The sequence below is a fragment of the Lethenteron reissneri genome, chromosome 37 (genome assembly GCF_015708825.2).
Source record: "Lethenteron reissneri isolate LAM-NWPU_2019-01 chromosome 37, ASM1570882v1, whole genome shotgun sequence".
In the NCBI taxonomy this organism is placed as follows: domain Eukaryota; kingdom Metazoa; phylum Chordata; class Hyperoartia; order Petromyzontiformes; family Petromyzontidae; genus Lethenteron; species Lethenteron reissneri.
The window spans coordinates 12,768,238-12,825,027 of record NC_083815.1 but is presented as its reverse complement, the minus strand read 5'-3'; the positions used below and the strand labels follow the sequence as shown (position 1 = coordinate 12,825,027).

General features: G+C 46.4%; 1 protein-coding gene across 1 annotated transcript; it reads right to left on the bottom strand.

The window, feature by feature from the left end:
- Positions 1–4,521: 4,521 nt before the first annotated feature.
- Positions 4,522–53,509, bottom strand: LOC133351441 (ferroxidase HEPHL1-like). Its single transcript, XM_061566658.1, has 19 exons — positions 53,365–53,509; positions 51,750–51,994; positions 50,609–50,818; positions 48,954–49,133; positions 46,257–46,511; positions 44,186–44,357; positions 43,289–43,428; positions 38,221–38,349; positions 31,947–32,155; positions 29,627–29,768; positions 27,937–28,149; positions 24,355–24,568; positions 18,698–18,837; positions 17,294–17,422; positions 15,370–15,476; positions 14,651–14,873; positions 10,397–10,536; positions 7,794–7,962; positions 4,522–5,353 (listed from the first exon to the last, which is right to left on the bottom strand). The coding sequence occupies exons 1-19, from the start codon at positions 53,505–53,507 to the stop codon at positions 5,202–5,204; spliced, it is 3,312 nt and encodes a 1,103-aa protein (XP_061422642.1). The 5' UTR covers positions 53,508–53,509; the 3' UTR covers positions 4,522–5,201.
- Between the last annotated feature and the right edge of the window lie 3,281 nt (positions 53,510–56,790).

Below are 56,790 nucleotides of genomic sequence, written 5' to 3'. Positions count from 1 at the left end.
ATTCACCACCATCTTCTTTAGCTAAACATTATTGATTAAAGTCTGACTTAACCATAAAACAAATGACATATTTTTGAAACTAATATACTTGAATTGCATTTACCATATTCTGAAATGTATTGTTGCTTCACTGCCAGCAACAAAAATTATGTTAAATATTATGTTTTAAATAACAAAGAATGCAGACGAGCTTAAACGTTAAGCAGATAAAGTAGGTCAGAAAGTTCGTTGAGGAAGCTAATGATGCTGCCCTCAGGAGGATGGTGAATTCAGATGAGGGTTAACGCTGGTAGTTTTATTCGTGAGAGACACTCACTGGACGTCAAGGTTTGAAGCAAGGGGTGGAAAAAACATTTTTTTTCAGATCCGAATTTGAGGTTTAAAGTTCAAACCTTAATAAACCTAATAAACCTCATGGTTTTATTCGCAATACTCCCAGATCAGTACTGGTGTAGAGTCGTGCTTCGTATTGCCCTTTGGGATTGTAGACTCAGACGGAGACCAGGGTTGAATATTCAGTGCTGCTTGCCGTTTATTCACGCCAACATCCGCACTCTTAGTTCCATCGCGGGTACTCACTACTCCCTGTCCCTTAGCCCTCTCTTCCGACTCCCTCGACCTTCATCTAGGCTACCTTGTACTCTTCCACACGTAGCCTCCTTTGCCTCTCCCGCCCAGGAGCCTTTCTACTTGCTACCAGGCTCCTCTCTCTCTCTCCCAGGCTCTCCTTTGTCTCTGACCCATCTCCCCTTCCGTCCAGGTTCCCCTTTTATCCTCTTAGCCCGGGCTCCGCCCTTTTACCTGGCTCTCCTCCTTCTACCTGGCTCCCCCACTAGCAGACGTCTCGCTCTCTCTACTTACCCTCCTCTCTCGCACTTCTGGCACTCCCCTTTTTGCTTGGCCCCTTTCCCGCGGTTGCCCCTCGTTGTGTCCCCGCAGTACTCCTCTACATCAGTCCTCCTCCGACGAGTCCATGTCGTCGCCCTCGGACATATAACTGCATTCGGCGAACGCCGCATAGTTGCTCTTGAGGTAGACCAACTTCTCCACCGAACTGGGCACCAAGCTGTTACTGAGCTTGCTTTGTATGAAGCCCATAGTTGAGAAGTTGTGCTCCGAGGCTGCAGAGGATGTCGCCATTGTGAACAGCTTGACGCCGATCTTCTGAAAATCGGGCCATGCCACACCGTCAGACTGCCAATACTGCAAAGGTGTCTTATGTCCCTTGAGCAGCGTAATGAATATAAACCCGCCGGCATCCTTCTCCTGCTGCGCCGAAATGACGTACTCGGTGAGCTGCATAAAGAGCGCCTCTCGTCATCAACCGTCGTCCCATCGAAGATTGGTGTCTCCAGTAAGATGTTCTCCAGCTCTTCTCGATTAGCCAGGCTCAAGCCCTCTCCAATTAATCGAGGATCTAACAGATACGCCAGTCCATGGGCCTTTACATACATGAACTGAAAGCGACTTTCTGCCAACTTGATCAGGTAGTTGATCTCTTCAGTGCTCGCATGACCGTCTTCGTGCAGCTTTGCAAGCACAGCAGGGAGGGTGTGAAAATCCGGCAAGACTTCAGAGACTGGTACGGAATCGGATTGATATTTGACAATCAATGCGTCAATGGGCATTAGAATGGCAAGGGACTTATGCAACAGAGAGAAGAAGTCGTCGCTCGTAATGATGGTCTTGATTGGCATGCGCTCGAATTTCTGAGCTGCCATCCCCTTGATGAAGTCACGAGTTGTGACAATGGAATGCAGAATCCTCTCCGACTACAAAAGCGTTTCGCAACAGCCATTGATCGTTCCCCAACGTGTAGGAGCCGGCTGGACCAACACTCGAACGCCTGCGATCTTCTGTTCAGCCTGCAGCTGTGCTTTGAGAACGTGACTGTTGTGAAACAATTTGACCGTGTCCTTGCACCCCATGATGAACTCAAGCAGCTACTCAAACAGATAGTCGATCGGGTATCTGTGTTCTGATTGGCCGGCTTTCCTCGTCTTCGTGGCAGAGAATATGTCCTTGACAAGCAAATGCAGACCATGCGACGTACAGCCTTTGAAATAGTATGGGTGAGCCTTCGAGAGCTGTTCCCACGCATTCTTGTTGGTGGATGTGTTGTTGCTGACCGCGCCAGTGAATGTAGTCTTCGGAAGGAACACCATCACACGCTGAAGATCCGAGGCGATCCAGCCAGCATTGTGGCCCTGCTCTCCAGTAGACACCGACTCGAGAAACAACGTCGTGGACGGCGATGTGACCATGTAGTTCACAATCGGATCATTCTTGATGTTTGACCACGCATCAGATGTCAGGCAAACGGTCTTATTATCCAGGACGGTGTCAACCTTCTTCTTCATGTCGATGTACGCCCTGTCGAGCAATGGTCTGGCCAGCCTCTTCCTGTTCGCAGCACTGCATCTGGGCGAAGGGTCTTCACAGCGATCACCAGGTTCTTCTCCTCAACCCGCTGGAACGATGTGCCCGAGACAAAGTAATGCATTGCTATGGCCTGCTCGAACTTCTCCTTCATTCGCTAGTCGAGCTTGAATATTAGGTGATCTTTGATCGATCCTTGCTTCATCGATAAAGCATTCAATGTAGATGGAGTTGAGCTGCCGCTTGCCTTCGATGGCTTCGCCCGCTTCTTGTTCGACGCATACCACTCGGGACGATCATCTATCTCGGTGCCATTCATTGCCCTCCGAAAAGCGGCACATGCATTCAGGTGCCTCATCGCCTGCTCACTCTTCTTGTGATGGTTGAATCTGGTGCGACAATGTTTGCAGACGGTACTCTTCAACTTGTGCGGTTCCGGATCATCGGTGAGGTAGTGCCAAAACTGGCCCATCGAGCGTCCTCTGGCCTTCCCTGCGTTCGCCAATGCCTCACCGACCACTCTATCTTTCTCCGTGTTGGCCACTCCATTCTTCTCCATCACAATTACGACATCACTATCACATTCTTCGGAATCGAATAAATCCTCATCCAGATCCTGATCCATGATCTTGCTCGTGGTAGAAAATGGGTTCGTTTGATGACACTAGTATCTCAGGTAATGCCAAGATTTCTGATTTCCGGGCTCCGGCCTTCCGCAGTCTGTTACTTCAGTCAGGCTCCCTGCAAAAACCAAAATGGCATCTTTTTATGATAAATCTCAAAAGCTCACCCTAACTGGCCCTTCAGGATATCGGAGTTTTTATTTTAAACTTATCAAACTTAATTGTTTTAAACCTCGCCTTGCCACCCATGGTTTGAAGGCTCTCTTGAGAGTTGGAGATGTTTAATGGTGAAATTGGCATTGTGATTAATGTTTCGTCCACTGCCCAATGTACTCAGTTGCACAGGGAGCGTGAAGGACCTTGTGATGGCTAGTGGAAATTCAGACCTGGTGAAAATGAGAAGAATGTGTCAATATGATGGTCAGAGATGGTGTTGTTGATGAGGAAATATTTTTTGGCGATGGAGCAGCAGTTCAGGAGGCTGAGACGAATTATAGGTAGTGCGAACGATGGTCTGGGTGGAGGAAGGCGGGCAAGTGGGCGCTGGTAGATGGAGGGGAGACTGACAAAGTACGACCCCTGCCACCTTTGTAGGCGTGGAGCCACCTTTGCACACACCGGCATTGACCGTAGAGACCAAGATCAACAAGTGGGGTCATCAGCATGTGGTTGGGTTGACAGGCACAGTGGGACGTTGCGAGGCAAAGACCGACCAGGTCGGATGGCAACAGGGGCCAGGAGTTGGGTGGACAAACAGCAGCTAGAAGTGGGAGGACGTAGGACATATAAATCAAGACAGGGAAACACATTGAATTGATATTGGATGACAATACGAGGACATAGGATATGTCAAAACAGCGGCTTCAAGCTGGGGTTTATTACAGCTTCAGTACGTGTCGTTTTCAAGTTATCTTCTGCTCGTAAATGCATATTTCCGTAAATGCCTTTATGATTATCTCTGAAAACGTAAATAAACAAAAAGCCATTCTACGACATTCGGTGTGTTTATAAAACAAAATATGAACAAAACATACTCTTTGGTTTTTTCGGTAAAGTCACATCGGTAAAAAATATAAAATAAATTAAAAATGAAAACAAATAAATTAAATCACGACGTTTCTGAAGCAACACAAGCAACCGTCATCAGGTGTTGACTGCTCCAGCAAAATTACTGAGGCGTCTGAAGAGAGTTATTACGAGACAACGTGTTTATATAGGGTGTTGGGGGGGAAGGAGTCAAGGGGTCGGGAGGAGGCTGTGGCAAGCAGTGTGGACGGTCGTGCACGGGATTAGCATGAGTTAAGCCGATAGATAACCATCTGTATTATTTTGTGATGTCAGGGGAGGGGAGCTTGTGCACGTGTGCAGTGCCTGGCCGACGCGTGACTTTACCGAAAAAAACAGAGTATGGATCCTTGCAGTCACGAAAACTTCAAATCTATAATGAACAAAACATTTTTTTATTGTCAGATTTTTAATATTTTCATTTTGCACAAGAGGCTCCATTGTGAGACAAGAAGAGCAGCACTTTGCTTTACACATTCACAATGTCTGCAAATACAAAAACGTGAACGCAAATTCAGGGCGCACCTTCAGTACTCCGTTAAAACGCACACGCCTCTCCCCGCTTAGAAGACCGAGTATACGTTTACGTTCCTTCACAAGCACGTGAAATTCACTCTCTTGCACAAAATACAATTCGCAGGTAGTCTACGTTAGATGCACACAAACCTCCAAGACCAAAGCAATAACACCGCGAAGGCACATTTACTGATTCGAGTCTCATACGCTACACATAGCAGCACCACAATAGGCTACTTTATCTCATCCTTCCTGTGACAGTTATCACCATCAACAGCCAATTCCAACCGATTGTTGGACGAATGTTTCACCGAGCCCCCATCTCTCACGATTCCGCGATGTGATAATGCACCCATCACCTGCACACGAGCCGTTTGCCGCTGCTTTATCTCCTCAGTGTACACCATCTCAGATGCGTTCCGCCGTTTTCATACATTACATTATGCACCTTATAATAACTATGCGATTACAGCACATAGTACAACACAATTGCACTTGGGACGGAAACATTGAGCCTTATCTAGCATTATGAAATGTCATCGGTTTGTTCAGATTTGTCTGGGAGAAAATGTTGATATTTATCTCTGATAGGAATATTTCCAAATTTGCTTTGAAAACCTACGATGTCTCGTGGACGTAAATGTGTAGCAGGTGACAGGCCACCAGGAGTTTGACGCACAGTTGGCTCAACGCAAGGGAATATAAGCCGGTGTGAGAAGAGGCAGAGGAGTGTTGTCCAATTGCGGTCTTCTCCGTAGGGTTCGCGGTTACTGAAACACAATAAATGACGGTCAATTTGATTCATTCGTTCTTAATGTAAAACACATATTAGACTTTATAAATCGCTCAGGATGTCCGTGGTGAATGTACAGTATCACAATTATAATCCATAATTAACATCCCAAAACATTGTACACGTTGATGTTCTGAAATCTCTGCCCACAGTAGACATTTAAATGTTCAAATTTAATCATGGATACCACCCCATCTCTCTTAATCAAATATCCACTCTAACCACAAAGCTGACTGGCAGCATTGCTACTCTCCCAGTGGTGGGAAATTTGGCGTGGTGATGCATCAAGAGCTATTCGCACAAATTATGTGAAGGTCCCTTACCGTGGGCATCAAGGAGGAGCCATACCCTCACTCGGCAGGCGAAAGTGACACAGCAAAGTATGGAGTAATATCATGTCCTTTCTCTATGGGATATAGTATTTCCCCCTCGCACACGTGCGTTTTCTTCAAGTGCTCCGATTTCCTCCCACACGAGTAATACTGATTCAATTTCTGAAAAAGTAACTTAATATGCAGAAGACTGCAGAGCTTGGCTGTCGTCCAGCTTGTCCTAATTGTGAGATGTTACTGCATGAACTACGCGGTATAAAACTAAATAAATATTACCGCACAGAGTTCAAATCACAGCTGCAGTGCAATGCCACAAATTGCCTTAGCCTCACCCTGGATGGGAAATAACCTGCCAATGTGGCATTCAAAATGAACCCGGCCAGAGATGGGGTCTTCCCATCCCTGGCTTGTCTGCTGTGTACAATCAAGGTGTATACACAGCACAAACATGCTTTATATATACACACACATATATACCACATACACACATGTAAATGCACGTGCATATATTCACATGTAAAACACTCAAAAATTATGTTGTCAGTTGGTTTGCTGTAATTCTTATTGCATTCGTTTTTTTGCTGCAAAATTTCCCATCCTTACTCTTCAAATCTAGATTTACCATTCTTGTGAAAATGTGTCTTTGTATGTTTTTCCTCTGGCCAGTCCACCTGACCCCACATTCAACGCTAGTTCGTCCATTATTGAGAAAAAGGAAAATTCGGCAATCCTAGTTTTGCGTGCATACAGTATATATATACACAGCATGTAAACATATATGTATAACATATACATACACAATATGTATGCGTAAAATGTATTCATTTGCATTTTATATATTTACATGCATTATTTATGCACGTGGCTGTGGGTTGCACAGCTGCGTGCTAACACTCCATATACTGTGGCACTTCTACGCAACATGCACAAAGCAGTAATTACTCTTTGATTGTGGCAGTCCAAAGGGCAGAACATACGCAGGGATTTTCTCGTGGAATTCCGCCACTTTGCAAGGGGGTCAAATAACCACATAACACCAATAATTGCGTACAATCCTCGTCACAACCTTCCGACGCACACACTCTCTCCAGCAACTCACCCACGTGATAGATTCTGAAAGTAGCGTCACGTTGATTGGCAAGGTTCCCTTGATGTAAGCAATCGATTAAATGCCTTCTCCATCCCCAGGCCCCGGGGCCCTTCTGGCCTGTGGTTTTCTGGTGCAGTTGCACCCCCTGGCACACGTGATAGCTACGCCACTGAATGTCAAATTGATGTGTGTGGAAACACAGCCCGCACAAGCTGTTGCCAGCATCGCCGTCACCCGCAGTGAACCATTCTGTCATGTAGAATGGTCCACTGTGGAATAGGTTTATATATTCAGTACTTGGTAGATTGCTTTTGGGATGAATCATGGGGCATGCTCCTGCTGATATTTTCCATAGGCACGAGCGTAGTGCCACAAGGAGGGGGGAATCAAAATTTCAGCACAAATAGCAATCCGGACGTTGATATCAGAAGACTCGTTATACTCACATTGTGAATCACACAAATGCATTTATATTCAAGCCATGAATGCATGAATATGAACATCTCTCACTTTTGATTTGAAGCTTTCGTGATTGCAGGAATCCATACTCTTTGGTTCTTTTGGTAAAGTCGTGTAGGTATAAAATAAAATGAATCACGACGTTTCGGGGGCAACACAACGGTCCGTCATTTTAAAACAGTCTGCATTAGCAGCAGACCATGTTTTCAAACCTGATGACGGACGCTTGTGTTGCGCCCGAAACATCGTGATTTATTTAATTTTATACCTATGTGACTTTACCGAAAGAACCAAAGAGTATTTCTCACTTTGTAAAAACACGTTATTATAATTATGTATCAACTGAAATAAGTTTATGATTTTGACACAAGTTACATTGTTGCTTTGCAGTATTCGGCTTATTTTTTTTTATATCACTATTTCCCAACTTGCATCACCACGAGACGACCAATCGATGATCGCCAATTTTAAAACAGCCACGACATCTATTTCGTTGGCAAATCAGTTTGACGCGAACATCGCACGGGGCTCCAGACCTAAGGGTTTGGTCTTGATCTGGAAAAATGCCACCATGCCAGCCTCGATGTGGTCATGAACGTGGCAGTGCAGAAGCCACGTGCCAGGGTTGTCCGTCGTCATCTCCACTGTGACGAAGGTCCCCGCAAACACGTCGTACACGTCAGACACCGTGTCCTTACCTGCCACCTGCAAACAAAGACAAAGATCCCCCGTATAGCCTTAACATACTGTTGGGGCAAGTGCTATTAGCGAACATCTATGAAGGGGGACACGGCACATGAGGGGGTGGGATGCCAGCACCACGCCCGGCCGCCTTTGTCTCCACAGTGGTAATGTTTACGCACCAAGTACTCATTTGAGGCTGAATCGACCTAGGGGAGGCCCAAGACCGTTTCAGACAATCGTCACTGGTGGTGGCCGTGAACTCGGCTCGCCGGGTTTGTAGTGCAGCGTGCTAATCGCTACACTACCACTCTCCACAAACACGTCGTACACGTCAGAGACATCATCCTTACCTACCACCTGCCACCTGCACACACACACGAGTACGACTTTAATTACACAGGTATTTATGTTTTGAGTATGTGATGCACAAATGGTAATTTTTCAAACATAATGGAGAGTATACCAGAATAAAAATATTTACCGTATACTGGAGGAATACGATGAGATATAAAGCTCTTTTACACAGATTAGGTGCGGGTAAGAACGTCACAACAACAAACAGTACAAAAAACACGATACGAGTGCAAAGTACAAGAAAGGTAAACAAATCACCCAAACACAAACAAATAAAACTAAACCATCCCCACCCTACCAGACAAAGCCCACCGAGGCATTTAACTTATTTTTCAGAATCCGACCTGGCCACAAATGATAGCTCAACAAAGTCGCTTATTATTTGGACAATCATAGCAGCAACATAATCTAAATAATCTCAATGCATGTTGCTAAACGTGGAGGGGAAAACCGGAGAAAAAATCCACGCGACTACGGGGACAACATGCAAACTACAAATATATATGCTTCAGGCTCGGGATCGAACTTGAGACCTCCTGCATACCAGGCAATGAAGATAATTACATCACACCTGTGGTGCCACGACTGCGGAGCAACTCCGCAAACGCCGCGATCCCCTCCCAGTCCCTGCACTAAACACACACCCGCACGCAGCGCACCCACGTAGTGTCCTGACAGTGGGGGGGGGGGGGGGGGGTTGCCTGGCACATCGGGTTTTAATCCGAAGGGCCCCTCGAGGGAGAGTCCCAGGGTTTCCCGGTGCCAGGAGATTGGCCGACCCTCACAGGACAGGTTACATTGCGGTGCCCCTAAATTGGCTTAATATTGTTTGGGCGCACAGAAACTCACCGGGCTAACCTCAATGAGAACGCTCACAGCACGGGGGGGGGGGGGGGGGGGGGAGCCAGGGGGGAAATTGCCTGTGGGTGGCACAGACGGGGAGGGGGGAGGGAAAGCCCTGGACCCCCCGCGGAGGTGTATTCCGCGGGATCGAGAGCGGGCAGGTAGACAATAGGTCGAGGCGTATTGGAAAATAGCGCTCCAGGTAAGGGGCGGAGCACCAGTTTAAAGTCGAAAGGTAGGCGCATGATTGGCTGTGCGGCGCGACGTTCCCCTGGGCCTTTGAAGTTTATAGAATAAAGGTGGGAGCCCCGGGACGATGAGGTCAGTTGTCTCCAACCTCCGGGCCGACAAGGCCCACTCCCTGCCGTCCTGCCTCCTTGAGCCGCTCGCAGCATCTGTGTGATGCCAGCGAGTGCTGCTACGAGGCAGTGATAGGTGAAGTTTTTCCGCTTGTCCTTCTCTCTCCGACTCTCGCAGCGTCCGTGCGACGCCGTGCATACAGCTACGACGTACGTGGTAGAACACTTGCGTGACTGGGTTCGTAGGGAGTCAGGCTACGCCCTTCCTGCAAAATATTCCCCCTCCAAGTAGGGTGTATTTGGGCCATTAATAAACTTTAATTTAGAGTATTGGTGCAGTGTGATTTCTTTGTGTGTGTTGGTAGATTGCAGTTTTTAAAATTATCTGAATAAAAGTTTTGCCCGTGGCTACACACCACGGTAAGGGGAGTCAAGCATGTAATGTATTGGAGGAAGAAAACGGAATTGGAAAGGGAAGAGAGAAGAGAAAGAATTGGTAGTAAGGGGAGGCAAGATAGACATAACCAGGCAGAGTTGAGGATGGCTTTTGTTATTGTTCCTGGAAGGAAAGTTGTGCAAAAGGGCAGACAGGGCAAGCTGACTGGGAAAGGCAATGGATGCCGGGATAGAAGTCCCAAGACAGACACAAATGGCAAGGCTCAAGATGAGCAGGAAGAAAGAAGGAGCGCCGTGCAGGAAGGGGAGAAGAGAAATAAGGGGGGAGGTTGGTGGCGAGAGGGCAGAGAAGAGAGGGATAGAGATGGAAGAAGAAACCAGAGCAGAGTTTGTTTTCACAGGAGGCGGGGAAAGGGGAGGGATTCAGAGTGGGAGTGTCCACAAAAACATGCACGTGATTTACTGGAGCCTTGAGCCCATTCAGATGTATATATGTGTGAAGATAGGAGAACTGATATTAACACAGTGCTGTATTATAAAACAGAAGCCCACCGCCAACCAACCTTGTATCTGAATGTCTGGCCATGGAAGTGAATGGTGTGCATGTCGAGTTCTCCGCCCAGACCCATCAAGTACCAGTCCACGCGTTCCTTGAGCCCCATGTTGAGCCCATTCAGATTACCGAAAGTCATGCCGTTGATGCCTAAAACGATAGCAAGTAACTTCGTATTATTTACACACACGTTACTGGAATCACATTGGTCTGTGTATAAAATAAAATGTAAGTCATACAAGTGCGTAAAAAAATTGCAGAGGTAAACCGTAAACATAGTTCTTGTTGAAGGCGTTGATAAATTGAATTCCTTTAAGTTTTGAGGTCTTTTTTTCTCAATCACATCAGCACCACAATGGCTGCCGCCATTCCCCACAAGAGAATGCGTTCAACTTGTGTAAAACAACGTTTTAAGGCAGCGTCAGATCCCACGTCATTTATTCGACTTTCTCTGAAGCCAAGGTTCAACAGTGAAATGTTGCTTGCGAATAATGTCGCAAGCAACATATTGTTTGCATTGCTTTGTATAACATAGGTTGCAACACTCGAAAAATAATGTTGCATTCGAATCTGGAGCACCTATCCATTGTGGCTGAGTTAGTATCCTATAATAATACTAACAAAAACCAGGATTGATATGGACATATTGGTGGTACACCGGTGCAGCATAACACACCGGTCCTCATAAAACAGTCTGACGTTGGTGCTTGTTGGCTTGAGTGAGCTGGAGATGCTCCATCAGTAATTGCCTTTGATTCAGCAGCTGCTTTGCATTCGAACGTGTGGTGACACCACCAGTCATAATATTTGATGCCACCGTCCACCAAGAAATTATTCCGGAAATGAATTTAGGAACCGTCCGATCAAGTTTAGGGCACGAAGTCAAATCTATCTTTGGAACACGGAGCCAATCATCAGGTTGGGTGCTCATAACATTCGTCTACTGACTGCTTCAACATGACGAGAACTGAGTTTAATGCACCCCGCAAGATTTTCTGGCTGGGGTTGCGAATCGCGGGCAAATAAATAATAATTACTGCATTTTTTTAATATACATACTGCTGGCCACCGGTGTACCGCCAACATTATCTTAGTTTTGATATTATTTGGGTCTTTCATTAAAGTCACGTGGATAGGTTCAAAACAATAACAAAAATAGCAAAAAAACTACGACGTTTCGATCACAACACAAGCGATCGTTATCAGGAGGAAAAACGAGGGGGAAAGCTGCTGAGGCAGAATGTTACAGGGAGGAACAATGTTCCACACTGCCCACCAGGGATTATTTAGCTGTCTGTCTGTCTGACTGTCTGTCTGTCGTGCATAAATAAATATATAATACACACAGCTCTTTGATTGGTGGAGACCTTACAAACAGCTCTTTGATTGGTGGAGACTTACTGCCGGGTACGGAGAGGGGAGGTGCCTAAGGGAGGAGGGTCAGGGGAGGGGCCTAAGGAAGGGGGGAGTCAGGAGAGGGACCTGAGGGGGGGGGGTTCAGGGGAGGGGCCTGAGGGGGGTTCAGGGGAGGGGCCTGAGGGGGGGGTCAGCGGAGGGGCCTGAGGGAGGGGGGGTCAGGGGAGGGGCCTAAGGATATGGGGGGGGTGCTCAGGGGAGGGGCCTAACAGAAGGGGGGTCAGGGGAGGGGCCTAAGGGAATGGGGGTCAGGGGAGGGGCCTGAGAATATGGTGGGGGGTGGTCAGGGGAGGGGCCTATGGGAAAGGGGGTCAGGGGAGGGGCCTAAGGGGGGAGGGGCCTAAGGGAGGGGGGGGCGATAGTTAACGGGGCTGTCTGCCTGGCTACCTAAAGTCAAGTTAACTTTTATACATACAGGTAGGAACAGCAGGTTCCACACTGCCCACCAGGGATTATTTATCTGTCTGTCATGCACGAATGCGCTGTCCAACCAAGTTCCTACCTGCCCACTCCGAAGGAACGTGTTTTAAAGGTATAAAATGGGTGTCGCCCAAGGGTCATAAACTAGTGGGCGGGGCTAGTGATGTTAATGTGAGAAATTAGCATGTTAATGAAAGATCGCAGAGCAACAACATCGAGCTCGGTGAGCGAGGTGGCTGTGATAGTGTGGTAATTTTAACCTGTTAATGTAAAATCAGAGAGCCGAAAATAACAACTAACATCGGAAGGTGGTAGGATGGGAACATCACAGCCAGTTATGACTCAAACTGGCTGATAACGTCCTTCCAATGATTGCTCAGTTTATACCCTTCTTCTCGTTTGAAGTTGTGTCTGTATATGTGGATGGCTTCATGAACTATTTTTTGTTGATAGCCAGTGGGTTTGCAAAGTACTTTCGTCTTCGAGAAATCAATTTCATGTGTGCCCACAGCGTTAAAACAATGATCAGCCACGGCCGAGGTATTGGTCCTACCGTGTTTCAGACCTGCCTTGTGTTCACGAACACAGTCCGAGACATGTCGCTTAGTTTCCCCAATGTAACTGCTGCCGCAAATACAGCTTCGTTTGTAGACGCCGGGGTATTGCATGTCAGGGATCACATCCTTCACAGATGGGATCAGATCATGAATTTAATGGACTGTGTTAAATCGAACCTGGATCTTGTGTTTGCTCATGATTTTGGAGATATTTTTGGTGACCCCTGCTATGTATGGCAAGGTGATGGTTTTGATTGGGTCCTCAGATGGTTCTTTCTCAACGGTTGGGGTGATAGCTTTACGGATTGTGTATTCTGAATATCCATGCATATTGAGAGCTTGGTGTACGTGTTTCAGTTCACTGGCTAGGTGATGATGGTCGGAAATACATCGAGCTCTATGGTGTAGAGTTTTTATGAGGGAATTCTTCTGGGAAGGATGATGGTGGGAGTCAGGTTTTAGATATGCATCCGTATGGGTGGCTTTCCTGTAGAAAGTGTCCCATTGAGTCATCTGGTCTCCTTTCGATTAAAACATCCAAGAATGGTAACTTGCCATCCTTTTCCACCTCCATGGTGAATTGAATGGCTGGGTGTATGGAATTGATGTGGTTGAGGAACTGGTTCAGAGCTGGTCGACCATGTGGCCTGATGACGAACGTGTCATCTAGTTAGTTGTTATTTTCGGCTCTCTGATTTTACATTAACAGGTAAAATTTCTCACACTAACATAGCCACCTCGCTCGCCGAGCTCGACGTTGCTGCTTTGCGATTTACCATTAACATGCTAATCTCTCACATTAACATAGCCACCTCCACACCTTTCGTCGTGGAGAACGCTCTCCGATCTTACATTAACATGCTAATTTCTCACATGAACATCACTAGCCCCACCCACTTCGTTTATGACCCTTGGGCTACACCCATTTTAACCCCCTCTTTTTTTCCTCCTGATGCCGATCAATTGTGTTGTGATCGAAACGTCATGGTTTTTTATTATTTTATTTGTTATTGTTTGTTATTTCTTTGAACATATCTAAGTGACTTTACCGAAAGACCCCAAGAACATGAATTCCTGCTGTCACGAAAGCTTTAAGTCGAGATTTATCATCTTAGTTATTCATCTCTGATTTTATGTTCGCCTTACCACTCTGAAATTCCCGGAGAGTTTCTTTTTTTTTTATTCGTGGAGTGAACAAAACTGAACAAATGCAACAGAGAATTGAGGACAAAGCCTTATTATTGATTTACCTGTAAAGTTTCTGTATAAATAATTTCTGGACAAATTGGGAAAGAACCCCCTCTGCATAAATTTGGATCCACAATTGTTTCACGAACTCTGGCACTGTCTCTTGATTGTTTCAGGAATCTCACTAAAAATCCCTCGAAATTACTGTCTCATTTCAACTTTATACTGAATTTCCAAGTGCAAACAATTGTCTGAGCAAGGTTGGCCCTGAGTGTGCAGTAAAATGCGACATTCCTACAGCGGAGAACACTCCATACGACAATGACTGTTTACTTTCCAACGACGAGCTCCTTTATTTATTGTAAACCTGAGAAGGTATTTGAGAAGAGCTCCCCGAGATTTTGACGAGATGGGATTTTTGTGAGTCAATTGCCATGCCACGTTAGCACCAGGATTTCCTTTAATTACGTTATTTATTTCCCATTGTTACTTTTGATCTCTGAGGTCTCAAGCGGATATTTAATAATGTTTGGGTTTAATGGATAATTAATACAAAAAAAGTCCACATTACACAGTCCTATTTGCTCTTTTTATCTTTACAGACCCTTGCAATTCTACTTGTTATAAATGTTGGGTGCCATGTTATTTCTCTTGTTTTATATGCGACAGTGCCGCCTCCTTACTGTGCATGAGATTGCTCTCACGAAAGTCCTCGTCGGTAACGTCGACAGCGCCGGGATTCCCCGTGAAATTGTCGATGTTGTCCCGCAGGTACCAGGACAGGTTCTCATTGTAGACCATAAAGAGGAGAGCAAACTCGTGGGCCACATCGTCACGGCGGCCCGAGTCGTCAAGCAGCCCAGAGCGGCACACCACCAGTGGCCCCACCAGCCCCGAGTTGGGGTCCTGCATACATACATACATACATCCAAACAAACTGTTTCACTCATTGTTAAATTTGTAACATGCCGCACAGTATTCACCCGCTCTTGATAAGAAATTGGCACCTCGAGGCCCACAGCAAAGGTGTTCGACAAGATTTTTGCAATCGCCCAATCCTAGCCTCCACAGTGCTGGACTACAGGCGTGTGACACCACCACCCGGCGACATACACAAACAGACACACACAAGCAGTCACGTGGTTATGGACAATGACATTCTAGATTGCTTTTCAGTCTCCAGGGCTAATTTGGTCGATGTCTTTCTATGGGGTGGAGTGACGGCATTGCGGTTCGCGTGTTGCACTACGCAACCGTCGACCTAAGTTTGATTCCTGACCACCACGCCACCACTCCACCCCTGCGCACTTTAAAAGAGAGATTCTAAACGTACAATCCGGAGTGGTGAAAATATATAATAAATGTGGTCACATGATGTGACCTCCTGATGTATAGCGCTCACCCTGACGAAGTCCACCGCAGAATAGTATATCCAGGTGATGCAGTTTGTGTCAGCTTGTGAAGGGCCGGAGCGCTCTGGGATTTGCCACCTGTACGCTTTCCTTGCTCCTGCATTGGGTAGATAAGGGCGGCAACAGTCCATTAATTTATTTACCCATTACAGTACCTCACAGCGTTTCGCAGAAGCACGGCAATATATAGTACGCAGGCAACAAGACCACAGTTTCCATGTTTAAAACGTCATAGGTTATGTTGCACAATGCTATGTCTCTTAGAATTACATGTTGGATTTAAAAAAAAATTGTATAAATATACTGCAATTATATTTCAATGACCTAAACACATGTGGAAAGTGAAGCGGAGTAAGAGTTAGGAGCAGGGAGATGAGAAGGGTATTTTCGGCTGCATTTCATACTCTTGAGGGAAGACGGTATCCAAATTTACATTGGAAAGCAACAAGTTGACGAATCCGAAGGTAACCACAGCACAACGTAAATCGAGGCTCCATTTTAACACAAGGAAGGAGTCGGTTGCAACTCGGTAAAATGAGTTTGAGGCTGTAATGCACGAGTCGGGGCAGAATGCACCAGGGTGGAAACTGAGATGATGGAAATTTCCCACGTAGCCTTTTTGTAGGAGTTCGCGATTCGGTTTACAGAACGCTCCCACTGAGCAGCGCAATCCCACCAAAGCATATCGCCACAGGGGGATGCGCCTGCACAAACAGAGTCGACTCAACGCCGCTCTTCTCTTCCAGTACGTGTTTGAGACTTGGCATACATCGCAGAACATTTCCCACGGAAAGTCAGTCAATCAAAACGCAAAAGATTTCCCCTTCCCCGAGGTGGCAGGGTGGCTCATGGATCAAGATGGCACTGAGCCACTGCTCCTGATGCGGTTGTCTTGGATTGACCGCCTGAATGTGACATTGTGAGTTATTGCTCTGCATCTACATCATCCGCACGAAAGAAGAAGAGGAAGCAGGAGGAGGAAGAGAAGGAGAAGAGGAAGAAGAGATCCTCGGTGCGAATTCCAGTAGCCGCCTGTGATTTAACCAGATTGTCGAGGCAGCGAGTTTATGATCTCAGCCTGGGCACCAATGACGACAACAACAAATGCCATGTTACATTTCGTTTTTACTTCATTTGCAAAATACCAGTCCCTAAAATCAAATACAAATGTTTGACTTCCACGTGACAGAAAATCTCCACAGCAGGACATGTGGGAAAGGGTGCCATCCCGAGTGTGAGTACGAGGTCACGTGAAGGGACCTCAGGAGTGATTATGTCATAGCTCCTTCCGTGGGCCTTTGTTGGATAAAAAGAGGGGTGCCGCACTGCCCTGTGACAGTACAGAATGGTTTCATGACACGGTGCCGCTAGCATAATTAAAATAAAATGTGTACATATGAAAAACACTATTATATTATTAATGATTAAAAATATATATAGATCTATCTCAATGATGGCAAAAAAAAACATCTTGTAAAATATTAGCTGTTACAGCTTATAAGAAGAGGCGATCCATCAGGTTTATCAATACAATTATACCTGACTCTTCCAGGTTGACTTTCATTGCATATAGTCACATGTGACGATATCATTTCAACTTCAAACGCGCACAGTCTTCGCTCAATCTCACAGAGAGAGAATGACTTAGAGGCGCAAGGAACCACAGGTGAGCAGGAAGGCAGCCACGCGATGAGCTGATGCAAGCATTTGCCAAAGCTCTGTGGTCCTCGATATATCAAGGTGTTATCGGCTAATAAATGAGCGCTTACACGTGTCAGGAAAGCACCCGCAAAAAAAAGGATGTACTCATAGGAAAGCTATTTGCTGCTAAAACTCCTCATTGAGTAACCTCGTGTTGTCTAGTTTGCTCAACTGCGTCACGTACGTACACATGCATACGGAAAGGGTAGTGACCTGGCTTGAGTGGGAGGCCCCCGGGAACGTCGCTGATGACTCCGTGTGAGTGGATGGAGTAGGGACGAGAAGCCGTGTTCCACAGCACCACCACCAAGAGCTCCCCGACCTGCCCCTTCAGCAGCGGGCCTGCGCACAGCTCGACGACGAGGCACGGGACGTTACCATAACGTTCTTATAATATTATAACTCCTCTCCATTCACCTTGATACGTTTTACAATCAACCGTTCAGAGGATCTGACGATGGTCCAGCTGACACCTTCCTTATATGAGTAATGCGAAAGTGTTACAGGAAATGATGACGGTATTCCCTCGTTATCCACGAACTTACTATCCGCGACTGTGGCTGTCTGCGAATTGCATCTGGAACTCTACACGATTACTGCTTCGAGGGAGAGAGAGAAAGAAAGTGATAAGATAAGTGATGAGAGATAAAGTCATGATATAAAGTGACGAGATATATTATTATAATTTTCATGTATTTAATAGCTAATTTAAGTACTTATTTACGTTCATTCGTTTTACATAGGCCAATATAATTATCCGCGAAACTAGCTCTTCACGAGCATGTCCGGAACATGTTCGAAAGGGAATGGGTAGCTTGATGATGTGCAAGAGCTCTCTTTATGTTACTAGGTAAGGCCCACTGAGCTATGTAGCTCTTTTTCAGAAGCGACCTGGACATCACAAATGATAGCTCAACAAAGTGGCTGATCGTGTGGAAATATATAGCAGCGAAATACTCTAAACGTGTGATGTTGATTCCAAAAGTGGAGTTGAATAACGCGACCATGGGGAGAACGTGCAACTCCAAATATGCAGGTGTCAGGGTTAGGATCTAACCCACGACCACCTGCATATCAGGCGAGGTAGTGAACATCTTGCCATGTGGCAACAATATATATTGTGCTTGGTGTTTCGCACTTTCGCACTGCCACTAACGGGCCGTGCTGTACGATGAAAGTGACTCAAGCAAGTGACTGACAGACATATCGAGTCTCTTACATGTACAGCGAGGATCAGAGAAGAATGATCGCCCTGGCTGAGGTGGCGATGCTGTGTGAAATGCATTGCTGTATGTAATGAATGCCATTTAGGAGGTTTTCGGAACGCGGTTTCACCAGCCAAGTATTTCTGATCGTAAATGTGTTTGGTCGTGTAGTCAGATGGCGAATGATTGAGTGACTTTACGGATGCAAGTGAATGCTGTATGGGTCTAAGTGAGGATGTGATCATGGGACGTTACAATGCTGAGGTCGACATTTGGGATGAGGTTAGCTTGCTTTGGTGCCTATTGCTTTTCAATTAAAATAAATGATGATACTGGGTTAAGAGGCTTGTGGGTGTCTTCACGTTTATACATATTCCAGTGTTGTGCTTATTTACCCAGAGGATAACTTTACCTAGTGCGGCCAGGTGCTCTTCCTCAGCCGTACGCACTTTCGGATTTTTGAAGCTGTCATCGGTGTATTCCACGAATCTGACCTTCTTGTATCTACTTCCGATTCTGGTCTCTCCACTTCCGAGGAATTTATTTGCTGGGCTGAAACAGATTCATCAGTGAGCACAGGGTTTACTTAACATGAGTTCTCGCACAACGGATGCATGAAGTGTCCATGTGTTACCATGGACACCTCATGCAATTGATCCAATATTGTGAATAAAGCAAATGCAAGCAAACTAAGCTATTTTTTTATTTTACCAGGTAAGGCCTACTGATTTATGTAGCTCTTTATCAGACGCGACCTGGCCACACATTATAGCTCTACGAAGTGGCTAATCATGTGTAATTTTATAGCAGCCAAATATCCTAAACTAATGCTTCTAAATGTGGAGGGAAAAACCGGACAGACTCAGATAAAAATCAACGTGACCACAGGGAGAGAGACATGCAAAACACACAGGCGTCAAGGTCGGGATCGAACCCACGACCTCCTGCATACCAGGCAAGGACGTTAACGTCTCGCCACCACGGCACCCTACCATGCACAGCAGACATTGCCTCACCACAGGCAGTGTCACCTAATCGGAGGTGCATTCACCACAATGTGAAAAAATTAACCCGTAAAAACAATGTTTTTCACTATAAATCCTTTATATGTGTGGCGGCTAGAGTCCTCTCGTCCTCTGGCTTGAGATGGCTGCCACCTATGGGTCAGATGATTGCCTGGCAGCATTAAGCAATTGGTAATTAAATATAAAAAAAAATTCCTAAAAAGTGTAATATTTTGCTAAAATTTTTTCACGAAAATTAATTGTCACGCACAACGAGTCTGTGTGGAAAATGTCAGCTCGATTGGATCACGGGAAGTGGGTTAAAAAACGACCGAAAGATTTGCACGGTCGTAAGTGCACAAGTGTAATAACAGCCATAGAGGGTTCACGTGAGGATTGGCTTGCCGGTCCTGCTTTGTAGCCAATAAGGGATGAGCCAGGGAGCATGGCCTCGGCGTGATCATGGCATGTTAGCAGGGGTGATTGGCCTGGCCAATCGGGGCCTCAGCTAATGGGGAGCCGGATCAGAGGCGTGGTCCCGGGATTGACAGGGAACCATCGGGAACCGTCAACGCTGTCTATGAAGGATTGGCTGGGGGGTACCACGTGACGAAGGAATTAAGAGAGAGAGAGCGGTCGTGAGCAGACGTGGGAACGAGAAGAGCAGGAGTCACGCGCGTACGGGGGCTCTAGGTGCCACGTGCGCGGTGGGGACTTGGCGGGAAGTCTGCCCTCTCTCCGTTGTCTGCCAGCAACGGAGAGTGTGTGTGTAAAGTGTAACTGTGGAAGTTGAAAATAAAAAGGACTGATTCCGGAAGCCGTCTCAAGAAGGTTTATTACACAAACAAGCAAGCAAGTGAACTTAATATAAAGGATTTAAAAAACAAAGTTTTTAAAATCCTTTATATGCATGGCGGCTAGAGTCCTCTCGTCCTCTGGCTTGAGATGGCTGCCACCTATGGGTCAGATGATTGCCTGGCAGCATTAGGTAATTAAATATAAAAAAAAATCCTAAAAAGTGTAAAATTTTGCACATTTTTTAAAACGAAAATTAATTGTCATGCACAACGAGTCTGTGTGGAAAATGTCAGCTCGATTGGATCACGGGAAGTGGGTTAAAAAACGACCGAAAGATTTGCACGGTCGTAAGCGCGCAAGCAAGCAAGCGAACTTAATATAAAGGATTTAAATAAAAAACGATCGAAAGATTTGCACGGTCGTAAGCGCGCAAGCAAGCAAGCGAACTTAATATAAAGGATTTAAAAACGACCGAAAGATTTGCACGGTCGTAAGCACGCAAGTGTAACGGGTTCCGGAGACACTTGTAGATGTACTTCTTTATTACAATACAACACTCCAACAGTCCTGATACTCTGTTACAGCCTAGGTACACAGCCTAGGTACACAGCCTAGATACTCTACTCTGGCTACGCTCTGGACTCGCCCTCACAAGGTCGTAGCGTCGGGAGTTCCAGAGTCCCAGCGCTGGCTCTCACAGCATCCCAGGGTCTTCAGATGGCTGGTCGTGGGTCTTGGGTCTTGAGTTACAACTGGGCCCCGATCGTCCAGGGAGCTCTCCTTTTATGCCTGGTCCGACGAGGGGTGGGGCCGTGTGCGCCACCAGACATCCCACAGAGCACACACAGCCCCCCCCCCCCCCCCGTTGGCGGCGCCAAAAAGGCTTAAGCGCCTGGGAACCCAACGCCTGGCGCCCAAAGGCTTAAAAGCGTCTGGACCCCCTGGGAACCCAGTGCCTGGCGCCCAGAGGCTTACGCGTCTGGACCCACCTGGGAACCCAGAGCCTACAGCAGCCCCTCCCTTCTTATGTCACTACATTACCCCCCTCTACGTAGCCTCCAGCCGTCCCGGCTGTCAATAATTAGAAAGTTTAAATTAACGAAAGGGAGAGAGAGAAAAAAAAATATGCGAGCCTCAACAGGAAAAGAAAAGAGAACAAGAAAGCAACCATAAAAACCATAACCAACCTGTACAACTCTACACTATATACAAGCATCAATCAACAAAAAGGTGAAGCAATGACACGTGAACAAACGACCCGCGGCACACCTAGCCCTCCTCGGGATCCGCATAGAAAACGGGGAATTAACAACAACAAATATACAGATTCCAACGCGTTGGATGCACAACCAACACCGGTAATCGAACCGAAATCACAACCACCGCATGGATGGCAGGGATCCACACCACTCTGCCAGCCTCCCATCCGTCAGGTGGAGAGAAGGCGAAGACTAACATGTCGAGCATCCCTCTACACACACTTATCCTGACGTCTGTCTACGTCCCGGGTCGAGAAGTCGTACTTCAGGGCCGACCCATGTACTGGGCAAAGAAGTCGCACTTCAGGGCTGCTCCAGTATCTACATTTTTAAATATATATATAAAATTTACATGACACAACCAAAATAAATCTGCCTGCTCCTGTGCATAAATGGTGGCCGCACGCGCGAACCGCATCTCCAAGGCATCCTGTGCTTGCGTCCCAGCAGCCCTCAATGAGGACCACCACCGACATTACATGTCAACCGTTTGCACACCCCGCCTTTCCAACGTGGCATCTCCATCCTAAAACCGCGCACGTCGGCCATATCGGGGGGGACTTCAACCCAGTCTCTCTCCAAGACTCGCATCGCAGCATATAGCTGTACCGACCGATCTGAGACCCAATCTCTCTCCAAGACTCGCATCGCAGCATATAGCTGTACCGACCGATCTGAGACCCAATCTCTCTCCAAGACTCGCATCGCAGCATATAGCTGTACCGACCGATCTGAGACCCAACCTCTCTCCAAGACTCGCATCGCAGCATATAGCTGTACCGACCGATCTGAAACCCAACCTCTCTCCAAGACTCGCATCGCAGCATATAGCTGTACCGACCGATCTGAGACCCAACCTCTCTCCAAGACTCGCATCGCAGCATATAGCTGTACCGACCGATCTGAGACGACCCATTGTTCACTCCCTGCACAACATGCACCCTAACAACTGAGGGATACAGTCCCAACGTAACGGGATAACTACACCTGAACACCACGAATCTCCAGCCCACTGTTTCAACGCGCCTCGGAGTGTTTCAATCTCCGGGCCGTCAGGGCGAGCCTACAGCTCCAGACGTACCACGGAGGGTCTCAACCTCCGGGCCGTCAGGTCAAGCCGTCAGCTATTCTATGACGGGACCACACTCTCCGAGCCCTGTGAGCGTGCAGCCCACTAGGCTAGACATGCCACGGAGTGTTTCAATCTCCGGGCTGTCAGGTCAAGCCGTCAGCCATAGCATGACGGGACCACACTCTCCGAGCCATGTGAGCACACAGCCCACTAGGCTAGACATGCCACGGAGTGTCTCTATCTCCGGGCTGTCAGGTCAAGCCGTCTGCCATAGCATGATGGGACCACAACTCTCGTGTTAGACACGCAACACCCGCTGGGACATTCTGGTCAGGATCTGCACCCCAAGATATTTGAGAGCCAGCATGACAATTCCAATCCTTGGCAGCATGTCACCATCTCAAGATAAATGCCCCATACAGTATATACATCGTTAACAATGACAGCACAAGCTATACATTAACAATCACGAACAAAGCTCAATATAAACCATACATTGTTAACAATCACAAGCAAAGTTTCGAACACACATTGACAACACTCACGGGCGAAGCTCCACACAGTTTACCCAACAACAGTCACGACTCCCCGACGACAACGAAGAAAATATCAACAAAAAAATCATTAATCCGGAGCGCGTAAAATGTACGAAGTGTCAGGGGCCTGGTCTCCCGACCTCCAACCTTTGGCCAGAGCAGCACAGGCGGCGAGCAGCGTGTCGGTCCATGTGCAGCCCCGGCGCTGGTTACAGTAAGAATGGCGCCCTCACTGTCCGGTCGCAGCGCTGATGACGCGGTGTGCTAGGTTGCCAACAGCTGTCACCCGGCGGTGAGGGACGCAGCGCTGATGACGCGGCGTCGTCGGGTTGGCACACGCTGGGTCCGGAAGTGACGTCGCTCCCAGCGGTCACTGCTCCTCTGGTGGAAGTGATGTCATTCCCGGAAGTATCCCTCACATCCGTGGGGGGGAATGGCGGCGGCGGCGGGCTCGGGCGAGCGCCGCGCCTCCTCTCTCCCTCCCGCCATCGGCCGCGAGCACCGCAGCTCGCCCAGGAGGGAGGCGGTGGCGCAGAGCAGCTCTGCAAGGCGAAGCAGCGCCTCCTCCATCTCTGCTCCCGACGCTGGAGAGGGGACGGTCGGCGGAGCAAACAGCTGCTCAGCCGGCGGTGCGGCGTTGTTGTCGGCCGGCGTTGGCCGCCCCATCGCTGCCTGCTCCTCTTCATCGCCGTCAGGACTGAAGGTACGTGGCTTACTTCTTGTCTCCATAGCCACTTCTAACACCAAATGTAACGGGTTCCGGAGACACTTGTAGATGTACTTCTTTATTACAATACAACACTCCAACAGTCCTGATACTCTGTTACAGCCTAGGTACACAGCCTAGGTACACAGCCTAGATACTCTACTCTGGCTACGCTCTGGACTCGCCCTCACAAGGTCGTAGCGTCGGGAGTTCCAGAGTCCCAGCGCTGGCTCTCACAGCATCCCAGGGTCTTGAGTTACAACTGGGCCCCGATCGTCCAGGGAACTCTCCTTTTATGCCTGGTCCGACGAGGGGTGGGGCCGTGTGCGCCACCAGACATCCCACAGAGCACACACAGCCCCCCCGCCCCGTTGGCGGCGCCAAAAAGGCTTAAGCGCCTGGGAACCCAACGCCTGGCGCCCAAAGGCTTAAAAGCGTCTGGACCCCCTGGGAACGCAGTGCCTGGCGCCCAGAGGCTTACGCGTCTGGACCCACCTGGGAACCCAGAGCCTACAGCAGCCCCTCCCTTCTTATGTCACTACACAAGCAAGCAAGCTAACTTAATATAAAGGATTTAAAAAGACGACATACTGAATTCCTGAATCGAATTGCGATCCTGGAACCCCGACAAGTAATCTAATCGGTAGGGGGTTGGAATTGTCAATGCGCTTGTGATGTATACACGGGTTCTTACCTGAGTGCTGGATTGGTGGTGTTGTGCACTTTCATTTCCCAGCTGCGGTTGGGAGCGTAGTCCCAGACCTCCTCACGGATTGCCAGATAATATGTCCGCTCCTTTTGCGGAACAAACACCGGTCCAGGTGGCATCCCGCATTCTGACACTCTAAACTTGGCTCTCATGCCTTCGTTAAAGTGCTCATTTGTCCGGCACATTAATTCAAATCCACCTGCGAGAAAGCAAACCGTGCCTTTTAACAGGAATCCAGAAATAAACTAAAAGCTAAACTATTTTTTTATTTTAACAGGTAAGGCACACTGATCTAGATAGCAACCTGGACACAAATGATAGCTCAAAGAAGTGGCTTATCATGTGGAAATTTCTAGCAGCCAAATACTCTAAAAGCATGTTTATAAATACGGAGGAAAAAACCAGAGGAACCGGAGAAAAAACCATGCGACCACGAGGAGAACATGCAAACTCCAAATATACAGCAGGCGTCAGGGTCGGGATAAAACCCACGACCTCCTGTATACCAGGCAATGTAGTTAACAATTCGCCACCATGGCGAGACATGCCATATCAAACAATGTTTTGGATTTTACGAACAATGTAAAACCATATACACCGAAAATACAAAATGGCCTGGAATCGGATAGAATGATATAACTAAATATCAACCGTCACAAGCCCACTGCTAGCTGTTACTCTACAGGCTGGTCTTGCTGCAGATGTGGGCAATCGCCATTGTGGAAACATCTAAGGCAGAATAACAAGGCAAATGAAACAATACTTGCATTTTAGATTATATTCAGATTCCAAAGAACACAGGATGAGATGTTATTATCCTTTGTGCAAGCACTTCCAAGAGTTCATGAACAGTGAGCCTGGTGAAATTTGGGGAGCGCATCGTCAGTAGTGAACCTTTGGGTCCTAGGGTGTTTCGGCCTTTCATACTATACACCCTCCCCAAAGGCGGCCAGCGACAGGGTGATCAATCCTACGCTTGCGTCCCATTCCCAATTAGTCATAGGAGTTGCCTTGTTGTTGATAGCCAACATCCCATGGGACTATGCATGGCAGGGGCGTCCTCATCCCTGAGTCAAGCATTGTTGACTGCATACCTCCTGGCCCTCTCACTTTGGGGCCCAGCTGGGGTCTTTCCTCTTCATCCAGAGCCACTGACTGCTGCCTTCTGCCGCCTCCGATACAGCTCTGATTGCCGAACGCTGGCTCTGGCCCTTAATTCCCAGGTCTCTAAGCAGTCTGGTTGTAGATGTTGCCACAAAACCTCTGCAGCCCACCTCCACTGGTCGGACTTCTGTGTTCCAGCCATGATGCCGTGCTTCAGCAGCTAGATCGGCATAGCGCAGATGTTTTCGCTCATAAGCCTCATCTACTGAGTCCTCCCAGGGTACTGTGAGCTCAATGATGAAGACCTTCTTGAGCGAACGGGACCAGAGCACCATGTCAGGTCTTAGGGTGGTGGTTGCGATCTCCGGAGGAAACACAAGTTGCCGGCCAATGTCAGCTAGCATTTTCCAGTCGCGGGCCAAGCGCAGCTGGTCTCGCTCTATTGGTGTAGAGCCGCTCTTTGGTGGTTTAGCCCCTTCGCGGACAAAGGTCGTCCGTAAGGGGTGTGATGCTGCTGGGGGTGGTAGGGAGTTGGTGGCAGTTCGCTTGTCCTCCAGGGCGGATGCAAGGTTTTTAAGAACTTGGTTGTGACGCCAAGTGTAGCGTCCTTGGGTGAGGCTTGTTTTACACCCTGTGAGAATGTGCCTGAGGTTGGCTGGCATGGAACAGAGGGCACAGTCCGGATCTTCACCATACCATTGGTGAAGATTAACTGGTGTTGGAAGGACGTCATATGTTGCTCTGATGGAAAAGCTCAACCGCCTCGCTTCCATGGCCCACAGATCCATCCAGCTGATCTTCCTCTTCTCCACACTGTCCCATCGAGTCCACTGTCCCTGTTTGGCAAGAGAGACTGCCTTGGCCCACCTTGCAGCCTCCTCCTGATGGCGTACTTCCTGCACTACCATCTTCCGCCGCTCTGGTGCAGTGGCCTTACTCCAAGCAGCACGGCTAGTTAGTCCAAAGCCTCCTCTCCCTTGCTGAACATGACCCACAATGTCAGCATGTCTGAGGGCTGCTGTTGCCTCCTGGACTGCTTTTCCTGGCCTCCATTTGCGCCCAGTTGCCAAGGTCGGCGCGTTGTTGCTCACCACTGGGTCTCGAGATTCATTCAGTGTCATCTGGAGCCTGGTTTTTGCACACTTGAATTCCTCGGTTAGACTGGTGAGGGGCAGCTTGAGGACACCATCTCCATAGAGGCCTATGGTGGTAAGGCATCGTGGAACTCCGAGCCACTTCTTTAAGTAGCCTGTGACTCCTCTTTCCATCTTCTCCACTGTTGAGATTGGAACCTCATACACTGCTAGGGGCCACAACACCCGGGGTAGGAGACCAAACTGCAGACACCAAGCCTTTAACTTTCCAGGTAGCTGGGTGTTGTCGATGGACTGGAGGCTACTACTGATGTCTTTGCGCAGCTGTTGCACCTGGTCTTTGTCCTTCAGGCTTGAATCATACCACCTTCCAAGGCTTTTTACCGGCTGCTCAGACACTGTTGGGATTTGGTCATCTCCGATGAAGAATTTCAGGTCACAGAGTACTCCCTTCACAGTCACATAAAAATACTGTAAGTAGCAATTTGTCATGAGTCAAAAGTGTTGTAAATTACAGCATGCTGACCCTATATAACTTCATCACTTTATAAAGGTACATCTGTGGTGAAGTGTCTGGCTCAGAAGGGGTCGATTCTGTCAATCCTTCTGGAGTTAATAAAGTAAGTACCAATTTGTAGTAAGTCAACAGTGGCTGCCTTATGAATACACTGGTCTCTTGTTGTGGTGGCGAGATGTTAACTTCCTCCCTTGGTATACAGGAAGTTGTGGGTTCGATCCCGACCCTGACGCTTGTATATTTGAGTTTACATGTTCTCTCTCCCTGTGGTCGCTTGAATTTATCTCCAGGTCCTACGGTGTCTCCTTCCACATTTAGAAACATTCCTTTAGAGTATTTGGCTGCTTTACATTTCCAATGGATAAGCCACTTCTTTGAGCAATCATTTGTGGCCAGGTCACTTCTGAAAAAGAGCTACATAGCTCAGTGGCCCCTACCTGTTAAAATAAAAAAAACTTTTAATTTAGTTACAGAAATGTGAATTTCCAATACTTGTTGAGGAATACTAATGAAGATATGCAACCGCTCCAATACTCGTTTTATTGTGAACACACAGAGCAAATCATTTTATCCCGGTATCTGAATCAGTCAGAAGGATGGAAAGAAAGAGAGAGTGGGGGAGGGGACAACGTAAATGAAAACAATCCTGAAAAGCCGAAAGACAAAGTGAAAACTCGACGTAGGCGGTTGCGGGAGGATGGATGTTGGTAAAGAGGCCAAGGGGCAGAAAATGAAAGATGCTGCTTCGTGACTTGAATAGGGGTGGCAGTGGAAAGGGACCAACTGCAGGGAAATGACGAAGAAGATCACGACTGGCCACTGGGTAGAGAGAGCGACTACAGGAGACCTCACCTGTGGTGTCGGTGAGCATGAGGGCAGTGTAGGAGAGGTGAGGGAAGAGGGCGATGGTGTCCACACGGCGGAGGTCAAAGAGCAGCGTCTGTCCCGTGAAGTAGGCCGTGTGCAGGTCGGCCTGAGAGCCCACGGCCAGCACGTGCCACGACACGCGCTTGCCCACGCACACCTCCAGGCCAGGCAGGTTCCCAAACATAAACCCGTTGATGGCTTCCAGGGAGGCACGCGTCACGCACAATGGGTCAGGGCCTAAACCGAGGAACGGTTTCCCTTCATATGACTGCAAAACTCCGCAATCGAAGGTTATTTGTTCATTGGCCAGAGGCGAAAGGACTTTAACATGCACCGTAATTTCTGAAATAATAATGATAATAATGATGAACACCCTGTGGTCGATATATTGGGATCCCTATGCTGTGTTGGTCATACCTACGCTTGTCACGTAAATAATATAACTTTATCATTTCATGTAGTTGGAGATGGGAAGGTAATGGGCTAAGGTGATATTATTGGCACGGATTTTTTTTCTCAAGAAAAATGAAAATGGAATCATTACAGAATATAATGTGCATTTTTTTTTAGTATTCCTTACAAGTGCGACAAATGAGATATTCCACTCATGCCACATTTATGTCACTATAAGAGGATATTAACTCAACGACAACAATCGCCATTCGCCACTAAGTGGCCGTGACATGACCACGGCACTTGTGCCAGGCTATGTGCACTCAGCATGGTGGATGACCGATGCAACACGGGTGAAGCAATGACCAAAATATATCAAACGAACCAAATAACGTCTATTTTCAGTACAGGGCAGAATTTCTGCTGCACAGAAATAACAGACATGACTCTGAAAAGTGACATTGAATGCTGGTGAACGGTGGACATTGTTTATGAAGAAGAATAGAATAATGCTATGTACTTGTGTCATACACATATGGAGAGTAGAATGTATTTGTTACGTGACTAAAATACCCTAATTATTACTAATGGACTAAACACAATGGCAGTGATTTATGTTTGCGAAATATAAATACTGCCTTCCTTTTATGAGAGACACTGGCACCACATGTGCATGGGATAGGTGGATTATTAAATCACAGGACCGTGATAGGCATTTCCAGCGGGGGGAGGCCTTCAACTAGCAGTGTATTGAGAATGGTTGATTACGATGACATACAAATCCAGCCTTTCTTTTAACAGACAACTGTGGTTGCGACAAAGTCATTTATTCCAACAGCCATGGTGGTCATTTACATCGATTCAATACAATTTGATAAAGTGTCCAAATGCAACAGCAGGCAACTCTGTTTACACGTAGGCTTTTGTGACCAATATCATCCATAAATTTACGCAAATTTACGCGATCTAACCCAAAAACCTCTATTATGGAGCAGACAACTCTGCATGCTGTACAAAGTGGGGAGGTGCTCCCACAAGGGGAAGGGGGAGGGATGGGAACGAGAGGGCAGAGAGGTGGGAACTGTGAGGCTGCAATTGGCGAGATAATTCGTCCAAGCTAAAGGAAAGAACGAGGGCCTTAATATTTAAAGTTTGGCCCAATAACCCCACGACCCGCACGGCACGTGGAGGGCTTCGTTCGACGGCGGGCTGACAAAAATGGCCGTACATGCACGCCCACGCATCTATCTCTCGTTCCCGAATGTTACGTCGCCCAGCTTACTGTGTCGGAGGTTTGCCTCCCGGAAGCTGGGGTCATCGTCGGGTGCAGTCACGTTGTTCTGCTGCTTATTCCATTGCAGGTACCAGCTCAGGCCCTCGTCCACGACGTCGAAGAGCAGGAACACCTCCTCGTCCGTGCCGCTCTGTAGAGACATGACCTATCATTATCGGGCGATGATCGCCAGGGACATGTGAAGCAGTGGTCGTCTGTCGCTGAAGCATCAATTTTGTCGCATGTGTCCAAGCATTAGACACTACGATTACAACTTATATTTTTATTTTACCAGGGAAGGCCCACTGAGCTACATAGCTCTTTTTCAGAAGCGACCTGGCCTCAAACGATAGCTCAACGAAGTGGCTTATCATGTGGAAATTTACAGCATCCAAATACTCTAAATGCACGTTTCTAAATGTAGAGGGAAAAACCACAAAACTCATAGAAAAATCCATGCGACCAAATATACAGGCGTCAGGGTCTGGATTGAACCCACAACCTCCTGCAAAACAGGCGAGAGAGTTAACATCTCGCCACCAGTGGCACCCTATATTTTCAGGTGTAAAATAACCTCAGGCATGAGAATAATGGATTCATGTGAATTATGATGATGCGTTCATGATATCCTGCTTTGTGGTATGTGATTTGATGTGACGTTTGATTCAAGGATCACATTTTTAAATGTGTTAATTGTAAGTGGAAATACCACCACTGAATGACTCCACAAAATATTCAAGTCCAATTCTGGGTTGCTATGCATATTTATTAAATATAAGAGAAATCGGAGGTGCGGGAAAGGACAACAAACTAAACACAAAAAACACTTCTAAAGACATACACAGCTCCCAGTGGCTTCCTGATATCGGAAGGAAGAAATGAAGTTGTACGTAACAGTTTACCGTAGCTTTGTAATTGTATTTCCCAACGTTAATGTGTTTTGTGTGCTTGTCTGTAGATGCGGTATACAGTCTGTTCTCCTATAATGCAGAAGTTGCGTTCCTGAAGAACACCGCACTATGGAAAAATCTCGTTATTATAAATAATATATAATATAGAGTAAAGCACAGTCCGCGATAACACGTGAGATATGTACGAAGACTGAACAAAGACTGAGGGGCATGGGTAGCATCCAGAAGTATCCAGCAGCATCCCGCCTCATGTGATGCTACACCGAGACAGCCGTACAACCGCTTATTCTTACTCGTGTGACGTAGTTCTGTTCTCTCAATCGCGTTATATCCAATTCGCATCCACGTCATACAAAATGTGTTCCCCAATACATTCATCGTGTTATATCCGATCCTCGTTTCTGAAAACAAGACGCAGCATTATAGGTGAACAGACTGTCCCTGCCATGCTGATGAACATGTTACAAGGCACTTTCATGAATTGATAATAGCTATCGATCTGCAACTTTAATTGCCGAGCTTGTTATTTCGTAAATACCGAGTCGGGAAGTAAAACATTTCGAAGCAATAGTGTGAACAACAGTAATGAAGCCGGTCACTGGTGGCTATGCGCATGGCCTGTAACCCAGCACTGTGGAAGCAGCCAGGGTTGGTGGATTGGACAAACGTCGTGAAACTCCCAAACACCGACGGGCTGCGAGGTCACCCTCTCCTGGCATGCCAGAGTTTGGCACTACAGAAAGTGAGTTCATTTTCATCTGCAGGGGCACTGAGCGTTACCCCCCTCGCACGCGTGGCTTTCCTCGGGGTACTCCGGTGTCTGTGGCCAAACATCTCAATGTAGGACCACAGAGCTTGGGCAAAATATAGGTAGGGCTGTTTTTTTCTGATATACCCGCTGGTATGAGGTTTCTTATATCTCTGAATCTATCAAAAACTGCAACCCATTACAAATGTGCTTATTTATATTTAGGTATTTTATTTATTCATTGCGATTTGATGACATTTAGAAAATGGATGATACGAGTATCTTGGATCTTAGAGGGCGCCATGCTGGTGAGATGTTAACTACTTTGCCTGCTACACAGGAGGTAGTGGGTTCGATCTCGACTCTGACACTTTTGTATTTGGAGTTTACATGTTCTCCCCGTGGTCGCGTGGATTTTTCTTGGGGTCCTCTGTTTTTCCCCTCCACATTAAGAATCACCGTGCGTTTCAAGCCTTTGGCTGCCATACATTTCCACGTGATAAGCCACTTCGCTGAGCTATCATTTGTGGCCAGGTAGCTTCTGAAGAGAGCTAGATAGCTCAGTGGGCCTTACCTGGTCTAATAAAAAAAAATAGCTTCGTTTATAGTATATCGTAAGGCAATGTATCCTAAAGGTATCGCCGAGTCACAAAGAACCCTAGATAAGGACCTGGTCGCCGTGCTGGTCCAGGGAGCCGTTGCGGCAGATGAGCAGCGGTCCGACCAGGCCCGAGTGGCCATCCCGTACGTGGTTGACCGAGCTGGTGTACAGGTAGGTGATGCAAGGCTCATCCGCCTGGGTGGGGCCGGCTCCTTGGGGTACCGCCCAGCGGTACGTGTGCATGCCTCCCGCGGGCACTGCTGCCACCTTGTGGAGCTCTGTAAAATAAAACATAAACTACAGGTAGGCGTGGGGAAACCACAGACAAGAGGGGAAGGCAGCAAGCAGCAACCCAGCGCCAACAGATTGCCCAAGCTCTGTGGCCCTACGTTGGGGTATTCGGTCGACTCCAGTAGTGATTGGTCTGTACACGTGGGTGGAAAGTATAATCCTGGGAGAAACCCCATGCGTGCGAGGGGGCAACGCTCAATGCCCGGTGCATATGTAATAATGAAAATGTTCCACTTGCTGTACTATCATCACACCCTGGCAAGCCATGATATGTCTACCTTGTATCCTAGCGAGTTTGGGAGTTTCACGGATGTGTGTGTGTGTGATCCACTAACCCTCACTGCCTCCACAGTGCTAGATTAAAGCCACGAGCCACCAGCAACCCAGTGAAGAGATCCATATTTTCAGACCATAATGTGCACTGTCATTATATCCACGGGTGAGGACTCACTATCGAACGAAGCCCTCCCCATGCCATGCGGTTTGTGGGGGGTTACTAGGCCATAATTAAAATATTAAAACTCTCATTCTCTCCTCTAGCTTAGACGAATTATCTTGCAAATTGCAGCCTCAAATTTCCCACCTTTCTGCCTTCCCTGCCCTTTTGAGCGCTCTGATGGTCGTAATTGGTTCTGCTCTTCTAGCCAGGTTACATTAGCACGGCTGGCTGCGTACGGTGTGAAAGAAGTTCAACATACATACATACACACATAGATCCTGCAGCAGGTCGTCATTTCATTTTAAGTCTACAAATAGGAAGTCCAGCCCGGTGCCAGGGGTGTGCGGAACCGGAAATTAATTCTAATTTTGCAAGATTGCAGCATGTGCACTCTGGGTTGGGTTTTCCGGCCATGTACACACAGCAGTGGTAATTGGCATTAGAATTTAAATCTGGCCTCCTTTATGTTCGCCGAGTCCAAGATTTGTACTTGATTTAGAAACAGCATGATGCTGGTTCCTTCATCCCACACAGTGGCGTAACTACACGATCAACTCGGGGGGTGCGGCAATCTGTCAGATGGGGCCCCAATATTTGATTTGTCTCGCACGATCTCACCTAGAGGCTATCATATATCGCGGCTCCTCTTGCCTCATCACATCGTTAGCGCTCATGGTCTCGAACATTTAATGCCGTAGCGGAGCTCCGTCGACGCAAAATTCAGCCACTACAGCTCCGCAGTACCTCTTTGCAATATCACGTCACTGCTCTCATTGAATTAACATAAAACGTGAGACTTAAATGAAATAATTTGAATAAAAATACATTCGAACCGCGTTTTAAATGTCTTGTTGTTGTTTTTTTACACTGTTTTGAAAACATATCTCATGGTGGTTGTCAAGAGGGGCCTCAACTCGTAGATGCGGCCACCAGGGGGGGGGCAAGGCACCCCCTTGCGTGCCCCACGCTCGTGACGCTACTGACCTCACACCGACAGCCATTTCGTTATGGGACCTCTTTTGCCAGTACCAAAATATGATAATAGGGTTTTCCCCTTTTTTCTGGCAACAAAACAGTTGTGTTAAGATGTTGAAACACCAAACTGAAACCGAGATTCGAAGCTTTCGTGACTGCAGGAATTACTCTTTGGTTATTTCGGTAAAGTCACGCAGAAATAAATTTAATTAAATAATAATGAGAAAACAAACATAGCAATCTTGGAAATATAATGCTAACCGACTCTCTGTGTTGCATTGCATTAGACTTCCTAATTTTAGTAAATTTGCTTTCTACCGTGCTTGTCCCGTGCTTGTTTATAAGTCCATTCTCTCCTCCGACCGCTATGGGCAGGAATTCCACACAACGCTCCGTACTTGTTTGTTTAGAAGTCCAGTGTCCAGCTCGTCCATCCGCTATGGGCAGGAATTCCACACAACTCCCCCTCTGCCCCAACCCCCCCTTCTCTTATTCTCTCCCCCCCCCACTCTCTCTATTTAAGGCCTCGACACAGAGACGTTGTCTGTCTGTGTGCCTATATGTGTGTCTCTCTCTCTGTTTATCTCTGTGTGAGTCTCTCTCTGCTTGTGTGTCTGTCTGTGTCTCCAGCAAAACAACCCCCTACCTCCTCGTGATGCCAGAAGGGGCAGCGCTGTCGTGGGCAGTGCTGTGGGGGGAGGGCCAATTCCGATTGACCTTTCCCCTGATGGCGTTTGTGACCACCACAGCGGCCAAAAGAGGGCTTTGGATGGGTACGAGGGGCTGGTAACCCCTCCACCTTCAATTAATTACCGCTAAACCACGACGGAATTTTTTTATTAATAAGCTTGTGCCAGAGGCCCCGGGGGGACAGGACATCTATATCCTGGCCAAACCCCATTTGGCGGAGCCAGGAGACTGAATCCTTACCCTCGGGGCTCCTCCAGAAAAAACAAAAAACCACTACGTGTGGCCACGTGGATTGTTCGAACGCTCACTGCGAAGGAGAGGCTGCCACTCCTCTGTCGGGAGCTGGACCGGTACCGCCTGGATCTCTGTAGTATTCAAGAGGTCCGGTGGACCGGATTTGGCTTCCGCCACCATGAGGGGTGGACAGTCCTCTTCTCGGGGCAGGAGACTGCCAAACAACAGGGAGTGGCTCTTCTTCTGAAACAAAGAATGAAGGGGTGTGGGAGCATGGCGGTAAGGTGTGGGAAGCTGTGAGCTCCGGGTTACTTTGAGCTCGCCTTCTCATCAACCAGAGGTGAGGAGTGGTGGTCGTGGTTACTTATACCCCCACTGAAGACGAACGGGTTGGAATCGTCCCCCACTCCTGATGTCGAGGAGAAATGGGCGAGGTTTAGGACTGTGGCTCATGCAGCTGCAATGGCTGCTTTGGGTACACGGTTCAGACCTCCTCAGAGACCCTGGCTGATGGAGACAGTGTTCGAGCTGGCTGAGAAAAAGCGACAGGCCCACTCTCATCGGCTACAGCATCCCACGTCGGAGAATGAGGAGGCTAACCGCAGCCTTCGCTCGGAGGTTCGGAGAGCCATGAGGCGCTGCAAGGATGGGTGGTGGTTGCGAGTTGCTGAGGAGATGGAGTCTGCCTCAATAGCCCGCGATCACAAATCGCTCTTTAATTCCATCAAAAAAGTAACCTGCAGCGCCATACCTATTACCATCATTAGGGGAAAGAAGGGTGATCCTATCTCCGACCTCCAGGAACAGGTTTGCAGATTTGCTGAGCATTTCTGTGAGGTCCTGGGGGAGGGGACATCCCTCAGCCTGGATAACAACGTGGGACAAAGTGAGGATGACCCTGCCGAGGCTGCGGTGCCTCAAAGATTGGAAGAAGTCACCGCCTATGAGTGGCTGGCTGAGGTGCCATCTGTTGAGGAAGTACTGAAAGCGATCCAGAGTCTGAGACCAGGAAAGGCACCGGGCAGAGATGATCTCCCAAGCGAAATGCTGAGAAAGGATGGCGCTTGTGCACAGACTGCCCGACATGACATCATGACAACAGTCTGGACCACTGGACAGGTACCGCAGGACTGGAAGGATGCCCTGGTGGTCCCTCTCTTTGAGAAGGGGAACCGCACAGACTGTAATAACTACAGGGGCATCTCACTCCTCAGTGTGCCAGGGAAAAATCCTGGCAAGGATTATTCAACATCGCCTTGCAGGGGCACGCTGAGGAGAGGCTTGCGGAGCCCTAATGCAGTTTCAGGAAAGGGCGGTCCTGCTACAGCAGAGGTGTAGGGAACTCCAACGAGACCTACATCCCTGCTTTATTGACCTGGTCAAGGCATATGATACCATCAGTAGGCCTGGACTCTGGGTAGTTGTTCGTGCTTTCGGAGTCCCTGACCCTCTGCTCATTATCATTAAGGACCTTCATGATGGTGAGCGGGCCCGGGTAAAACTACGTGGCCGGGAGTCGTAACTATTCCCTGTACACCTTGGGGTGTGACAGAGATGTCCTCTGGCTCCCACATTATTTAACATCTATTTCGACCACGTAGTTCGTGAAGCCTTCAATAGTTGTACCGGAGGAATTTCCATCTGGTACAGATACAATGGGAGGCAGATCGATGCCGGGTGATGTCAAGGGATGGTTCCCTATTGCTCAACCATGTTATGTATGCCGATGATCTGCTAATTGCTGCTCACTCAGAGGAGGAGTTGGAGGCGCTACTGCTGAACGTGGAGCTTTCCACTAAGAGGTTGGGCCTTACCATCAGCCCCACCAAAATTAAGCACCTGCCTGGGTATTTTGTACCATCGGACACTCCACCCCCACAAATCCCAATTAGTGATAGGGCAGTTGTGGAGAGAGTGGAGAGTTTCCCATACCTGGGCAGTGTGCTGATGACCGGCTCCGGTTTCACAGCAGAGGTCTCACTCCGAATCAGTCGAGCGCCATTATATTTTCATTAGTTGGGTAACGCTGTGTGGAAGCTACCTGGTCTGTCACTCCGCACGAAGCTTCAGGTCTTCTCGGCCACGGTCATTCCCTCCCTTCTCTACGCTTGCGAAACGTGGACCCCGCTAATGGAACATCTTCACCGGTTAGAAACATTTAGGCTGGCCTGCCTACGATCCATCATAGGTTTAACCAGGCTGGATTGTGTAAGGAGCTCACAAATCCTTGAAAGACCTGGGCAAAGTCCCATCAGTGAACTCCTCCGGCAGGCAAGGCTGCCTTGGCTGGGCCATGCAGCCTACATGCCCAGCCACCGCATGCCTAAACAGCTTTTGTTCGGCCGGATCGAGGAGGCGAAATGGGCATGGCATGTGCTTGTGAAAAGATGGAGTGATGTGGTACAGGAGGGTGTGGAGCTGAGTGGACTTGCCGATGACTGGTACCAGCGGTGTCAAGATTGGCCTCTGTGGAGGAGGCTCGTGAAGGACGCTACTGGGCAGTTGGAGGCAGTTGCCCTCTAACAACAACGGAGGGCGGAGGAGTAACGCTCATAACAACGAGCGGAGCGCCGGGTGGCTAAAGCACAGCAAGTTGGCACAGAAGGGGGCACAGGTGGTGCATCAGCCAGTCGTCTCAGTCAGTCGACCCGTGGCATCTGGATCTGCCCCGTGACCTCCTGCCAGCGGGCGTTCGACACTTCACGTCGCCTCAAGGTGCACATAGCCTGGCACAAGCGTCGTGGTGACATCACCACCACTTAGTGGTGAATGGCGGTTGTTGTTGTGTCTCCGTGTCTATGTTTTGTCTCTTTCTCAAATTTAGCAATCTTTGGAAGAACGTAATCAACCGGGTGGGATATTGACTGTTGTGTTGGCCGACTCTCTGTGTTGTATTGCATTATATTTCCAAGTTTGCTATGTTTGTTTTCTCATTCATTTGTACCTGATGATGGTTGGTTGTGTTGCAATCGAAACGTCGTATTCTATTATTATTATTTTAAAAAAATTCTACGTGCCTTTACCGAAATAACCAAAGAGTAAACTGAAACCTTTTACAAGGAATCATGTCTGCATTAACCATAATGCTTGTGGTCAGAATGCAAACAAAAAACATACTCTGATAATATATGCATTGTCCTTGAAACTGATTGGTCCACACCAGAGACAGCTTTATTTGAGCCTCGTCTCAAACGGTGTTAGACCAGAAAAAAGGGGAAAAACCTATTATCAGCCATTTCGTTCTTAAAAGTAAATCCTGAATGAATAATCCACACTTTGGTCTTCGAGGCTCATGCACAATGAAGCCATCAGTCATTGCCACTGATGGTGATCTCTCTTCTCTGCTGGTCAGCCAGCGTGCACCATGAGGTCGTGGAGTGGTGAGTGGGATTTTATTGGTCACAGAGCCGACTCAAAAGGTTTAAACCACAACCTAAATAACTGTTGATGGTGTACTCTAATTCAAAATATGGGAAATTCATGTTACGACAATGGAATTGGGAATATTTTCAATTGAAAAAAAAATCCTTCTTATACTGAGTTAGCAAATGGATGAAACTACGTCAATACAAAGCATTTCATAATGATGTTTTGCAGACAGATATAGTTTCATTATAAAAGTAGGGGAATGCTAAACAAAAATCACGTTTAATTTATCCATAATCATTTTGAAACTACCTAATCTCATCTGTTACCTTAAAGGATCCATCTTACCATAACTCCCCTTGGCGACATGCTCGTTGCTCGCGAACACACCGTGTGGATGGATATTGTAGCCCCGGCTGCCCAAGTTCTTGAACGTGACGACGATCTCATCCCCGACCTCTGCTCGCAGCACGGGCCCTGTGGAGGAGACATAAATCAAAATCGGAATATGTATTTATGCTGGGAGAGATCTGATGAGCTATGAAACTAGTTTTCATCACTGCGGTGCCTTTCAACAAGACATGGATCCAATCGGACTTTAGATGTGTGTATAGATGCGCTGGCTGGGTTAGGATAATATCCAATAAGCAATTGACCTATACGTATACATATCATCGTTGGAAATCGGAAGAAAAAGATGATTGTTGCACAATGATAACAAAACAGTCTCTAAGCAAAAAGAAAAGTGATCAAAAAAGGATTTTTATATTTGTTTTCATGTCAGTTGTATTCATTTTGGAAAGTTTCTATGACAACTAGGAGTGTACCATTTATTGTAAAACCGATGAAAAATTAGGTTTGTGATTTGGAATATCCTACCAGCCGTATGCACAAACGATATGTTTTAAAATGCTGAGCTGTAATGCGCAAGCTTGCAATGTCCAGCCACTTATCGTATCTTAACGTCTTAATCAAGGCGCTTTCCAAACAATTAACAACAGTATAATATGTAATGGTGTGGCGGTTATGGTAGAGATGAGGTGAATTAAATAGATGAGAGGAAGCAATGGGGGTGAATCTGTGTTGCGTGCATTCGTTGAAAGCGAAATTGATGATGAATGTAAATGATGATTAATGGATTGAATGAACGGGCGAATGAGTGATAGCCAAATAATGAGAATATGAAGAGGGATGAGTGACGGTGGTGGTTATGAGGAGGAGATTAAGGGGTCGTGGGGTGAGCGAGGGTAAATAGGTGAGTTTTTAGTGAGGAGCGGAAACTCGTGAGTGAATGTGACTGCTCAATGTGGAAGGGGAAGTTTGTTCCAGTGAAGGAGGCAGGAAGAGAAAAAGAGCAAAAGCGTGGATTGAGCACTTGAAGCAAAATAAACTCGATTTAGTCCATTCGGCTGCACTTCCATCCCTCATACTCTTAGGAGCCTTCATCCCTTCTGACTGGCAGACAGTGGGTTCTCAATTGCCACAAACTTTAAAGGCGCCAACATAATCTAACATACCAAATAATCTTGACTTAAAGCTTTCGTGACTGCAGGAATTCATATTCTTTGGGTATTTCGGTAAATTCACGTAGATAGAAAAAATTATAACAATAAAATAATAAAAATAAACAAATGAAAATAAAGTTAATAAAAATATCAGATGACGATTGCTTGTGCTGCGATCGAAACGTCGTGATATTTTTTTATTACTTTTTTATTCACTTTATTTACATTTTTAAAATGTTATTGTTATTCTTTTTTCTATCTATTTACCGAAAGACCCAAAGAATATACGAAATCATGTCAAATGAGTCAATTGTAGAAATTTTCCATTCCCACGGCAGGTGCCAGTCTGTCCATAGAATAACTGCTGATGACTTCTCACAAAGTGGTATTTAGGGGCCATCCACTTAGTACATACGCAAAAATCTATCAAAACTTGACCCTTCCCCCCTCCCTGTACGCACGCGTACTTTTAACACCCCCCCCCCACCTGCGTACGTTCGCTTGACGCCCCCCCCCCCTAATCCTATAGAACAGCCGATATTTAATCCACGCAGAAACGATCAAGGATTAATAATATTAACGTGTTTAAGCAAACAGTCCACCGCGGACTATCTAACTAATTTGAAGGCCAATGTAGACAAATTATTATCGAGGCTTCACCCCCCCCCCCGTTTCCTATACGTACATTTTAAGTAGACCCCCCCATACGCAAGCGAACGCATTTGGGTTAACCCCCCCTCCCCCCTCCATGCGTACGTACTAAATGGATGGCCCCTTACTTCATAACATCCAAAGGGATGACGGGTAGAGTTGACCCCCAGTCAGGATTTGAAATCACAACTTTCCAATTGTGAGTCGATGCCTTATTCGCAGTGCCATTACAAAAGCAGATGCGTCCATTAGTGACGTAAACGTTATTTTAAACCAGGGGTCCTCAAACTACGGCCCACGGGCCACATGCGGCCCGCCGAGGACATTTATCCGGCCCGCCGGGTGTTTTTGCCGCCGCTGCCTGTCTGTTACTTTTTTTCTACATGAGAAGGACGGTCATTGGTGGAAGAGGGAGAGGGGGCGGAGTTCCCCCAATCAGACTGCATTGATGGGCAGTGCAGTCTGTATGTCTCTGTGTGGGCAAAGTTATTGCTGGTATATTGTTTTTGTAGCACTATATATATTGGTATTTTACTAATAGCAATTTTGACTCCCTAGGAAACAATGATGTCAAGAAAGAGAAAAATTGACTCGGAGTGTAGGATATTCAAATAACAGTGGACTTATGATTACTTCTTCAAGCAGTACAAGGAAAGAGCTGTGTGTCTGATATGCCAGAATATAGTGTTTGTGTTCAAAGAATACAATTTACGTCGACACTATGAAACTCAACATAAAGATAAATATGATTGTTTGGTCGGAGAAGTGAGAAAAGATAAAATATTAAAACTGAAAAATACATTAACAACTCAGTAAAATACTTTTGTGAAGCAGAAGCAGATAAATATTTCATCACTGCGAGCAAGTTTTCAAGTTGCCAAGCTAATAGCGTGCACTGGCAGACCATTCGTGAAGGGAGAATTTATTAAAGAATGCCTTCTTTCTGTTGCCAAAGAGATGTGTCCAGAGAAGGCCGATTTATTTAGTACAGTGAGTCTTTCAGGACCTACAATTACACGGAGGATTGAAGAAATGGGAGACAATTTGCATCAGCATTTGCAAAACTCCACAAAAAAACTTTCCTATTTTTCCTTGGCACTCGACGAAAGCAATGATGTTCGTGATTCTGCACAACTTCAAATTTTTATTCGTGGGACGAATGACTATTTCGAAGTCACAGAAGAGCTTTCTGCACTGCAAAGCATCAAAGGAACATCTACAGGAGAGGATATCTTTCGATTTAAAGCTTTCGTGACTGCAGGGATTCATCTTCTTGGTTTTTTCGGTAAAGTCACATAGAAGGGAAATAATAAAATAATAAAACATAATAAAATAATTCTCACGACGTTTCGGCCACAACACAAGCAGCCGTCCTCAGGTGAAAACCAGGTCTGTCGGGGAGACAGCGTCTGAATGAAACAGCACACGAGCTTGGAGCATATATAAGCTGGGTTGGAAACGGGGGAAAGAACGCCTTGACAAAATAATTTGCATATCAAGAGGAATTTAGCATATTTATGGGAAATGCAGGAATGTGATTAGTACTACATATGCCCGTGCTGCATATGTAGTACTAATAACATTCCTGCATTTCCCATAAATATGCTAAATTCCTCTTGATATGCAAATTCTTTTGTCAAGGCGCTCTTTCCCCCGTTTCCAACCCAGCTTATATATGCTCCAAGCTCGTGTGCTGTTTCATTCAGACGCTGTCTCCCCGACAGACCTGGTTTTCACCAGAGGACGGCTGCTTGCGTTGTGGCCGAAACGTCGTGAGAATTATTTTATTATGTTTTATTTTGATTATTTTATTACTTCCCTTCTACGTGACTTTACCGAAAGAACCAAGAAGAGAGGATATCTATGAAAAGGTTTGCCAAACTGTGAATAGTTTGGAGCTGAACTGGGCTAAACTAGCCAGTGTGACAACTGATGGTGCTCCTAGCATGGTGGGGTCTAAGAAAGGAGTAATTGCTAGCATTAACCAAGAGATGGACAAACATAACCATTCTCATCCAATAGCCATACATTGCCTCATCCACCAACAAGCGCTGTGTAGTAAATCACTGAAGTGGGACTCTGTTATGAAAATTGTGGTATCTTGTGTTAACTTCATTAGAGCTCATGCACTAAACCACAGACAATTTCAGGAATTTCTGTCTGAGCTAAATGTTGACTATGAAGATGTTTTGTATCACACAGAAGTCCGTTGGCTGAGTCGAGGGAGAGTTTTGAAACGTTTCTATGACTTCCACAGATTACAGCTTTTCTGCTTTAAAAAAACAAAGAAGTACCAGAGCTCAATGATGCAGAATAAAAATGGCACATTGCCTTTCTGACAGATGTAACAGAGCTACTCAACAGTTTCAATGTGCAACTTCAAGGAAAGGGGAAGCTCATCTGTGATATGCAATCACATGTCAAAGCATTTGAAGTAAAATTAGGCCTCCTCATCAAACAAGTGAAGGAGGAAAACTTCTGCCATCTCCCCACAACTCAAAATCTGTTAGCGGAAAAACCATTGGTTGCATTCCCAAACAAAACATGTGTGGATTCACTGGAAAAATTGCAAAAGGAGTTCCAATTTGGATTTAAAGAGCTTCATCTCCATGAACAGGACATACAGCTTTTCCGTAATCCATTTTCTATTGACATTGAAAATGTGGATACAATTTACCAAATGGAACTGGCTGAACTGCAGAATTGTGACTCTCTGAAAGACGCATTCATGTCAAGCAGCCTTCATAATTTCTATGCATCTCTCCCCTCTGAGACATATCCTCATCTCAGGAACCATGCACTCAAAATGGCAACCATCTTTGGCAGCACTTATGTCTGTGAACAGACTTTTTCCAGAATTAAACATTTGAAATCTCCAACCAGATCTAGACTAACGGATGCACACTTGCATCACTTGTTACGACTAGCAGTGACAAATATGGAACCGGACATTGACTATCTCATTAGCCAAAAGCAGGCCCATAGTTCCCATTGAAATACTGGCAAGTTTGTTGATTTAACTTTACTTGTTCTTCATTGTAAATATTGTATTTGTACCCGTTTTGTTTCTTCACTTCAAAATAAGATATATGCAGTGTGCATAGGAATTTGTTCATAGTTTTTTTTAACTATCGTCCGGCCCTCCAACGGTCTGAGGGACAGTGAACTGGCCCCCTGTTTAAAAAGTTTGAGGACCCCTGTTTTAAACGGTTAAACAAAAGAGTAGCTGAAGAGTACACACAGCTCACGGCATACCGTACCTAACATCCCCATGTGGCTTTGTTTGGGCGTTCGCTGCCTCCTGGTGGTGAAGTTGGCGTCGGTGTACTCCGTGTAGAGGATTTTCCTGTACACACCTCCAATGCGGCTGGGCCCTTTCGTGAAGTACTTCTCGGAATCACTAGATCAGTCACGGCCAAAGTTCCCACACGACGAATGACAATGACGTGCATGCATACAAGAGCGGGGAGATGGATGGGGTGGCTCAGAGGTCAGAGTGCTGAGTTGGCACGGCTGAGTACAGTGACGAGTGACTGCATAAAGAACGTAACACACACTTTCAATTTGGGTTTGAACTTATTTCTTAGCAAGCATAAGGTCGACTGTCGCGTGACGAGCATTCCTCTCTGTAGCAGGGTGGATAAATGTTCCTCTCCGGTGTGGATATGAGGTGGCTCGAGATTCTAAAAGTAATTTCTCTCGTAGCTCCTTCCTCCATATGGGCCGTTCTGCTCTGCTCCGACACCAGAGCTTTGCCCTTCACCAACGCGCACTGTTTGGTCCTCTCGTGCCCCCCACTGCATGGGGAGGCCCTTCATCCAGCAGTCGATTGACAAAAAGGGGCAGTGCATCTACATGAGTACACGTACTCAGGTATGAATCTGAAAATAGTTCTTCGACTCATAGCGAAAATATTCCCCATGGTCCAAATTTGGCAAATTTGATAAATGACCCGCAAATTATTCACTTGGGCTTTTTTTTGTAATGTATATCCTATATTTTTTACTTCTTTGGCATCGTACGTAGCCAACCGTGCTAAACGAAAAAGAGTCATGAGACTGAGTCGGGCTTTGTTGGGTAAACAAGCGTAATAAAAAAAACATTTTTAAAGCGTGGCGACTTTGACAGACACTCCACGTGGCTTGTGGTGAGTTCACCTTCCAGGCTGGGTCAGATCCTCGCCCGTCGCGTTGTTGACGCCTGATGGGCCGTAGTCCCAGTCCACTTCCTCAGCGGCGATGAAGAAAGTCCTCTCCTTCCCCTCTGAGTGCCACACGCTTTGGTTCGTGCCCTCGCACTCCAGGACGTTGAACGCGGCCTGCATGCCACCTGTCACGCAGCGCGAGGCTCTCCAAGCGATGCTCTGCGTCACGCTTCATAATCCTGATCCTGCCACGATTCTTATTAAATGTCTGAATACATATTGAAGAGCTTCAAATGCATCCCTCTCTCTCTGGTATATTTGGAGTTTGTGTGTCTCTCCCTCTCTCTCCGCGGTTGCGTAGATTTTTCTACGGGTCCTCGGGTTTTCCCCCTCCACATTCAGAAACGTGCGTGTACAATATTTGATGACTGCTATATATTTCCACACGATAAGCCACTTTGACGAGCTATCATTTGTGGCCAGGTTGCTTTGAAAAAGAACTACATAACTCAATGGGCCTTACCTGGTAATATAAAAAAAAATGTTTAGTTTATAGTTCTGTTTCTGAGGTGAAGAGAGACAAGCGGAGATGCAGATTTGTTTAATTTTTTGTCGTACAAACTGTGCCAACATGGTCTATCGACCGGTAGACCTAATCCACTTTGGATGTTAAGTCTGAAAAATTCTATAATCCTTAACTGTGGATGCTGATGGCCGATTGGATTTAAATTTATAAATGAAAGGTAAAACTCCTATAATCCGTCGTGTTTCGCGGATCATTGGAGACGCGTGGCAAAACAACTCCTTAAATGCACAAAAAAAACACAGTTTTTTTTCCATCGCAGATTACAGACTCCAAGACGCACAACCTTCCCCCACATCAGCGTGGACCGTTGGGGTTCTAACGCACCTTTCTAATAATTATTATTAATGAAATTCAATGCAATCATAAAGTTCGCAAATTTACGAATTTTTATTGTGGCAATGCTTACTTTGGTAACTGGTAACGTTGGAACACTACAGCATGGAGCGATGTGCAACTCCCCCCATTTCATCTTGCACAGCGCTGTGTCAGCTGGGCCGTTTCCCACTGGAGTTCACCATTTGTTGAGCCTGCAGCTTCAATACGGGAAGCTGCCATCAAATGAATCCCTAACTGTGAGTATTACGATGACGGTTGCCACCGCCTCGCAGTGAGTGGTGCTGGCAGTGGGAAGTGGCGTAGTAACGACATTGTGAATCGGTCAGGAGGGGCCCCAACATTTGATTTGTCTCGCAGGGACACACAGATGCCATTATATATCATGGCTCCTCTTGCCCTAATCACATTGAACACCGTTGGTGACACTCCGTCTTCGGGGAATGCAGCCAAGACAGCTTCGTAGTGCCTCTTCGCAAGATCACGTTGCTGCTCTTATTAAATTTACATAAAGCGTGGAAGGTAAATTAAAGTTTAACACGTAGGAGGCTTTCGCGACCAATATTATCCACATTAGAGGTTTTTGTTGGATTAGATCGTATAAATATAAATGTGTTGTTAAACCAGCTACCACACGACACAGCCAATTAGTAAGGTTTGTCACGTAAGTAGAACATGCTAATTCGTTACTAGTACAGCACGCCGGTGTAATAAAATCTGAGTACGACGTTTCGCCAGTAATTACAACCAGCATCATCAGGCGACAGCCACACTTGTGGAGAAATCCTTCTCCTGTTTCGTTCTTAAATAGAGGGATAAATGTGATGTCGTCACTTGTGAGACAATCAGGTACGATGGCCAGACGGGGGGTGGAGTTAATGAATGCATATAAATTACAATCGGTATCCAAAAAAAACCGTAACATGGTAAATGAAAGCATTTTCATAAAAATAAATGTAAACCGCGTTTTTTATAACTCTGTTGTTATTTTTACTCTGTTGTTGAAAACATATCTCGTGGTGGCTGTCAAGGCGGCCCCAACTCGTAGCTTTGGCCACCAGGAGCAGGGGGGGGGGTACCCCCTGCCTGCCCCCATGCTGGTTACGCTATTGACTCTGGGTCACCATCTGGCAGTGAGCGGTGAGGGTGAGTAAAGCTCTCTCACCTTCAAAGTGCTCATTGACATCGCAGGCGAGGAGCCAGCGGCCTGGGTTGGTGGGCACCATCAGGGCGGTGACAAAGGTGGCGGGGAAGAGGCCCACGGTGTCCACGCGGTGGTGCTTGCTCGTGAGCGCCTGCCCTCGGAAGTGAGCCGTGTGAATGTCCACCTCGGAGCCAAGCCCAAAGAGGTGCCATGACACGTTGACCTCGCTGCACATGTTCAGGCCCGGCAGGTTCCCGTACATGTAGCCGTTGATGTCTGAAACAACGCGCAGTGAGTTGTTAGGACGCCGAGGTGGCGACATGTTAACTACCTCTCCTGGTATACAGCAGGTCGTGGGTTCAATCCGGACCCTGACACTTGTATATTTGGAGTTTGCATGCCTCTCTCCCCGTGGTCGCGTCGATTTTTTTCCGGGTCCCTCCGATTTTTCCATCCACTTTTAGAATGGACGTGTTTAGAGTATTTGGCTGCGATACATTTCCACGTGATAAGCCCCTTCTTTGAGCTGTCATTTGTGGCCAGGTCGCTTCTGAAAAAGAGCTACATAGCTCAGTAGTGGGTTTTATTTGGTAAAATAAAAACAGTTATAATTTAATAGTTATAGATTCCACAAGTTTTATAGCCGCTTGATGTCGTCCATCATCGTGTATTTAGATCCGCTGATCAGTCCTGTCTGACCGGCTGTCTGTGCTGCTGTGCGTTTTCCTTTTCAAATTGTTTCACCGCTATACATTCGGTTTTCAATGTCTTAATTTTTTAGTATCATCCCCTCGCCCTGTGTGGCACCTGTAATATATCCATCACCACAGTACTTTTACCACATCCCATGCAAAGCGTTTCAACCTGCACCATGATATTTTTGAGTAAGCACAAGCAGTTGGAAATCGCCAACATTTCAATAGCGGAATATTTATGTATGTTTGATCATTGAACCTGTGACTTTTATCATTTATAATTCCGATTATCATCGTTGGCTATATATGGTGCGAATGAGTGCATACATACACGTGTCCTCGATTATAATTATCAAACGTATGCATTGTTTTATATTGTCAACAATCAAACATAAGATGTATTATTTAATTTAATATCCGCAACACACGTATTACTGAAATTCGTTGAAATTATTTAATATGTCGTTGCTAATGAAGGAAATTATAGAATTTATTTTAAATGTTGTCGATAATTGACGACATAGTAACTCAGTTTATTAAATATGTTGTCAAAAATAAAACATAGCAACACATTTCGTGCCATATTAGCCAACATCACCACGGTACTTTCATAGCCGTTTAGTTCCATGGGCCATGCCCCAGATAAGTAAAAGTGAACTCGTAAAGCAGCGATGAACTCAGCAGACAACTTGAAGACTGCGCTTCTCATGGTAGCCATGAAACCCTTGCATGCTCTGTGACAGAAGTGCTGTCGTGAATGTTACATGACAGGCACAACACTATCTAAGACATGGTTAACACACATTGATATGTATTGCTGTTGTTGTCAATCTGAAATATGCATGATGCAGTCGGTCATTCCCAACAATCATCAACATTTAATAAAATACGAGTTTAGTTATGATATGAAAATGAAGTTTAACCTAAAGTTGCTTCTCGTGGGTATGCGCAACAGGGCAATGGTTAGCTTCGTTGGCAGTCTTCAATCTTCAGACAATGGAAGCCGTACTGCAAGACGATACATATTTTTTCTAATAATAATGTAATCATATAATAATTATTAGTTTTGCATATAGCATCATGATTCATGAAAATTCCATCTCACAATCGCCCAGGGAACCACAGGCACGAGCTAGAAGGCAACCAGGTGGTGAGCCCGGCTGCCTAAGCTCTGCAGTCCTCTTTTATTAAGATGTTTTCCACAAATGAGCACTCTATCTTACACATATGGGATACTGGCAATCCAGGGAATGGCTCCTCCTTGACACCCACAGGAAGGGAGTTTCGTGTGTTGCACCAACCCTCACTGGCTTCACAGTGCTGGATTAGAGGCCACGTGCATATCCACCAGCGCTAGATTTCATATCCTGTCCATCCTCCTGCATTTATCCCTGAATGTTGTCCTGATCTTGCCAAAAAAGACACCCTGTCTCAATAGTTTCCCTCGAGAAGAACAATAATTTCTCTCCGGACTGAATGTTTGGTTCTAATTTAAATACGGTAATAGCAAATCCGTTTGCAGCTGTGCAGCGGACGTGACAAACACGCATGGTGATGGAAACGACACATTCGTCAAATGTATCCCTCGATTTAAGAATCAAAACAGGAGGAGGATTTCTCCACAACTCTGGCTGTCGCCTGATGAGGCTGGTTGTAATTACCGGCCAAACGTCACGGTATTAGAATCGAATTGTAAATGTTGTGGGTTTACTCTCCAACACACCGGCGTGCTGAAATAGTCACTAATTGACACATTCAGTTTACGTGATAAGCCTTACTGATTGGCTGTGTCGGGTGGTGGCAGGTTTAACGACGCATTTATACTTACGCGATCTAACCCAAAAAACCCTCTATTATGGATAACATTATTGGTCACGGAAGCCTACTACTACGTGTTAAACTGACACGTTCAACGCCAGCGAAAAAAATATTAAACTTCACGATGCCGTTAGCCGTGCGATACAACATTGTAAACGTGTACGCGGTGTCGAGGTGTGGATCCGGAGCGAGAAATGTCCATTACTCGACTTGAAGTTGCTCCTCTGAAAGTGCGGGTCGCTCCGGTCCAGACTGCGCGGGTCGGCAATGGTTTCTCGGATGTTGTCCTCCAGGTACCAGCTGTTGTTCTCGTCAACGATGGTGAACATCAAGATGAAGTCCTCGCCCACGTCTTGACGTTCGGCGGTTCCCAAAAGTAGGATTCCTCAAAAAGTTCACAGCAGCCAAGAATTGTTGGCTATTTTTTACCAAGGACGCAAAATAGAGTTTCCTGCTCACATTTTTTAAAAACATTTTACTAACAAAGAGCGTGACTTTATTGGAAGTGGGACAATGGATGCTGCCTTTGCGGCCAGGTCGCTTTTGAAAAGTAATTTAATACCTCAATGGGCTTTGTCTAGTAGGATGGGGGTGGTTTAGTGTTGTATTTGTATGCGCTTGGGTGATTTGTTTACCTTTCTTGTACTTTGCACTCCTATCGTGTTTTTGTATCGTTTGTTGTTGTGACGTTCTGACCCACCCCTACAGGTCATTTGTGAAAAAGAGCTTCATAGCTCATCGGATTCCTCCTGCAGTCTAAATACATGTTCTGAGTCTTTGCCTCCCCCTCTGCAGATTGAACGTTAGAGGACTGGCAGCACAATTGCCAACCCCTACCAACGGGGGCGGCAGGCTGCCAACTTTTTTGAACCCCTTTTGACCGCGTACGCATTCGAAGAGCAAACATGTCTTCAAAATAAGTAAAATTACGAAACGGTACAATAGATTTGTTTCAAAAATTGTTACGCGGTACAAGTTGTTGAAAAATCCGCAGCCTGCCGCTTAAATCGGCAGGATTGGTGACAACGTCAAGTTGATGTTGTTTAACCATCTGAGAACTCAGGAGACCAGGATAGTCGAGCTTAGCTGCCCTATGCTCTGCACTCCTATCGGTTTTTGTTTTGCTTGTTGTTGTAACTTTCTGACCCTCCCCTACTGGACATCTGTGAAAAAGAGCTTCAGAGCTCATCGGATTCTTCCGGTCGAGATAAATGATTTTGATTGTGTCTCATTTGCAAAAGTGACTCGGATCATCAAAATGGAAAAAGCAAAGCAAGTAAAAAAAATGCAGCAGCAACAACGTAAAGTGATCAGAACAAAAAGGCAATAAAACCAAAAACCCTCTCACATTATGGAATCAAAGCGATTGCAAACACATAACTCGATATCGGTACACAGCATCTGGCATCAAACTGGCATCGAGGGTCCACGGTGGTGGGATGCTGACCTCCTCGCCTGGTATACAGGCTTCGTGGGTTCGATCTCGACCCTGACGCCTGCTGAATGCTTGGAGTTTGCGTGTCTCTCTCCCCGTGGTCGCGTGGATTTTTCTCCGGGTCCTCCGATTTCTCCCTCCACATTTAGAATCAATGTGCATTCAGAGTATTTGGCTGCTATACATTTTCACGCGATAAGCCACTTCGTTGAGCTATCATTTGTGATAGCCAGGCCGCTTCTGAAAAAGAGCTACATAGCTCAGTAGGCCTTGCCTGGTAAAAAAAAGAGTTTAGTTTATAGTTCTGTGTCTCTGAGGTAAAGAGACAAGCGGAGATGCAGATGTATTTTATGTCGCACAGACTGTTTTAGAGTTTAGATCAAGCGGCTAAGCGGGGGGGGGGGGGGGGGGGCGGCACTTGCTACCTTTGCGACAGGTGAGCAGGGCCCCGATGAGGCCCGAGTTGACATCCTTGGGCTCGTTGACGTGCGAGTGGTAGATCCACGTGAAGCAGTTGGGGTCGTCGCTGCCGGGCGAGGTTTCGTCCCTCACCATCCAGTGGTAGGTGTGCGTCTGGCCGGGCAGCACGAACTCGCCCTTCGAGCCGAACTCCTGCCCGTCTGGATAGTTGGCGCCTGTCAGAGAGGCACACACGGGCGAGCTGACTGTGGCCACCGGCCATGATTGTGGTCGGTTTTATGTCCGCGAACACGTGGCAGTGGTAGTTTAACACGTCGGAGGCTTTCGCCACCAATAGTATCCATAATGGAGGGTTGTTTTTTTTTGGGTTAGCTCCCGTAAATATAAGCATTGCAATTACTGGCAAAACGTCATACTCGAATTGTAAATGTTTTGAGTATGCTCTCCAACACACCGGTTCTGAACTCGTCATTAATTGGCATGTTTTGTTTACCTGACAAACCTTACTAGTTGGCTGTGTCGGGTGGTGGGTTTAACAACACATTTTTATTTACGCGATCTAACCCAAAAAACCTATATTATGGATTGTAGTGGTAGTTTCAGTTCCCATGCGGTCAAATTATTTGAAACTTCACATTACAAAAAATTGTTTACAATTACATGAGCAAAATTAAATACGCTCATAATAACTGGAGGATATTAATCTGATTGCAGTTAGTTTCTTGAGGTAATTTAGATGGGTCATTTAAATGTAAAATTAAAAACTCTGCAAATGTGGTGACCCAGACCAGACCGTGGAACATACAACGACGCAATGCCCAATTCTTAAACATGAAGGAGGCATCCTGACGCAATTCTCTGGCTCAACCACCTCAATGGAAAATTCTAGTTCTTTCTCTACATCTGGGGTCGGCAACCAAAATAACAATAAATGTAGTTTTTTCCATTCGGTTAAAAAACCCTCAATATTTCAAGAGTTGCAATGCACATGGTGAATACGAGACGGTGATGGTCCTTGATAAATAACCTCACAAAGCAGTCCTTCAAGAACCGCACGGAACCGCAATTTGCCGACCCCTGCTCAAAACCAACATCAGTCAGATGGGGAGAAGAAGAAGAGGAGGAAGACCTGCACCACCAACCGACCTTCTGACGCTTTGCTGTAGAAGACGCCGTGGGGGTGCATGCTGTACGGGCGCGACGCGAGGTTCTTGAAGTAGACCGCGATGACGTCGTGCACCTCCGCCTTGATGGTGGGGCCCAGGTATCCGAGCCACGGATCCTTGGGAATCTCCTGCGTGAAGCTGCCGTCCGTGTACTGGATGTACACCGCCTTCTTGTAAATCCGGCCAATACGCTCCGGCCCCCTTTGCAGAGTCAATCTGGCTTGTCTGTAACAATTATCAGCAGTGAAAGGCGATTTGTAAACGTATCAAAACCTATGCCTCGTGTAGACAAGGGGCTCGTAGGTGCCCGTATAGATTTGGGTAACGTGTATTAATGGATTTACTATTTTCGCTTTGGCTGCAATCTGATTGTGAGAAATGTATCATTAAGAAAAGTACCCAGCTTGAGCTAAACTAGACCAGGGGATCAGCAACCTTTCAAAGAAGAGGAAGAGACATTTTTTCAGTTTTTTTCTTTGACCAAAATAGTTCCAGAGCCGCATCACGCGCAGAGTTACACAAATACAGACACAGCCGGTATACAGCTGATGACAAATTCTGACTTAAATAAACAAATATGTGATTGAATCAACGGCGTCTATTTAGTTTTTTTTCCCTAGTTATATTTTAGCAATACAGTTTGATTGTTGTACATTTTATTGTCACTAAGACATTCCAAAATTACCCATTCCCTGCCATATTTAATCATGTATCTTTATGTAAAATTACGTTTAAAATTAACGTGTTTTTTTTTAAGAGCTGCCCGCAAGGGGGCAGCCAAAGAGCCATCGCATGCGTCTCCGGAGCCACGGGTTGCCGACCTCTGCACTAACCCATATTCATGATGCATGCATTTTCTTTTCATTGCAACAAAGAGTATCTTTTGCATGAGTTATCCACAAAGCTGGTTACTCCATTCATCGTAGGTTCATTGAGGGTAATGCACAAACACAACGCGTCTCGTGCGTTCTCTACGAGTATTACGAGACCACACTTTCCTAACCTGGTCAGTGCCAGTTGGTAAAGGTAGGGGGCACAGATGTAGGAGCGAAAAAGTGGATTTTGCTGCACATATATAGTGGGGTTTGCGGCACATATATTCCAGGGAATTAGAACGTTATTTTCAAGTAGCTAAAATAAATACAGGCCACAAAGTTACTGTACAGCACAATGACAAAGGGTCCAAAGTGGTGTCAATGAAATCGCTGGGTTGGTGGGTTTTCTCTGGGTGCTCCAGTTTCCTCCCACTTGTATATAAACACGCATCATTAATTGGCTGTACAAATCTAAAGGTAAAACACCAAATGGACTCCGTGTGGCTTTTTTGGGTGAGTGAGCGTTATGAAAATATATACATCTAAGTGTCATTACAATGAAGTTACTACTTATGACACATAAGACATAGCACACTACTAGCAAAAAATTCACGGAGCCTGGGCGATTTTTGGTGGCACCGGCTCGACGCTTGGCTACCACCATCCAGCTCGTCTGCAGATTCTCAGCGATCGTGAGATGTAATTTCAGCGAACTACGACACTGTATAAAACTAAACGTTATTCTTATTATTACAACAACAAAATCACGTGGAAACATACTCATCGTCGGAAATGCTGATGTTCTTGATAAGATTCCTCCCCGATGGTGCGTAGTCCCAGTATATTTCCTTGGCTGCGATGTAGTACTCTCGCATCATCGCGCAGGTGAAGGCCACGTTCAGGTAGAACACGCACCACCACATCCCTGCCAAATGCATCGTCTCTAGGCAAACGGAACAAAGCAACATCACGGTTTAATCTTCCTGAAGAAGCAAAACATTTTTGGAAATTCACAGTATACTTGGTGAAATTCTGTTGTACTCACTAACTGAATCTTAGATCATGTAACCATTCAAAATTGAGACAATATCCACGATATACACTTGCAAATGGAGGATAAAACATACAAGTACACAACAGTACTCATGAACTTAGAAGATCTACCACAGTTTGAGTTTTGCAAAAATTGCAAAATCATCTCGAGGCAATCCCGCGTTAAAAATATCGCGCTGTGTGTGCACAGTGGACCTGGGTGGAAACGCTAGGGACACGTTGTCATCTCGTCAAAACAGTTGGAACGCAATCGTTGTCCAAGATTGTTGGTCCTGGTGACATTGACACATTTTTGCCAAAAATCTGACCTGATGGATACGTCCTTGTCAAAAGGACCCGGATTGTTCATTAAAAAAAAAATCTAATGGGTCTGCTTTCGTGCGAATATTACCGTTTCCCCCCATATAGTTTATTTATAAACATTTTTTTAAATAAAACAGTAATCCAAATACAGTTCTTGCAATTTGTAAAAAAAAATACGTAAAATGCTAGTTGCATTTATCTTGTAACTATGCCTAAACAGCTCAGTGTTTTTATTATAAACAGGTCTTCACAAATCATTTTAGTCGACAATGTCTGGTAAACGTTTGAAAAGACAACATTCCATAATAACCGAGAGAAAACTATTTTCGTGTAAAATCAACCTGCAACACAGCGATCGCTTTCGAAGCTCGCCACGCAGAATAGCCCACGTGACGCTTACCTCTGCTCTCGCTCGGATGAGTGACACTGATCAGTGAGCCCCACGCCTCCTGCGTGGTGAGCGATGTGCGCACGCCTTCGGTGAGCAGGAAAGGGGGTCGGCCTTTTATGACACGTCATAACACCTACCTGCTATTGTTATGAGCGTTATGTGGATATTTAAACTAAACTAGACAACATATATATTTCACCAGGTAAGGCACATTGGGTTGTATGGCTCTTTTTCAGAAGCGACCTGTCTAGCACAAATTAGATCTCAACGAAGTGGGTTTATCGCGTGGACATTGCTAGCAGCCAAATACTCTAAACGCATGGTTCTAAATGTGGAGGGAAAACAAACCGACGTGGCCACGGAGAGAGAGACACACGCAAACTCCAAATATACAGCAGGCGTCAGGGTCGGGATCGAACCCACGACCTCCTGTAAACCAGGCGAAGTAGTTAACATCTCTCCACCGTGGATATTACTGCAGCCCGCATTGAGGTCAGTCATCGTTGATCCACTGCTGGATAAAGGCTACCCCGAGCAGTCGCCAACCAGGTTATTAGCAGATTTTAAAAAAAATGTTCCAATTGTCTCAGCATTGGATACTGCACATTATGTTTGTACCTCTTGTGTTGCTACGAATGACTCGGTTTGGAAGCGTTGTCAAAACCAGATTTCAAACATTTAACGTTGATTGCGTACGCACAACACCTGGGACCCAATCAGCGATGGATTAAGAAACGAGTGACGGAAAACATCCAGCCTCATCAGTTGCGGATTATAGAGCTCCTGATGAAGACGCGGAGCCTAATTGATGGATCAAGCTTTTGGGCGTTGCTTGAACAAGGGGTGGAATTGGAAATGCAGCTTACCCGTCACCGTGGCAGTCTTGTCAGACAAACAGCTCATTGTTTTTGCCCCCTCCTCCCACGTTCGTTTGTTCAAGAAACTCACCGTTGTGTTTACACGGGCCTGTCAGACACGTCGTGGTTTAAAGTCAAAACTTTAACGGCAGTAAATGATGCGTCAAAATACAACTCCAATAAGGTGCATATTCATGATCACGAACCATTATAATGATTAAATGAGGAAAATGTTAAGAGATTGCATTATCCGATGCAGTGTGACTCCACTGACGATGTGCACGATATATCCATGAGTCGTAGGGTTGCAGCCACCGTGGATGTGTGTATGTGGAACTTCTTTCACACCGTACGAAGCCAACCGTGCTAATCGGAGGTGGATGTCATTTGTGTCCAGACATTCCCCAACGTTCTTAGACGAGCCTCGGAGACACACAAACACACACACAAGATGTTGTACAATTCATGGTATTTTGGAGTACAGCCTGTTCTCCTTTAACGTGTAGTCGTTGCATTCCTGAAAAAACCCGCGTTATGAAAAAATCCCGTTATAATAAATAACATACAATATATGGGGAAAGCACGGTCCACAATAACACGTGAGATGTGTACGCAGGCTGAACAAAGACCGTGGCGCGTGAGTAGCATCTAGAAGCATCCAGCAGCATTCCGCCTTGTGCGATGCTATGCCGAGGCAGCCGTACAACCGCCTATTCCTACTCGCGCAACATCGTTCTGTTCACTCAATCGTGTTATATCCAATTCACAACCGCGTTATATAAAAAAAAATGTGATCCCGAATACATTCATCGCGCTATATCCAATTCGCGTTATAAAAACACGCGGCACTAGAGGAGAACAGACTTTATTCATGAATTCAGCCATTAATTCGCAACATGCATTGAGAAATCCGTGCATGAGTGTAGTTCAACCGCAGCTTGTGCAATGCCTGCATGCATGCGTGGTGCTGCAGCCCACTGGCCGTGCAGACGAAGTGGCGTGCAGCCGCACTTCACCCCGCGTGACAGGAATAACAACGCAGCGCTCCAGCGTTCTCCGATTTATCCGCAAATCTTCCGCGGATGAGAGGGGTTTGGTGGAAACTATACATCTATTATGTGCTGCGAAAAGCTTTACGAATGCTATTCGGGAATTTGTCACAGGGCAAATGCTATTCGGGAATTTGTGAGCAGAACATGATCAGTTTCGCTTTATTCTCATGGATAGGTGGAGTATAATGGTGCACTCATGATGAACTGTAGCATCCGCAAAATTGAAGTAATCGAATCGGGACGGATAAGGGGAGTTCTATGCAGGGGCACAACGACCGATTTCACCGGGGGGCGATGCAAGATGCGACTGTGGGCCTCCCTCCTCCCGACTGACGTTTACTGAAATAGCATCCCTGTCAATCCCTTATCGGTGACATTACTGGTCATCCCGTGGTGCCCTCATGAATCTCAACGTTTAAACTATACACTGCACTATACACTGCACTATACACTACACAATACACTACACATACCTGTCAATCCCTTATCAGTGCCCTACCTTATTACAGACCAATTCAGACTTTATTGGTCAGCCCGTTCCCTTATAAAT

Bases quoted from the DNA above. Each gene is read 5' to 3' on its own strand.
- LOC133351441 (XM_061566658.1), bottom strand. From the start codon at position 53,507: ATGTGGTGGTGCGTGTTCTACCTGAACGTGGCCTTCACCTGCGCGATG. The intron at 44,358-46,256 runs GTGAGAGAGCTT...GCTGCGTGACAG, and splicing joins TGTCAATGAGCACTTTGAAG to GTGGCATGCAGGCCGCGTTC. The intron at 43,429-44,185 runs GTGAACTCACCA...TGACTGATCTAG, and splicing joins GATCTGACCCAGCCTGGAAG to TGATTCCGAGAAGTACTTCA.